Raw genomic sequence first — 72,089 nt, 5'->3', positions numbered from 1 at the left:
ATACAGAAAAAGCATTACACATAAACATATATATATATATATATATATATATATATATATATATATATATATATATATATATATATATATCCATGAATATACCTATATAATCATGACGTTTTTGACAAAAGATTAACATTCCTTAAAAGATTTTTAAAATACTACACTGCATAAATATATCTCCCCGCAATGGTTTCACTGCATAATTTTGACAAAAGAAAAAAAAACTGGGAATAGTCAAAATGCCTTCTACACTTATAATCCCAAAGACTGCTCTTCTATACTCATCCCCTAAGAAGTATTGCTTACTTATCCCACTCTCAGAATTCAGAAACCAACTGAAATAAGACTTCATGTATTCACACAAATCAGGGTCAATTCAAATCTCATCTACCATCTTCTTTACTCCCTCCCCTTATCAATATATAGTATTCTCCCTAATTTGCAGCCATTTCCGGTTTTGCAACTGGCCACACGATAGAAATCTGGTACCTATGATTTTGGCTAGTTCCCCAGGGTCCCCAAAAATGTTCTTTTTTTTGAGAATATTAGGGGTTTTTTTATTTAACATTTAACTTTCATTTTCACAAAATTTTGGGTTCCAAATTTTCTCCCCTTTTGTCCTCTCCCCCCACCCCAAAACACCGAGCATTCTAATTGCCCCTGTCTGCCAATCTGCCTTCCCTCCCTCCCCACCCCTTCCCTTTGGAAGGCAAGCAATTCAATATAGGCCAAATCTGTGTAGTTTTGCAAATGCCTTCCATAATAGTAGTGTTGTGTAAGAACTAATTATATTTCCCTCCATCCTATCCTGTCCCCCATTACTTCTGTTCTCTCTTTTGATCCTGTTCCTCCCCATGAATGTTGACCTCAAACTGCTCCCTCCTCCCCATGCCGTCCCTTCCATCATCGCCCCCACCCTGCTTATCCCCTTATCCCCCATTTTCCTGTATTGTAAGATAGGTTTTCATACCTAAATGAGTGTGCATTTTATTCCTTCCTTTAGTGGAATATGATGAGAGTAAACTTCATGTTTTTCTCTCACCTCCCCTCTTTATCCTTCCACTAATAAGTCTTTTGCTTGCCTCTTTTATGAGAGATATTTTGCCCCATTCCATTTCTCCCTTTCTCCTCCCAATATATTTCTCTCTCACCCCTTAATTTCATTTTTTTAAGATATGATCCCATCCTATTCAATTCACTCTGTGCACTCTGTTTCTATGTGTGTGTGCTTGTGTAATCCCACCCAGTACCCAGATACTGAAAAGCTTCAAGAGTTACAAATATTGTCTTTCCATGTAGGAGTGTAAACAGTTCATCTTTTGTAAGTCTCTTATGAATTCTCTTTGCTGTTTACCTTTTCATGCTTCTCTTCATTCTTGTGTTTGAAAGTCAAATTTTCTTTTCAGCTCTGGTCTTTTCATCAAGAATGCTTGAAAATCCTCTATTTCATTGAAAGACCAATATTTCCCCTGAAGTATTATACTCAGTTTTGCTGGGTAGGTGATTCTTGATTTTAGTCCTAGTTCCTTTGACTTCTGGAATATCCTATTCCATGCCCTTCGATCCCTTAATGTAGAAGCTGCTAGATCTTGGGTTATCCTGATTGTATTTCCACAATATTTGAATTGTTTCTTTCTAGCTGCTTGCAATATTTTCTCCTTGACCTGGAAACTCTGGAATTTGGCCATAATGTTCCTAGGAGTTTATCTTTTTGTATCTCTTTCAGGCAGTGATCTGTGGATTCCCTGAATACTTATTTTGCCCTCTGGTTCTAGAATCTCAGGGCAGTTTTCCTTGATAATTTCATGAAAGATTATGTCTAGGCTCTTTTTTTGGTCATGGCTTTCAGGTAGGCCTATAATTTTTAAATTGTCTCTCCTGGCTCTATTTTCCAGGTCAGTTGTTTTTCCAATGAGATATTTCACATTATCTTCCATTTTTTCATTCTTTTGGTTTTGTTTAGTGATTTCTTGGTTTCTCATAAAGTCATTAGCGTCCATGTTTCATTCTAATTTTGAAAGAACTATGTTCTTCAGTGAGCTTTTGAACTTCCTTTTCCATTTGGCTAATTCTCCTTTTGAAAGCATTCTTCTCCTCATTGGCTTTTTGAACCTCTTTTGCCAATTGAGTTAGCCTATTTTTGAAGGTGTTATTTTCTTCAGCATTTTTTTTTGGTCTCCTTTATCAGGGTGTTTACTTGTTTTTCATCCTTTGCTTGCATGTCACTCAATTCTCTTCCCAGTTTTTCCTTCACCTCTCTGACTTGATTTTCAAAATCCTTTTTGAGCTCTTCCTTGGCCTGAACCCATTGAGTGGGCTGGGATACAGAAGCCTTGACGTCTGTGTCTTTCCCTGATGGTAAGCATTGTTCTTCCTCATCAGAAAGGAAGGGAGGAAATGTCTGTTCACCAAGAAAGTAACCTTCTATAGTCTTATTTTTTTTTCCTTTTCTGGGCATTTTCCCAGCCAGTGACTTGACTTCTGAGTGTCCTCTCCACCCCCACCTCACCTCCAGATCCTCCCAGCCAGCACTTGGGGTCTGAGATTCAAATGCTGTTTCCCAGCCTCAGGACTTTGGGCGGGGGCGGGGCTGCTATTCAGTGTGAGATTAAGTTCAGGTGCTCAGGTCAGGGCAGGGCCGCCTCATGGGTTCCGTTCCCTCAGGGGGTTTATTACATAGACCTTCTACAATGGATCCGAGCTCCTGCCTGTTTGGGGAGCCCAGGTCTGCCCCCCCCCTCAGCTGCTGCTTCCCGAGGGGGCCTGAGTTATGGGGGCACCCCACACCCCTCTCTTCCCGCCAAAGAGACCCTCTCACCAATCCTTGTCACCTGTGGATGGGGGACCCATGCGGCTGCTGGAGATTCTGTCCCTGAAGCCTGCTCGTATCCCCTCCTTTCCGCGCCACGCTGCCGAGGCAGGATTGGGCTCTGCTCCAGGTCCGGGGCACGAAGGACCTTTTGCGAGAGGTTTTCAGGCTCTCTGGAGCAGAAATCGCATCTACTCCGTTGTTCTGTGGCTTCTGCTGCTCCAGAATTCGGCGGTGGTTCTTTTTTTTTTTTTTTTATTAATTTTTAACATTTATTTTCACACAATTTTGTTTTACAAATTTTCTCCCCTTTTATCCCCTCCCCCCCATACCCGAGCTTTCTAATTGCCCCTGTGACCTATCTGCTCTCTCCTCTATCCTCCCTCCCTGCCCTTGTCTCTGTCTTCTCTTTTGTCCTGTAGGGCCGGATAGCTTTCTTGACTCCTTAACCTGTATTTCTTGTTACCCAGTGGTAAGAACATTACATTTGGTCCTAACACTTTGAGTTCTAACCTCCTTAGCTCCCTCCCTCTCCACCCCTTCCCCTTGAAAGACAGGCAATTAAATACAGGCCATATCTGTTTAGTTTTGCAAATGATTTCCATACTAGTTGTGTTGTATAGGACTAATTCTATTTCCCTCCATCCTGTCCTGTCCCCCTTTACTTCTATTTTCTTATGATCCTTTCCCTCCCCATGAATGTCGACCTCGTATTGCATTCTCCTCCCCATGCCATCCCCTCCATCTTCCCCCCCACCCTGCTTGTGCCCCTGTCCCCCACTCTCCTGTATTACCAGATAGGTTTTCCTATCAAAATGAGTGTGCATTATATTCTTTCCTTTAGTGGAATGTGATGAGAGTAGACCTCATGTTTTTCTCTTGCCTCCCCTCTTTATCCCACCACTAATAAGTATTTTGCTTGCCTCTTTTATGAGAGATAATTTGCCCCATATAACTTCTCCCTTTCTCCTCCCAGTATTTCTCTCTCACTGCTTGATTTCACTTTTTTTTTAATATATGATCCCATCCTCTTCAATTCACTCTGTTCACTCTGTCTCTATGTATGTGTGCGTGTGTGCATGTGTGTGTGTGTACTCCCACCCAGTGCCCAGATACTGAAATGTTTCAAGAGTTATAAATATTGTCTTTCCATGTAGGAATGTAAACAGTTCAACTTTAGAAAGTCCCTTATGATTTCTCTTTGCTGTTAGCCTTTTCATGGTTCTCTTCATTCTTTTGTTAGAAAGTTAAATTTTCTTTCCAGCTCTGGTCTTTTCATCAGGAAAATTTGAAAGTCTTCTATTTCATTGAAAGACCATTTTTTCTCCTGAAGTATTATACTCAGTTTTGCTGGGTAGGTGATTCTTGGCTTCAGTCCTAGTTCCTTTGACTTCTGGAATATCCTATTCCATTCCCTTCTATCCCTCAAAGTAGAGGGTGCCAGATCTTGTGCTATCCTGATTGTATTTCCACAATACTTGAATTGTTTCTTTCTAGCTGCTTGCAATATTTTCTCTTTCACCTGGGAATTCTGGATTTTGGCCACAATGCTCCTAGGAGTTTCTCTTTTTGGATCTCTTTCATGCGGTGTTCTGTGGATTCCTTGAATATTTATTTTGCCTTCTGGTTCTAGAATCTCAGGGCAGTTTTCCTTGATAATTTCATGGAAGATGATGTCTAGGCTCTTCTTTTGATCATGGTTTTCAGGTAGTCCCAGAATTTTCACATTGTCTCTCCTGATTCTATTTTCCAGGTCAGTTGTTTTCCCAATAAGATATTTCACATTATCTTCCATTTTTCGAATCTGCGCGGTATGTTCTGAGATATCTGTTTTTCTCGAAAAGTCCTTAGCGTCCATCCGTACCATTCCAGTTTTGAAAGATCTATTTTCTTCAGTGAGCTTTTGAATCTCCTTTTCCATTTGGTTAATTCTGCTTTTGAAAGCATTCTTCTCCTCATTGGCCCCTTGCACCTCCCTTGCCAGCTGAGTTAGGCTAGTTCTCAAGGTGCCAATTTCTTCAAGATATTTTTGGTTCTCCTTTAGCAGGGAGCTGATCTGCTTTTCATGCTTCTCCCTCATACCTCTCATTTCCCTTCCCTCTCTTTCCTCCACCTCTCTAACTTGATTTTCAAAATTCCTCTTGAGCTCTTCCATGGCCCGAGCCCATTGGTTGGGCTGGGACACAGAATCCTTGATTTCTGTGTCTTTGCCTGATGGCAAGCATTGTTCCTCCCCATCAGAAAGGAAGGGAGGAAGTGTCTTTTCTCCGGTAAAGTACCCTTAAATAGTTTTATTTCTTTTCCCTTTTCTTGGCATTTTCTCCAACCAGTGGCTTGACCTCTGAATGTTCTCCTCACACCCACCTCGCCTCCTGGTCCTCCCAGCCAGCGTTTGGGGACTGAGATTCAAATGCTGCTTCCCGCCTTAGGATTTTTGGCGGGGTCAGGGCTGCTATTCAGTATGAGAATTAAGTTCAGGTGGTCAGGGGCAGGGCCGCCTCTCAGGCATAGTTCCCTCTGGTGGTTTATGCACAGACCTTCCACAATGGATCCAGGCTCCTGCCCGTTTGGGGAGCCCCCGTCCGCAGCTGCCTCTCAGCCCCCACCTCCCGGGGGGGCCCGAGCCTTGGGGGCACTCCACTCCCCTCTCAACCCGCCAAAGAGACTCTCTCACCCACCCCCGTCAGTCACCTGTTGGTGGGGGTGCCCATGCCGCTGCTGAAAATCCCGCCTCCGGAGCCCTCTCAGATCTGTGCCTCTCGGAGCCGTGGCCGCCGCCGCCGCCGCCGCAGGTCCGGGCTGGGCTCCGCGTCTGCAGCGCGACGGGCCTTTTGCGAGAGGTTTGCAGGTCCCTCTGTGGGTGGGGGGACCCGCGTGGCCGCTGGAGATCCCGTCCCCGTAGCCCTCTCGAATCTCCTCCCCTCAGTGTCGCGGCCGTGGCAGGGCCACACTGCTCTCCCCGTCCCAGCGCCCAGTCCGCAGGTCTCTCTGGAGCAGGAATCTCCCTCGCTCCAATACTCCGTGGTCTCTGGGTGCAGAATTCGCCCTGGCTTGGTCCCCTCTAGCAGTTCTGTGGTTTGTGTGTTCGGAGCTATGTGTATGTGCATCTTTCTACTCTGCCATCTTGGCTCCCCCCCCCCCCCCCCCCCCCCGGTGCTTTCTTTCAGCAAAGCTCGTGTGATACCTGTTCCATCAGGCCTGAGGAGAAGGAGAGTTAAGACATGATCTGCATGGGATTTCTAATCTGAAAAAGAGTAACTTACATTTATTCAGTACTATAATATTTGGGAAAACCTATCTTGCATCCAGTAACAGCCCTTTGGGATCAATAATTAGCTTTGTCCATTGCAGCAGTTTGGGACCTTGGGGAGGTTGCACAAAAGAACGAGACCTGACAGGTAACAATACATAAGTCATTTAGTTTTTATTGCAGCATTATTTTAAATTTAATCTTGGTTAAAAACAACAACACAAGCAGGAAAACAAGAATTTGTCTAATGTTCCTATATTAAAGTTAGAAGTGACATAAATGCTCACTTGGAAAGGACCCTGAGGAACATACTGACCAACTGGTGTGTAAACTAGGATAGGCCCTAAACACCCAGTTGAATCCAGAAGTTGGAAAATGTCCAGTGAAATGTAGCATACTCCCAAGCTGCACTTTTTAAGACATAGTCCTCTGCTCTTTACTTTGCCTGGATATGAATTGAGTAATGTGATGTGAAATATTGAACAACTGCCTCTTTGGGAAAAAATGAACACAATCTTCTTTTAAATTTAATCTATATTATGAATATTATCTCCATCAATTTCACGAGTTTAGACAATTAACAAAACAATAAATTAAGCATTTATACTTGCTGATTTCCAAAGTATAAATGTTTACACTTAAAATTTAAGTATTTAGTAGCGTAGCTAAGGCTGGTTTCAGCAAATCCCATGATAAAATTCATCTCTCATCTTTTCGCCAGATTTGATCTCATTAGGATAGGCAGAATACACTAAATCCCTCCACTTGAATTCATAACTTTTTATTTTGTTTATTTTTGCTATGAGTACACTGTGCCAAAGAATCACTTGTGAAACATAATCTTTACAAATATTCTTGGAAAACCAGCTTCTTTGTCAATGAGATGGAGACTTAAAATTCATTTTGTGGAATTTGCTTGGTCTGATCACAGTCATCATCACTCTGATTTCACTGTTACTGAGATATTTGAAGAAAACTTAAATAAGTCACAATCATGCCTTTACAATGTGTTCTGGAATTCAGTTTTGAATTTTGGACTCATAATACTGCTGTCTACCACCACCCAAACTGATTTCTTTTAGCTACTTTGCCATAAATCAATAACCTGCAATCTCAGAATTTACTCTTCTCTCCCAATCAATTGTGTGGATTCCGAATTTTAAATGTGTCTCACCTAAAGCCTACTTGAAGGACTCCAGTGATGACAAACTTTCAGCTTCCTCAAAAAGATCATTTGAGTTTTGAAGTTTGATTTTTAATATAATTTTGCTTTAATTTTACCAAAACTTACTTTTATGACATTTCCATGTGTTGTTCTTATATCTACTTTGATAAGCCAAGTATAACCAGAAAAAAAATCTTTCTTTTCTGACAATTTAAAGAATTTGTAGACAGATGCCTTATCCCAACCAATTTCAAGTCTTTCTTTCTCTAGGTTAATCATTTCCACTTGCTTTACCTAATATTTACATGGTAAAGTTTCAGATATTCTTCCTACCAAAAGCATATTCCAGTTTGTCAGTATGCTTCCTAAAATGTTGGGCCTAGAAATGAAGCAAACTTGAGGTTTCATCATGGTCATTGAGAATGGAACTCTTGCTCCATTTCATTCTAAACATTATGCTTCCAATAATTAAGTCTAATATTTTACTCACTTTTGGAGGTATTGAAATAATAACTATGTACTTCTATCAAGCATAAATTCATCAAAGTTCTCAGGTCTTTTAGTTCATGGCAAATTTCATCTTGAAAAATTTCAACATTAGAACTTAAGATTATGATTGAGTTCCTCAGAAAGGGATTTGTAAAATAAATTCGTCAATCAATATTGGTTAAGAAATTCCTATTGGTCAATAGCTTTGCTAATTACTGGGCATAAAGCTCTGTTGGCTTTATATTGTTCTGCTACCAATAGTCCAGAAATACTACCATTTATCTCTTTAATTTTCAGTCTCTTCTTCATCATGATAATTGTTCAGGTGTCCCACTTTTGCATCATCTTGGGTAACATGAGGATACGCTCAACAGAAGGGAGACAGAAAGTCTTCCCCCCCATGGTTCTCACATGATGGTTGTCACTGGTTTCTATGGGACACTCCTGTAGACAAACGTGCAGGACTGGTCAAGTCTTCCTTAGATATTGACAAAATCGCAGAAATGAGCTGCACACTAGTGATCCTCATTGTGAATCCTAAGATCTAAGGAATGCGGAAGGAGGATAAGAAGGAGACACTGAAGAGATTCCTCACCAACCCTTACCAAGTTTCTAAAAACATGTAAATTTTCAAACAGTGAAAAATATATTCACAGGCTGAAGTAGGAATTACAGTAGTGCGATGGGTACAAGCAGTGAATTGCTAGAAACAGAAGACAACCAGGCAGTAGAAAAAGCAACAAGAAAAAGGTCTCAGAAAAGAGATTTGGTACACTCTCAGAAAGTATATTCAAGTTTAGAAGAAAGGTAATATAGAAGCAAATTGAGAAGGAATAAATAAGGTGGTGTAGTGCAGGGGGCTTGACTAGAAAATAGTAGAGAAGAAAGAAAATCAGATCAAATTTGGAAACCAGAGAATGATGTACTGAAAAGTTCATCTTTACCTCTTGGGAATTCTGCATTCTACTAAATATTGGTGCTTATAGGATTGTGGCAGCCTTGTGGAAGGAGGAAATAGAGCTGCAAATGGGGTTTGAAGAAGGAATTCAGTTTTGGAAATCTGCTTTAAAACATGTGATTATTGATTTTTTTTATTTTGTTAAATCATCTAACAATACTCAAATCTCATTTAATCCCTCATTGGTGTGATCTGAAATGTAAATGATATTTTATCATACTTTAGTTAGTCAACAGGCATTTATCAAGGAGCACTGGGCCACCTAGGTGCCCCAATGTACTATATAATTGTAAACATTGTGAGTTATTATCAATAAAATTCCATCAATTCAATTTATATATGGGAATAGTGGTTTGAGAGAATATTTAAAAGAATCTGCTCTCAAATGGAATTCTTTCTAAAGCATGCATATCAAAGTGGTAATCATGAAGGTGGCAGCTCTTTGGTGCAGTTTTTCTGGGCTTTTGCTGCTTAACATTCTTTACCACTGCTAACATTTGTCAGGGAGTTGGTTAGAGCATTTATACCTTGATGACCCTGGGTTCTACTGGATACTCTTAGCACTGAAAACATCGTGAAGACACTAATGAATGTTTTCAAATATAGCTAGGATTATAAAACAGAATGGAGCTGATGTGAGATCTTATTGAGCAGGCACAGATATGATAAGTAAGTAGATATCACATTTGAAGAACCCACATAAATAACCTAAGAACAATAATACACACAGAGAGATATTTTTGGAGGGATTTTTTAGTACTTTATTAGGGAATTTTATTTTGTTTTCACAAAAACCACTTGATTATAAATTTTATTTGACCAATATCACATATGTTTTAATGCATGTATAGAAATAAAAAAGGGTATAGATTCTTGAATATTAATATTGGTTGGTAGACCAATCACCTTTGTGATATATATTGTGGCTCACAGTACCATCGTAGGAACAAATTTCATAAACATGTTTTTATGTCATTGAAAATGTATCAAATGAATGTATCAAAATTTTGCCCAGGTTCAGCTTCATCGTATAGACAGCAAAGGGATCTGTTCCTTGTATAGACACTAAGAAAAGGTTATGGCAAGTAAGAAGATTATTCCTGAATTTCTTGATGTCGTACTGAATAGTGAGAGTTATTTGCAAATATACTACACACAGAATCTCTCATGGGTGATGCAACTTAGATTCAAAGAGCATATTCCAGACAGAATTCCATGGATGGAAGAAATGGATAAGTGGAATGAAACTAAAGCAATTCAAGTAACTGAATTCATTCTGTTGGGCATCACAGATGATCCTGACATGCATATCCCCCTTTTCCTTGTGTGCGTCATTATCTACCTGGCCATAGTCCTTGGGAACTTGGGCTTGATTGTTTTGACCAAGATAGATTCTTGACTGAGAACTCCAATACACTTTTTCTTTAGGAAATTGTCATTTCTCGATCTTGAATACTCCACTGCCATTGGACAAAACATATTCATAAATTTTGTAGTGGAGAAAAATATCATCTGTTATCCTGGATGTGCATATCTTTTTATGTTAGCAGTATTGGCTTATGACACTTATGTAGCAATCTGCAATTTATTGCATTACATGGCCACTATGTCAGACAGAACATACTGCATCTTAGTGACTATCCCATACATCTACAGCTCTTTCATACCACTGCTGACCATAATCAAAGTTTTCACTTCATCCTTTTGGAAATCTCATGCTATTAGTCATTTCTACTGTTATAATCTCCCCCTCTTAAGGATTTTATGCAAGGATGCAAAGGATATAGAATTAATCATTCTGAGCCTTTCTGCTTTTTATTTAACATTCTCCCTGCTGATGGTTCTTGTTTCATATGGACTCATTCTTGTGACTATCTTCGGGATGAATTCTTCTGAGAGCAGACGCAAAGCTTTCTCCACCTGTGACTCTCATCTCACTGCTATGGTTGTGTTCTATGGAACACTGACTTTTATATACTTACGGTCCCATTCTAGCCACTCCTTTGATACAGACAAGATGGCTTATATCTTTTATACTGTGGTCATTCTCATGTTCAACCCTTTGATGTATAGTTTGAGAAATGAAGAGGTGAAAGGTTCCTTGAAAAGAGCCCTAGAAAATGAATACAAATGTCTTCCTTCAGTTACCATATAGAACAAGATGATCATTGGTTATTAGAAGCAAATATCCAATATGTGATATTTATTTGTCCAGTGTTATCAGATTTTATGGAAGGATAATATGATCTTGTAGAGATTAAACATGTGTCCTTAGCCAAGCACATTTTAGTGACAGGAGAAAGATGTAAATGCAGCTCTTTCTGACACAGAATATCAAAATCTAGGAACCATGCCGTTTTTTTTTCACCAAAGGATTACTCTTCTGTCTTCCTCCTCATTCTCTCCTTCCTCGATCATCTGCCTATATATTTTTTCAAGTGGTTCATTTTTGTCTCCCGTGTTCTGTGCCATATGGAAAAAACAGTCAGTAGGTAAATTTTTCAGTATAAGTGTTTATACATCATCAGACATAAAAATTCACTATAAATGAAGTGTTGGGTGTTTTTTTATACTTAGAAAGTATAAATAATGTAGGTTAAAATTAGTTTTGTGTGTTCTTTTTTTCTTTCTGAAGACCAGTATTGTTAAACACTTACGTGCACACCTTTGAAAAAACTACAAAAGTAAGTAGGCCCTGAGGTGTGGATAGGGGAAATCCAGATTCCAAATTCAAACCCTCATTTAAGAATATTATTTTGCATTATGAAAACAGAATTGACAGATAAAAAGAGGCGCACAAGTGCTAAAGAAAATAACAGCTATAACTTGGCAGAGTCAAGAGAGCATGGCAGAGGCAGCAATGCAGTTGAACTCTCCCAAAATTCATCTACAATCAACTTCAAAATAGCTCCTTAAATCAAGCGTTGGCATAACAGAGCCAACAAAAACTCATACTGAGCTACCCACAGACAATTTAGAAGGTCAGAAGGAGATGTCTGTGACAATGGGGTTGAGGGGTGCTCCAGAGTGAAGCAACACCAGTTTGGTACCTTGTCTCTGAATGGGAACTTTATTGCCCAAAGTAGTTCTGGATCGTAGTTCCAGGACAGAGAACAGTACTTCCAATCGGTCAGAAGGGAACAATAGATAGATAGATAGATAGATAGATAGATAGATAGATAGATAGATAGATAGACAGATAGAGATATAGATGTATATATATAATATATATGCATGCATATTATATATATATGAATCCAATTATAAAATTTTTTGCAGATATATAAATAGGTTGGATAATAGGATAAGCGTTAGTAGTTCCTGGGTAAGTTAAACCAATACAGTAAAGATTATGATACCACCAAAATTAGTTTTCTTATACACTTCCTCAGTTATCAAGGTTGCATTCTGGTGAACTTGAAAAACAGTAACAAATTTCATGTGGACTATCAACAGGTCAAAAATCTCAAGGACAACAATGAAAATACCTGGATACATAACTACATTTAAACCCTACATGAGCATGAAAATCAGATAAACCCTTGAAAGTAAGAAAATATTGATTAGATTATTAATTCAAAAATATTAATTTGCTTAGTTATGGTAAATTTTAATGAAAGAAGAGGGTAAGCAGACAAGGGCAAGTGAAAGCAGCAGTGGGAATACATGAGGAATATTCAGAATGCAAACAGATAGAGGGGACTAGGGAAGCTAACATTGACCCACTGGGTCAAATTTTCACTACATGTTAAATATAAGCACTAACAATATTCCACAAAAAATTATTTGTGAAAAAAACTTTAATTCCCAAACTCTTTTCATATATTTGCTTAGGGAGGCAGGGTGATATGGAAAGATATTTTAGTAATGAGTCCCTAATGTGATTTTTTCCCCTGGGAAAAAGGGATATGTAATGAAGTTGCTGTTTTTTCTTTTCTTTTCTGAATTATATGAAGCTAAAGACATGTCATAAAGTATGTTACTTAAGAGAGACCACCAGATGCTTCAGGAACAAGCAGAACCTCTACCAAGATTCACGGGACTGGATCATATGAGGTCAGGGAACAGCTTTTCTCCTCAAAAGGTAGGTTGTACTATCCTACTGTAATTCGTTCTGAATTGTTTTGTTTTGCTTGGTTTTGTTTTGCCATAGCAAACCAATGTTATCAAAATCAAAGCAATCTTCAATGTAATTCTCAAGCTGTCATTATGTTTCATGGATAACTATCACTTACGTTTAGGTCTGGAATATTATGTCAGACTCCATGGTACTTGGATGAGCCCAAAGATGATGCATTATGAAAATATCTTTTCTAGGATGCAATTTTCACTCCAAAATAGAAAAAATAGCCATTAAGTGTTTATTATTTTCATCTTGAGCTTTCACCCTTCCCCAATTCTCTGCAGATGTCCCTTCATATGAAATTCTTGTTCAAACTCCTGGAGAGCTGTCTAGGATACTAAGAGGTTAACCAAACTATGATGAATCATACACTTAATGAGAGGCAGGAAAGGAGGGATTAGAGAGGAATTCTCAGCTTTGTCCGTGTTTCATTACGAGTCACAGCAGGACTCCCTGACTCTGAATCTAATTACATCATACTGTCTCTCAAATGATATCTGACCTACAAAAGGACATAAAGAATTAGGAGCTGTTCTTGACTACTAGGACTAATAGGAGAGTACTGCCCCGTAAGGAATCTAACAATTTCCATAGGTTGTGGGTAGACTATATTTTATAGTTAAGGGGAAAGACTTTGACACTCAATTTCATTTTGCCTGCGAAGTTGTCATCATGACAGTGCTTTCTTCGAATAAAACTAGTGTGATACCTGTCCAGTCAGTCCTAAGGAGAAAGACAGTTAAGACATGATCTGAACAGGATTTCTAATCTGGAAAAGAGTAGCTTACATTTATATAGTGCTTTAAGCTTCTGAAGACCTATCATGCATCCAGCAACAGCCCTTGGGGATCTACAATTAGGTTTGTCCATTGCAGCAGTTTGGGACCGTGGACAGGTTACACAAAAGAACAAGACCTGACAGTTAGCAATACATAAGCCATTGATTTTTACTGCATCATCTTTTAAATGCTTAATATAAGCACGAAAATAAGAGTTTATCTGATATTCCGGCGTTAATGTTAGAAGTGACATGAATGTTCACTTGGAAAGCACCCTGAAGAATATATTGACTGATCGTTGTGTGAACTAGAATAGGCCCCTGCACACCTCATAGAATCCACAAGTTGGAAGATGTCTAGTGAAAGAGAACATATTCCCAAGGTGCACTTTGTCAGACGTAGTGCTCTGCTTTATCCTTTTCATGGACATGAAATCAGTATTGTGAAATGTTGTGGGAAATGTTGAATAATTGCCTCTTTGGGGAAAAGAAAGAACATAATTCTCTTTTAAGTTTAGTCTACATTATTAATATTTTCTCCATCACTTTTATGAGTCTAGACAATACATAAAACAATAAACCAAGCACTTATACTTGCTGATTTCCAAAATGGAAATGCTTTTCCTTAAAATTTAAACATTGAATAGAGCAGCTGGGGTTGGTTTCAATAAATCGCTTTAAAAAATCCACCTCTCTTCCTTTGGCCAGAGTTGATCACAAAAGGTATAAACAGAATAGAGCAAATCCCTCAAAATAGGTCTCTTGTGGGACTTGAACTTACCACTTTTTAATTTCTCTATATTTCTTTTGAAAAGGAACAAAACAATCATTTGGAAAAGGTAGCCTTTCCAAATGTACTCAAAATAACAGTTTCTTTGTGTCGATGAAAGATGAAGACTTACAAAATCCAGTTATGGTGTAGACCTAATTTTATCACAATCATCATCACTTTAACTTCACTCTTACTGAGATGTTTGAACAAAAAGTAAGTCACAACTATGCCTTTACAATATCTTGTGGAACTCAGTTTTGAATTTTGTACTCACAATAGTCCAGTCCACCGAGGTCCAAACTGATATTTTTAGCTTCTTTACCGCCAGTCATTAACTTACACAGTCTCAGAATGTACTCTCCCTCTGCACCCACTCCACAATCAATTGTGTGGATTCTGAATTTTCAATGTGCCTTACCTAAGCTTCTACTTGAAGATCACCAGTGATGGAAAACTTGCAGCCTTCTCAAATAGGTCGTTTGAGTTTTGAAGTTTAATTTTTAGTATCATTGTGCTTTAATTTGACAAAAATTTGTTTTTTATCCACTGATAAGCATTGCTCTTACTTCTAGCTTGATGAGTCAAGCAGAACCAGAAAAATCTTTCTTTTCTGACAATTTTTCAAATTTTTGTAAACAGATATTTTTCTGTTTTCCCAACCTCTTCCGAGTCTTTCTTTCTCTAGGTTAATCATTTCCACTTCTTTTACCTAATATGTACATGGTTAAGTTGCAAATATTCTTCTCATCAAAGTCATTTGCCTGTTTGTTAATAAGTTCCCAAAGGTTTTGTGCCTAGATGTGAAACATATTTGAGGTTTCTTCATAGCAAGTGAGAATGGAACTCTTGCTCCAGTTCATTCCAATCATTATGTTTCCATTAATTCAGTCTAATATTTTACTTACTTTGTAGGTATTCACATAATTGCTATGCACTTATATCATGCATAAATTACTGAAGTTCCCAGGTATTTTCCTCTATTGCAAATCTCGTCTTAACAAATTGCAATATTAACGTTTAAAATTTTGATGGATTTCCTCAGAAGAGAGGGATTTGTAAATCAACTAGTCAATCAATATTGATTAAGAACCTGCTATTGGTCAAGATCTTTGCTAATTGCTGGGGATAAAGCTTTGTTAGGTTTATTTTGCTCTGTTACTCGTATGTCAATAACATTACACTTTATCTCTTCGAGTTCCACTCTCTTCTTTTCAATGTCATTGTTCAGGTGTCCCACTTCTGCATCATTTTGTTCAATCTGAAGATTCATTTAGCAGAAGGGAGACAGAAAACCTTTTCAACCTGTGCTTCCCACATGGTGGATGTCACTTTTTTCTATAGAACACTCGTTCAAATGTACCTGCAATACTGACAAAATTGCATCAGTGTGCTACATTCTAGTGACACTCATTATTAATTTTATAATGTATAGCCTGAGGAACAAGGATATGAAAGAAGCTCTGAAGAGAGTCCTCTCTTACCAAACTTTTAAAAACGTTTAAGTTCCAAACAATAAAGAAAAAATTTCACAAACTGAAGTAGGACTTCTAAGAGTGTGATGGGTACAGGGAGGAAATTGCTAGGAATGGATAACAGCTAGGCAGTGATAAATTAGCTAAAGAGAAAGAAAAGAAAAAAAGTTTCAGAACAGAGATCTGGTACCCCATCGTAAGCGTATTCAAGTATAGAGGAAAGGCAACATGGAAGCAAATTAGGTAGAATAAAATGAGGGTTTTTTTGGGGGGGGGATGGGAGATTAGAAAAGGACGTTGAATGAATGAAAATCAAGTCAAATGGGAAATACAGATGATGGTATAGGTATAGGATTGTCAAATGTAGGTGGAGAAAATGGGGCTGTAAATGAGGGTTGTGGGAGGACTTAAGTTTCCAAAACCTTCTTAAAATCATGATCATTTATTTTTTTTGTAAATGATTTAATGATACTCTACTTTCATTTAAATTCTCCAGTGGTATAGCCTGAAATGTAAATGCAATTTTACTATGCTTCAATTGATTAGTAAGTATGGTTTAAGCATTGGGGTGCCACCTAACTTTCCTAAATCACTGCAGAATTTTAAACAGTGAGAGTCATTATCATTAAAATTAAACCAATTAAATTTAAATATAGGAATAAAGGAGTAAGAACTTATCTAAAAGAATCTTAGCCAGAAAGGACAATTGTTTCTTTTTTTGTTTCTCTCTTATATCTATTCATTCATTCATTCATTCATTCATTCATTCATTCATTTTTAGTTTTCAACATTCATTTCCACAAAATTTGGAGTTCCAAATTTTCTCCCCATCTCTCCCTTCACCCCACTCCAAAAAGCCGAGCATTCTGGTTACCCCTTCCTACCAATCTGTCCTCCCATTTAACACTCCTCCCTTCCCTTATCCCCATCATGTCTCTTGTCTTGTAGGGCAAGAGCGATTTCTATACCCCATTACCTGTATTTCTTATTTCCCAGTTGTATGCAAAAAGCAGCTCTCTACATTTGTTCCTAAAACTTTGAGTTTCAACTTCTCTTCCTTCTTCCCTCCCCACCCATCCATCCTCACTGAGAAGCCAAGAAATTCAATATAGGCTATATATGTGTAATTTTGCAAATGACTTCCATAATAGTCATGTTATGTAAGACTAATTATATTTCCCTCCATCCTTTCCTGCCCCAATTTCTGCTATTCTCTCTTTTTACTTTGTCCTTCAGCAAGAGTGTTTACTTTTAATTGCTCCCTCCTCCCATTTGCCCTCCCTTCCATCACACCCCCACCCTGCTTATCCACTTCTCCCCTACTTCCCTGTAGTGCAAGATACATTTTCATACCAAACTGAGTATGCACGTTATTCCTTCCTTGAGCCAAATGTGATGGGAGTAAGCTTCACTTTTTCCTTCTCACCTCCCCTCTTTCCCCCTCCATTGAAGGAACTTTTTCTTGCCTGTTTTGTAAGAAATAATTTGTTCCATTCCATTTCTCCCTTTCTCCTCCCAATATGTTCTTCTCTAACCCCTTAATTTTATTTTTTTAGATATAATCCTTACCTATTCAACTCACCTTTTGCTCTCTGTATACATACATACATATATGTAGTTGGAGTAACATGTATGTCTGAATAATCCCTCCAACTACCAAAATACTTAGAAAAGTTTCAAGAGTTACAAACATTATCTTTCCATACAGGAATGTAAACAGTTCAGCTTTAGTAAGTCCCTTATGATTTCTTTCATGTTTACCTTTTCATGCTCTTCCTGATTCTTGTCTTGGAAAGACAAATTTTCTTTCAAGCTCTATCTTCATCAAAAATGCTTGAAAGTCCTCTATTTCATTGAATGACCATTTTTCCCTGATGTATTGTACTCAGTTTTCCTGGATAGTGGGTTCTCAGTTTTAATCCTAGTTCCTTTGACTTCTGGAATATCATATTCCATGCCCTTCAATCCCTTAATGTAGAAGATGCTAGATCTGGTGTTATCCTGATTGTATTTCCACAGTACTAGAATTATTTCTTTCTAGTTGCTTGCAAGATTTTCTTCTTGACCTGGGAACCCTGGAGTTTGGCTACAATATTCCTAAGATTTTCTCTTTTCAAATCTCTTTCGGCAGGTGATAAGTGGATTCTTTCAATATGTATTTTATCATCTGGTTCTAGAATACTGGGGCAGTCTTCCTTGATAATTTCATGAAAGATGATATCTAGGTTCTTTTTTTGATCATGACTTTCAGGTAGCCCCATAATTTTTAAATTATCTCTCCTGTGTCCATTCTCCAGGTTAATTGTTTTTCCAATGAGATATTTCCCATTATCTTCCAATTTTTTATTCCTTTGGTTTTGTTCTGTAATTTTTTAGTTTCTCATAAAGTCATGAGCTTCCATCTGTTCCATTCTAATTTTTAAAGAACAGTTTTCTTCAGTGAACTTTTGAACCTCCTTTTTCATTTGTCTAATTCTTTTTAAAGCATTCTCCTCATTGGCTCTTTGGACCTCTTTTGCCAATTAGATTAGCCTATTTTTAAAGGTGTTATTTCCTTCAGCATTTTTTTGAATCTCCTTTAGCAAACTGTTGATGTTACATTCATGATTTTCTGGCATCGCTCTCATTTCTCTTCCCAATTTTTCTCAACTTCTTTTACTTCATTTTCAAAATTCTTTTTGAGCTCTTCCAATGGCCTGAGACCATTGCATATTTATTTTGGAGGTTTTGGAAACCTTGACTTCCTCTGAAGGTATGTATTGTTCCTCTTCATCTGAAACAATGGAAGAAAATACCTATTCATCAAGAGGGTAACCTTCAATAGTCTCATTTTCCCCCTTTTTTAGGCATTTTCCAAGCCAGTTATTTGACTTTTGAATCCTTTGTCAAGATGAGGTTATACTATGGGGACCTGTAAATTCTCAGTTCCTCCAAGGTGCCACAATCAAGGGAAAGGAGTCTACTCCTCTCCTGACCAATGCACTGGTCTGAAAACAACCAAAAACTTTTCTGCCCAGAGTATGCGAGTAGAAGAATTCTCACTCCACAGCCATCTCCAGCTCTGCCATGCCAGTGCTCCTCCTCATTCCCAGGCCAGGCTTATGGCTGAGATTCAGATCAGTTGCTCAATTTCTCTAGGGTCTTTAGGTGGAGGGCAGGGCCACCACTCAGGGCTGAGACCCAGATCAGTGACTCAATCCCGCCTGGGGCTTTAGGCTGAGGGCTCCACCAATGGACGCTGCTACTGCTGCTGCTGTGGCCACTGCAGCTGCTGTCACCACTGCTGCTGCTGCCTCCTCCACCACAGCCTCAGGCTGAGGTTAGGGGAGGATCCTGCTTCCTTCTCTCTCAGTTGAAAAAGCTTTCTCACTAACTTTTGAAGTTGTCTTTGGCTTTTCTGGATTGAGGAATCTGAGAATCGTTGTTGCTGCTGGAGATCTGTCTCCAAGAACTGTTCTGGTCCTGTCCCTGCTGCACCGAGTGGCCAAGGCTGGGCTGCACTCTGCTACATGCCTCGTGTAATAGACCTTTCCTGTTGGCATTCTAGGCTACCTTGGGCTGGATATCTCTCATTCTGTCTTTCTATGGCTTCTGCTGCTCCAGAATTTGTTGAGAGTCATTCTTACAGGTATTTTATAGGCTGTGAGGGAAGAGTTAGTGTATGTGCTACCACTGCCCTCTTCTAACTTAAGCAAGCCACAGTGGACTTTTTGAAATTGATCCAATTTTGTACATTTCTTAAAATGATTACAACAGAGTAGGATTGTTTCATGGTGTGTGAAGGATACTGGCAAAAGGCATGATCTGTAAACAGTTATCTTTTTGTTGATCAGAGTAAAAAGTGGAAAGATATTGGATCCTTACATGAAGAGGTAGGTAAGAGGGAAAAGAAGTATAAGAGGCTCCCTTCTTCTCAAATCCAGTTTTTTTCTTTTCATTTTAAGACTGATTGCTTAAAATAATATTTCATGCATATCCATAAACAGCAATATGAAAACTTTCAACTTGCCTTTGCCTTACTGTCTTCTCAGAAGATTCAGACTATATGCCATAACATCAAGCACCCAGGGTTATTCCCTTCCAGTCTTGATATATATAGAGAGTCTTTCAGTGTCCCTGGATGACTAGATATATCAAGTGAATTACTTCAAAGGGAAATGTGTCTCTTCACTTTATAATATATTGGAACTAATTATTTTCCTTAGGACCAAGTCTGCTTTTCATGGAGCATGTCTTGATATTAAGACCAAAAACTTTACACACTTGTTTTTGGAGGTTTATTTGTATTTTCATTAAGCAGTACTCTTTTTATAAATTCATCCACATATAAATTTTACCTGACTGGTACCACAGATCTTTTCATGTAAGTATAGAAATACAAACAAACAAAACATATGGGTTCTACAGTACTAGTGCTGCTTGGTAGACCAATCACATTCGTGAAACATACGGTGGGTCAAGGCACCATCATAAGAACAAATTTCATAAGCATGCTTTTTTTTTTTAATGTGACTGAAAATGATAGTTATTAAATATATCAAAATTTTATCCAGGTTCAAGTTCAACATATAGACAGCAAAGGAATCTGTTTCTGATGCAGACATGAAGGAGAGGCTATGGAAAGTAAGGAGACCTTTCCTGAATTCCTTGATATCATATTGAATAGTGAGAATTATTTGCAAATATCCTACACACAATAACTCTCATGAGTGATTCATCCTAGATTTAAAGAACATATCTCAGACAGCTTTCCGTGAATGGAAGAAATGCATAAGTGGAATGAAACTACAGCAATTCAGGTAACTGAATTCATTCTCCTGGGCATCACAGATCATCCTGACCTGCAGATCCCCCTTTTCCTGGTGTTCCTTCTCATCTACATGATCACAACTTTGGGGAATCTAGGCTTGATTATCTTGACCAAGATTGATTCTCGACTGAAAACTCCAATGTACTTTTTCCTAAGAAATCTGGCAGTTATTGATCTTGGATACTTCACTGCCATTGGTCCAAAAATGTTGGTAAATTTCACAGTGGAGAAAAATATCATCTCTTACACTGGATGTGCGACTCAGCTAGTTGTTTTTATAACATTAATTATAAGTGAACTTTTTATGTTATCGGTGATGGCCTATGACCGCTATGTAGCCATCTGCAATCCACTGCTTTACATGGTCACCATGTCAGACAGAATGTGCTCCATCTTGGTGGCCATACCATATATCTACAGCTCTACTGTAGCATTACTGACCACAATTAAAATTTTTAATTCATCTTTTTGGAAATCTAATGTAATTAGTCATTTCTACTGTGATAGCCTCCCCCTCTTAAGTATTTTATGCAATGATGCAAAGGATGTAGAATTAATCATTCTGAGTCTTTCTGCTTTCAATTTAATTTTCTCCCTGCTGGTTGTTCTTGTTTCGTATGGACTCATTCTTATGGCCATCCTCAGGATGAACTCTGCTGAGGGCAGACGTAAAGCCTTCTCCACCTGTGGCTCCCATCTCACTGTGGTGATTGTATTCTATGGGACACTAACTTTCATGTACCTGCAGCCCAAGTCCAGCCACTCCTTTGATACAGACAAGGTAGCTTCTGTCTTTTATGCTCTGCTCATTCCCATGCTCAACCCTTTGATCTATAGTTTGAGAAATAAGGAAGTCAAAGGTGCCTTGAAAAGAGTCCTGGAAAATCAGTGCAAATGACTTCTTTGATATTGTATATAGTTTAAGATCCTATTTAGTCATTAAATGCAAACAACTTTCCCTTTGTATTCTTAGCAAACATGTGCTTATGCCTCTCCTTTTCAAAGAGTAAACTTTCTTTCCTGTTTTCTCCTTAAGTAAGCCAAAATTGCTTAATAAAACCTGTGGCTTTCATGTTAAGGCAAAATCTCTTTACATTGTAGGATACCGAAGAGAAAATGTAGACAAACATATCTCTTATTAAAATTCTCATTCAGAACATTAAATAATAACCTTAATACATTTCCTTGGTTGTCTCTGCAAAGGAGAACAGTAACTCCTGAGTCAAACCACTTTACTTTGAATTTCTCCAATTGCTAGGGAGTTGTCATGCTTTGTTCTTGTTGTTATTTCTTTGTTCTCTTGTTACAGCCTAAATTTTTCAAATTTCTTTTTCAAATCTATCCAGTCATTCTTATTTCTGACGTCTGAGCTTAAGCAGGGAAAATCACTTCCCTCTTCAACTACACAACCTTATCTATAACTGAAAACAATTGTTAGCCTACACATTACAAACCCAAACCTTCTCTTTTCTTGAGTAAAAATTCCAAGTAACTTCAGTGAATTTCTTGAAATCTTTTGGCACATTCAGACTGCAGTTAGGAAACAAAATTCCTAATAGAACTTTGCCAAAGTTAAAAGGGTTGCGTCATTGAAAATTTCAAGAAAATGTTTTGTGAACATTGTTCATAATATCATTGATGGGTTTCTTGTTCATGGGAGGGTTTGTCTTTATGATTTATTAGAGAGAACTTAAGATATAGATGCAGAATATACCAGGATGTTTTTGGACAATGTGTGAAGCATTGTTGTTTATATTTTCTTCCTTTTCAATAAAAATGTATCGAATTCTTTGAAATGGGCACTGTTGACGGATCAGTTATCACACATTTGTCAGAGTTCTGCCCTTCTTTATCTCCTCCATAAATAGTTCCATAATTCACAAATTATTTTATATAATACAAACTTTGTATGTTCTAACACTCTTTCTTTGCTTGGGGTAAAGGCAGCCACTCTAATATTCTAGAATTTATTGGATAAGTCAATATTCACCTTATAAACAATGATATCACATGCTGACCTTTCGTATGGTGCAAACTGTAATCTAAGTAGGATATTGTATTCTCTTTCTATAGTAGATTACCTACATAGAAGAAATAGAGAGAAAATCACAGTGATCCAGGTGATTGAATTTATGTTTTTTGGATTCACAGGCTGCACAGGGTTGTAAGTCCCGCTCATCTTCCTCCTTATATACACTGTCACCATGATTAAAAACTTGGGCATGATCATCTTGACCAAGATTTATTCCCACCTACAAACTCCAATATGCTTTTCCTCAGGTACCTGGCATTTACTAACGCTGGCAATTTCAATGTCATTGGCCGCAAATGCTGGTCAGTATTATAGTAGAAAAAATACCATCTCCTGCAACTAATATGCAACACAGATCTTTTTTTTATTATTATATTCATGATGACTGAATTTTGCATCTTGTCACTTATGGTTGATGACCATTATGCAGCTACCTGTTAGCCCCTAAAACTCTATGGTCATCATGTCAGACACCATCAGTTTGGTCTCTGTGGCTATCCCTTACCTATATAGAATCTTTGTGTCATTTCTCATCATAGTAAAGCTTTTTACTTTGTTCTTTTTCAAATCTATTGTAATCAGATATTTTTACTGATTCTCTCCCCTTGTTATCTATTCTGTGCATTGATATGTAAGAAATAGAGTTAATCATTCTTAGTTTTTTGTGCTATAAATTTACTTTCTTCTCTCCTGATTTCTCATTTCCTACATGTTTGTTCTTGTTGCCATCCCCAGGATGAGCTCTGCGGATGGTAAGCACTAAGCCTTTTCCACCAGTGACTCTCCCCCTGTTGTGATTATATACCATAAGACTCTTCTTTTCACGTACATGCAGCTCCAAAGTAGTCACTACTTCTACACCGCAAAAATGGCCTCTCTGTTTTACACTCTGGTTATCTCCATGCTTAATCCTTTGATCTATAACTTAAAGATGTGCAAGGTGCCCTACAAAGAGTGATAGGAAACAATGCAGATTTATTCTTTAATATGCAATGAAGAAAAAGATGCTATTATTTAAAAGAAGAACACCTTCTTCTTCTCCTTTTAGTCAATTTACATCCAATCACTAACTCTTTACAAAGAAAACCTTCTAATTGTGTTCTGCTCAGTTGAATAGAAAATTGCTCATAATGGTAATTCATTTAATTGGTTAAGACTTTATACTAGTTTCTATTTCACAGAGTAGAAATTTTAGGAGGGACATCAGAGACAGTGAAGTTCACCATTATGCTGAGTACAAATCCTTTCTACTACTATGAACTTATCAAGTAGTATTCAACCATTTATGTAGTACCCTGAGAGCAAGAAGCATACTACTTGCTATAGGAGTCTTTTCCACTTTTTCCTAATTCTAAATCTTAGGTAGCATATCCTTAATAGGTTGCTGTTTTGCCTTATCAAGTGCCACTCATTGATCCTAATTCTGCCATTAGAAACAGAAAAAGTAAATCTATGTTCTCTTCTTTGTGATATACATAAAATCTGCTAGGCTTCTATAATACTTCCCATTTCCACTCAAATTCAAAATTTTGGAATGACCTTCACTAATCTTTCCATGGTATAAACTTTGCCAATCCACTTGGCCTTCTCTGATTGCTTTCTAGCTCACTCTTCTTCACACAATGTGGAGTTTACAATGAAATGCATTTCTCAATAAATCATCTGACTAGAACACGTTACCCATTGCTTCCTGAATCACTAGCCTTGCAGAATGTATCTCTCTTAAATCAACGTGAGAATATGTTGGTTTGACTGGGTGACTTCTTGAAGTACTGATGATGATGATGACGGCAATTTTATAAATGCTTTGAATTGTATAAAACATTTTACATAAGTTATCTCATTAAATCATCAAAACAGTGTGAGGATGGTGTTATCTTTGGTCCTATTTTGTAGATGAGTAAACTAAGGTCAAGAAAAATTAAATGCTCTGTCCAAGGCAAAATAACTAGTAAATGATTGATGCAGGATTCTAAAACAAGTGTTCCGGTCTCCAACTTCAGAATTCAATCCACTTTACCATGTAGCTGATCCAACATAATGATGTTGTAGTGCACATATATCTCTAGCACTTATTTCAGAATAAGAGCTCCATGTCTGGACATTCCTTCAGCTCCATTTTGGACTAGCAAAATTAAAGATTTTGACCCAAGTTTGAGACCTTAATATATCCCAATTATTTTTATATCACATTATCAGCTTCATCTTATGAGGAAGCTTAGTTGGTTGCGGATAGAGTGTAAAAGTTGAGTACTGGAAAAACTGAGTTCATATTCTATACTGACACTTATTAGCTGTTTTAACCTTACAAAGTCATTTAACTGTTCTCACTTTCAGTTTCTTCACTGTAAATTGGAATAGTAACAGATACAATCAGGGTTGTGGTAAGGATGAAAGATCTGACAGCAAATCTGAGAAACCCTAGTGCACTTTTACATTTCCATAACTCTAAAACTCCACTAAAAATTTGGAAACAGTATGCTCGTGTGTGTGTGTGTGTGTGTGTGTGTGTGTGTGTGTGTGTGTGTGTGTGTAGGGAGAAGGAGAGAAAGACGAAGTTAGAAAGATAAAGAGACAGATGAAAAGAGACACAGAGAAAAGCGAGAGAGGAGGGGGAGTTCTGAGTTTAAAACGAAACATTCTGGATGAGCTGGTATTCTGTGTTATTTAATTTTTGACTCTCACATACTGTTTCTTTCAGTGACAAAGGATTTGGAGAAGACTTTTATTTTCAGTTTTTACCAGTTTGTTCTCAGCTTAGGCTCAGAGCACGGGAAATAAAGAGAAGGGTATGCTTTTCAATGGCCTGGTGATGAGATGTGAAATGTGATAAGAATAGACTGTCACGGATATTTTTTTTCCTTTTAATCATTATGCTTTTGTCTTTTTTTCTTGGGAACAACAACCTTCCTTCTAGTCCTCCATGCATAATTTCCCTTGGGTCTGAAAAGCAAATTAATTTAGCTAATAGCTCTCTGTCATTAAAAGCAGTAACTTTCCATAATTCCCTGAATGGTTTCCTTTTCTAGTGTTAATTTTTGAAGTGAACTATAGTTGGTTGGCATCTTTCTCGTCTAGCATTCATTGTTACCCAAACTATTATTTCTTGTGATCTAAATTACTATAGAGAATGTCCTCATTCACTGTAGTAATTTAAGAATGTATTTTTAATTATCTATTTTTCCTCTTAATAGTAATCAAAAGAAGACATAATTTATGGTAATCGAATACATGATTAAAGAACTGCAGCAACAATCAACAAGAGATTACATAGTTCTGTAAAACTTTACAAAACATATTTTATTTATGATAGCATTTGAGCCTCAGAACAGGACTGGGAGTTAAATTCGACCTCTTCCCCATAACTTGATCCAACGCATTGATGTACAAATGTACCATAGGTACCTGCTTGAGCTGTCTCATCTTCCAATAGGCAAGGAAATGCAACCAACATGTATTAGGTGATTGTTGTTTGCCAGGGCACTGTGTGAAATGCAGAAGGTGAAGATAAGGAGCAAGCATTTGTTAAGCACCTCCTAAGTACCAGACATGGGGCTAAGTATTGGGGATGCAAATACAAGAAAGAAGAAAGATATTTCATACTCTCAAGGACGGACTAATGTAAACAAATACACAAAAGAAAATGGAAAAGTGAAGATGATAGTTAGGAGAAAAGATAGTCACAGGAAAAGGGGGGGGGGGAAGGGAGGGAAGGAGGTAGTTAAAATAGTGGCGAACTCCTGAGAGTCCTAAGCAAAGATCTGAGGAGAATGAAGCTTGGTTATCCTACACCCTTCCCCAAATGGAGGTCCAGGGAAGAACTTATCATAGAAAAATAAGATCAAATGGGCTAAGGAATGCTCCAGGTAAGTACATAGGGATGAACCTTCCACATGTATGCTATCTCAACTAGAGTGGGCTATTCTTTTCTCTATATTATTGACAACCAAACCAAACTGTTGTTCATTGCTACTGTCATATCTCTTGTATATCACCACATACATTTTACACAGGAATATGGTGTTTCTTAATCTTGGGTACTCTATAGATGCTTCTCCCAAAATGCAGATCATACTGATAATGGAGGAAATAGTATTCCGTCTAACTGATGTGCAACTCTTCTAGGTCTCTTTATATTTTTCATCAATGGTGAGCTTCTTATTAGTCAGTGAAAACTTTTGACCATGATTTTGCTCTCTGTAATTCCCTATATTCGACTCTCATCATGTCAGACATCCTCTTGGTCTTGCTATCCCTCCCCTATCACTATGATCCTTCTGTGTCCTTTTGGGAAAATTAAAAACTTTAATATATCCCTTTTTTGCAGAACCAAAACAATGAAACTTCCACCTATGACAGTTTTGCCTTTTATGCAAGTGAAATAGATTTAAATAACGCTGTTCATTTGTTTTAAATTTGATCTCCTCACTCTCTTTTTTTCTTACATGCTCAATCTCATAGTCATAGTCAGGATCAACTCTGCACCCAAGAGAACTTTGGACACTCAGTCACAAGTTTTCTCTCACTGTGTGTCTCACCTCAAAGTGGTGGTTCTGTTCTATGGGACACTAACTTTGTATACTTGGAGTCTAAGTCTCCTTAATTATTCTGTACCAGAAGTAGATGGACTCTGCATTTACAAATTACTCATTCTATTACTCATGCCTTTCATCCACAACTTGATATCTGAAGAAGTTAAAGTTATGGTGAAAAGAGCCATAGAAAACTGCTGAAAAATTTTGTACAATATATATTATGCGTCAAGTGAACAAGATGGAGGAGTATGCATTTTCTCACATCCTCTCAAATCTTTCCAAAACAGGAATTATTCATGTAATATAAAATTATTTCAGCTGTCTCCAAGATATAGAAAATAAAACAAGGTACAAACACAATGAAGTAACAACAAAGAATCCTTATCTTCTACCATGCTAATTCAACACTCCATCCTTCACTGGCTACCATGTTCCTGGGAGCAGAGAACCAAATCACATATTTGCAAAAGAACTCAATTATATCTGGCTCTCCCCTCATTTTCCTTACGTGGAGAGCCAATGGTAGAATTTTCTTTGTTCAGCCTGTGATACATGACAGTATTCTGCTCCACAAAAGAGCTAGGCTAGGACCTGATGAACAGAAGAAAAAAAAGATGAGACAGTTGTGTGGTTTTGTGACTCTCTAGCAAGCCTAAGGGGAAAGTTCCACCACACAAATGGATCCAGTTCTGAAACCACCAAGCAAATATACCAAAGGGATCCAGGATAATTTTAGTGATCAGTACTCATTTACATGTAACATTTGATTTATCTAATTCTGTAATAGCAGTCAGTAAAGATTTATTAAACTTCTAGTAACACCAGATTTATATTGAGCACTATGAATAAAAACACAAATTGAAAAAGATAGGTTGAGGATACCGATTTTTGGAGAAGATAACACACAAAACCATGCTAAAAAGATACTCATAATGAAGGAAATGATGAAAATTCAAAAGCAGTGTACTTAGTGAGAAATATGTAGAAAAACTGCTGAGACCTCTCCTTATATAGAAGCACATCATCCTGTCAGAGGGTACAGTTGTAGGAAAAGAGGGTACTGTGATGAGAATACCAAGCAGACTCAATCTTGCAGAATAATGGCATTTTTCTCTGGTGAGTTTACTAGGAAAGGAAGACATGATGGAAAATTCCTACCAAAGGAAATAAATGTCGCTTGAGGTGAATCTTGAAGGCACTCAGGTTTAGATAAACAGAGATAAGGGGTGGGGGTTACCATCCCATGCATAAGGAGCTTTATACTAGGGTAGTTAGACAGGAGATGCAAGAGATATGGAGAATAACAAGTGAACTAGTTTGAAAGGAACATAAAAAACCAAAAGGAAAGTAATGTGTGATCAGCCTGGAAAGTTAGGTTAGAATCAGGGTGTAAGGAATTTTAAAAGCATAATAGTAGAGTTCGATTGTTATGCCAAAGGCTATACTAAGACACTAATGCAAAGTTGTTTGCTTTTTGTTTGTTTGTTTGTTTGTTTGTTTTAATTTTCTTTTTTTGGTCATGGGTCCCATTTGTCAATCTAGTAAAGCCAATGGACCTCTTCTCATAATATGGTTTTTAGATGCATAAAATATAATACTGGATTGAGGAATGTTAATGGGCAGAAAGTGGAAAAGACTGGAAGTTTTGTTAAGATAATATTGTTCATTTAAATTATGTATGATAGATGAATTTATATTCCTTTTCCTTTACCTTTGAGTCAGGCTGGACTTTGAAGGACAAGAAAAATTTCATTTCTTCTGTTTCTGTATTTAATTACAAACTTAACCACCAAGAAAAACATGATTTTCCACTATATTAATAAGAAAAAGAGTATAAGAAATTGTGAGTTATTATTATCCTTATTTTCTTTTTAAAAGCGCTTCTTTAATTTGACAAGGGAACATCAAAATTGTCTGACTTTTGTCCCCTTCTGAACTTGTTTTTAAAATATATATTTTATTGATGTCCTCTGTTTTTTGACCTTCTGGTTGCTTCCCACTAATTCACCACCCCCTCTAGAAGTAGAAAGCTTTTCTTACAACAAATAGAATAGAGTGCTTTAACACACTCACCAAAGAAAATATTGCATTTCCCAAAGTTTTATTCATCAGAGGTTCAGGGGGAAAATACACATAAGGCTATCAGTGATTAGAGAAGAGAGGTAGTGAGGAACAGTATGAGAGCATAGCTAGAGTGAAATTATAGAAGAGTACCAGAGTCATGAAACGTCTCTTAGTATTGCACACAGTAGGGAACCCCAAGCAAGGAGCAGGCAAGACTAGCAGTAGCACTTAAAAATCAGTCAATGAACAAGTCCTGAATCCATATTAAACATTCCTAGATCATGGATTCCTGGGCATTGTTTCTAAAGTGAGCAGAGCAAAAAGATAAGGGAATGCAGAAGGATAAATGAAGTAAGCCAACAAATGGGGTGGTGGTGACTAATGTCATTTCCATCAAAGTAGTTCCAACCCATCAATGTAATAAATTCGTTTCTTGCTTAAGTTAGTTTTCTGTTATTCTTGTCAACATTCCAGAGATTGATTCCTGTTTATATCTCACCTGAAATAGTGTAATAAATATATTCTAACTCGAATATCATGGATAAGTAATTCTTAATCATTTATGTCATGAACCCATTTGACATTCTAGCAAAACCTACAGAGGCCTTTGGAAGATGATTTTAAATGTATAACATAAAATATAAAGGATTACAAAGGGAAAAAATTGTACTGAAATTGTAAGTTAAAAAAATCACAGAACTCAGGTTGAGATCCTTGCCCTAGATTGAACATAAATTAGTATCTTTCCATATGCATATATTTTTATATCACATTGTTTATTTATATTTTAGCTTTTCTAGATCATTTCAGGAGAAGTTTTAGAACATTTTCCTATTCCCACCATGTTACAAAAGGCATGGAAGTTATCAGTAGAATAGAGTAAACCTCTTGCTATTTCTTGTTTTGATACTGTCTTTGAACATCACCTAAATTTCCCCTCTCCTTCTCCTTCTCTATTGTAGAGAGCCATCCTTGTAACAAAGATTGTTTTTTTAAACAAAAAGAGGAAGAATAGAAAAAAATCAGTAAAACCAATACATACATTTAAAAAATCTTATATTTTATGTATTATTCCAGATGTGAGTATCCTCCACCTCTGCAAAGGAATGAGAGGATAGGGTTCTTATATCTCATCTTTGGTACTGTGCATGTTCTTTATAATTCTGAAACATTCATTTTTAACTGTTTTCTGATTTTTGTTCTTGTAGATCGTTGTAGTCAATGTGTGTTGTTTTCTTGGCTCTGCTTACTTCACTTTGCATTAGTTCATGTAAGCCTTTCCATACTTCCTTATGTTTATCATATTTGTCTTTTATTATAGTGTAGTAACACTCGATTACATTGACATATCACTACAATCTACTGTATTTCAGTTCTTTGCTGTAACGAAAAAAAGAAAGAAAAAACTACCACTACAAATATTTTTGTGCATCTGGATGCATTTTTCCCCATTAACTTCCTAAGGTAAATACCTACCTGAGGAATCTCTACATTAAGGGCCATGGGCATTTTAATCACCTTATTTGCATAATTGCCTAACGGCAAATTGCTTTCCAGAAAGGCCTTCATCTCTTGTTTAGCAACTGTTGTTATGTGAACAATGTACTTCAGGAGAACTATACAAGGATATGAAGTGTAGGGTGTGTTCCGGGAAGACTTATATCTCTGGTGTAAGGGGTGCCAAACCCTTTCAAGGGCTGCTTTCAATCTTTAGTGTCCACATGTTCCACCTAACTCTCTGTGGCTCCAAGAAGCTGTAGCATGTGCAGTGGACCCCAATAAATCATTTTGACAGATAAATTAAAACAGGTTGAGAGTAACTGAGGGGTCCCAAACCTGTTGGTGAGTTTCTATCCCAAGCATGTGAAGACTTCCCCTTGTGGAATGGGTGGATGAGAACGATTTGTTCCAATGGCCATGAAGGAAGCTGAGGCAGGCATGTGGAGTCCTTAGAGCTTGGTTAGACGTTGAAGACACCAGGCTTATCCACTGCATGTTGAGCCATCACCAATTGTTTTGATTCAGTCTTGCCATTGGACTGTGAAGACTCTTGGTGGTATACTTTCCAGGGCTGTACACATTGATAGTGAGGTTGATGCATGCATTGCCAGAGCTAGCTCAGTGTTTAGGAGGCCTTTCATGCTTCTCTTGACTCTTGTGTTTGAAAGTCAAATTTTCTTTTCAGTTCTGGTCTTTTCATCAAGAATACTTGAAAGCTCTCTATTTCATTGAAAGACCATTTTTTCCACTGAAGCATTATACACAGTTTTGCTAGGTAGGTGATTCTTGGTTTTAGTCCTAGTTCCTTTGACTTCTGGAATATAATATTCCACACCCTTCGATCCATTTATGTTGAAGCTGCTAGATCTTGTGTTATCCTGATTGTATTTCCACAATACTCAAATTGTTTCTTTCTAGCTGCTTGCAATGTTTCCTCCTTGACCAGGGAACTCTTGAATTTGGCCACGATATTCTTAGGAGTTTCTCTTTTAGAATTTCTTTCAGGAGGTGATTGGTGGATTCTTTCAATATTTATTTTGTCCCCTGGTTCTAGAATATCAGGGCAGTTTTCCTTGATAAATTTCATGAAAGATGATATATAAGCTCTTTTTTTGATCATGCCTTCCAGGTAGTCCCATAATTTTTAAATTGTCTCTCCTGGATCTATTTTCCAAGTCAGTTATTTTTGCAATTAGATATTTCACATTATCTTCCATTTTTTCATTCTTTTGGCTTTGTTTTGTGATTTCTAGGTTTCTCATAATGTCATTAGTCTCCATCTGTTCCATTCTAACTTTGAAAGAACTATTTTCTCCAGTGATCTTTTCAACCTCCTTTTCCATTTGGCTAATTCTGCTTTTGAAAGCATTCTTCTCCTCATTGGCTTTTTGAACCTCTTTTGCCAATTGAGTTAGCCTATTTTTCAAGGTGTTATTTTCTTCAGCATTTTTTTGAGTCTCCTTTAGCAAGCTGTTGACCTGCTTTTCATGATATTCTTGCATCTCTCCCATTTCTCTTCCCAGTTTATCCTCCACCTCTCTTACATGATTTTCAAAATACTTTTTGAGCTCTTCCATGGCCTGAGCCCATGGTATATTTATTTTGGATGTTTGGGATACAGAAGCCTTGACTTTTATGTCTTTCCCTAATGGTTAGCATTGTTCTTCCTCATCAGAAAGGAGGGGAAAATACATCTGTTTACCATGAAAATAACCTTCTATAGTCTTATTTTTACCCCTTTTTGGGCATTTTCCCAACCAATTACTTGACTTTTAGGTCTTTTGTCAAGAGTAGGGTATACTCTGGGGGTCTGTAAGATCTCAGTTCCTCCAAGGTGGCACAATCAATCGTGTACACTGGTCTGGGAAAAAGCAGAAATTTTTGTACCCAGAATCTGAGTAATAGAGTTTAGTCTTCACAACCACCTCACCTCCAGTTCTGCCAAGTCAGCACTGGGGGCTGAGATTCAGATAAGCTGGATGGGCAGAGCCGCCATTCGGTGTGAGATAAAAATCAGTTGCTCAAATCCCTCAGGAGTATTATTTGGGGCAGGGCCTCTACAAAGGGTTGAAGTAAGAATCAGCTCCTCAGTTCCCCCGGGGATTTTATGATCCCACAATGGATGTGGGCTGCTGTAGGAGCTGCTGTGGAAGCTGCTACTGCCCATCTGGATGAGGCTTCTGTGGCCACTGCCTGGGGCTGGAGCTATGGGAAGGTCCTTCTCCCTTCCTGGCCAGCTGAAAAAACCCTGTCACTGACCTTTGGTGCCTGTAAGTTTAGGGATCTGTGAATTGCTGCTGCTGTGATTAGAGATTCCACCCTCGAAACCTGCACTTCTCCCAGAGCCCCACCACGCTGCATCCAAGGCTGGGCTAGGCTCTGCTCAACGTCCAGTGTGACAGACGTTTCCCGTTTCCCTTTAGTTCAGGTCACCCAGGGCTAGAAATCTCCTCCACTCTGTTGTTCTGTGCCTTCTGCTGCTCTAGAATTTGTTGAGAGTCTTTCTTCACAGGTATATTGTGGGGTGTGGGGGAACAGCTAGTAAATGTGCATCTTTCTACTCCACCATCTTGGCTCTGTCCCCATTGAAAGACATTTTAAAAACAAACAAATTAAGCTTTTTCTGATGAAGATAACCAGTTACATGTACTAGATATAAAAGATTCCTGTGCTTTCATACACTTTTAGTGATAAATGTTCCTTGACAAAAGCTATTTAATTTTTCTGGTTGCAACAAAACATCTGTGATATTGGTTAGAGCTAAGACCTGTGATCTGGTGGCTTTTCTATGAATATTTATATAATTTTGTTTTTAGTGCTCTCCTATATTCTACCTTCCTCAGTATAATCCTTCTACTCACTGTCTATTTAAGATATTTTAGAAGTTATTCATAGCATTATCCCATTCTAACACTCGGGATTAAAGAACTTCATGATTTATTCATAATTTTGTAAAATAAATCTTCAGTCCCTTTTCTTTTTGTGAAAAAGTACTTGATACGTGACATGATAAGTGATGCCATATGTGATATGATATGATATATGATATGGTATGATATAATATATTATATGAATATATTGTAACATGGTGGGAAAGTTCCTGATCATTCATCTAAACCATTTCTAGCCACTATAACTTGTTATTGTTGTGTTCATCCTTTATTGCCAAAGAAGACCATGCCATCAGAGAAATGATGACATGACTTGCGCTTGACTTTGTTTTGAATGAGGGAGGCTGTGCTGTGCAAGGTCACCAGCCTCACTTCTCCTCTAGGGCCATCTGAATCCAGTGACCAGATATTCATCAGGGTGACTGGAGATGACCAAGGATGCATTGGGAGACCTTTCCCCCTTTAGACCAAAGTCTATTCAAGAACTCACTTAGGATGAGGTAAGCCTATTCTTTGAATAGTTCTGTTTAATAAGTTGCCAGTGGATGCCCCCTTTAGTGATGCAAAACAAAACAAAACAAAACAAAACAAAACAAAACAAAACGACATCAGGCTGGGAGGGAATAGTAACAGTTACTATTGATCAATCTTGGAAGGAGTAGGAAAAACATAGCCACATTAATACATTGTTGGTAGAGCTATGAATTACTCAACCATTTTGAAAAGCTATTTGGAATTATATAAATAAAGTGACTACAATGTTTATAGAATATGACCCAAAGATTCTACTACGGGGCATATTCCCAAAGAATGTCAGTGATAAGAAAAAAGCACCGAATTAAACCAAAATAATTATAACAGTGCTTTTTGTAATAGCAAATAACTGGGAACAAAATAGATGCCCCCTGACTGAGGACTAGTTAAATAAATTATAGTACATAAATAAGAATATTTCTGTGCTTGTAAGAAACCACAAATATGATGAATACAGAGAAATATATAAAGACCAACAAGAATAGATGAAGAAGATTAAAGAGAGCCAAGAAATAATGTACCAAATGATGACAATAATGTAGATGAAAAGAACAATCACAAAATAATAAAAAGTCAATACTGCAAAATGACAAAGAATAAATATTTACCCAAAAGAGATATGAAAAGACAGACCTCACTCCACTCCATTCCCTTGCATGGACAGCAAGGCAACATATGTGGAACAAGGTATATATTTTTAGACTATGTCTGATATATTGATCAGTTTTGCTGATTTTTCTTCCTCTGTTTCCTTTCTTTTTTTACCTGTAAAAATATTATTTGTTGTATGGGATGGGGCTCAAGGAGGGAAGAGGAGGAGAGATACTAGGAGAAATGCTGGTAATGTAAAAACCAAAAACCACTATGACTTAAACGAGTCTTCAAAGCGTTCTCAGTAAAGGCTTCTTCCATTTATTCTCAGATTACTTTCCTGGAATGGAAGAGATGATCAAGGTGAATTACATCAAAGGGAATCAGGTGACGGAATTCATTCTCCTGGGCATCACAAGCCATGTGAAACTTCAAGGTGCCCTCTTTTGGTTCTTTTTCTTCAACTATATGTCTACAACTCTGGGGAATCTAGGTTTGATCACCCTGACCAGGGTGGATTCCTACATCCAAAGTCCCATGTACTTTTTTCTTAGGCATCTGATATTTGTTGATCTTGGCTATTCCACAGTGATTGATCCAAAAATGCTGGCCAATTTTATAGTGGAGAAAAATAACATATCCTTTAATGAGTGTGTAATACAGCTAGTGTTCTTTGGTGTATTTATGACTAGCGAAGTTTTCACCCCACCAACCAGGTCCTATGATTGTTATGGGCTATCTGTAAGTCCCTTCTCTATATGGTAATCATGTCAGATAAGGTGTACAAAATCTTGGTGGCTCTCCTTTATATCTATAGCCTCATTGTCTTCCTACTGATCACAATCAAGATTTTTCCCTTGTTTTTCTGTGATTCAAATGTAATACGGAATTTCCACTGCGAGAGTCTTCATTTATTATCCATTTTATGCTCAGACATAAGTGAGATTGAACTAGTCATTATGAGCCTTTGTTCATTTAATTTGGTTTATTCCATCTTGACTATCATTGTCTCTTATGTGCTCATTCTTGTGGTCATCCTCAGGATGAACTCTACTGAGGGCAGGCACAAAACCTTCTCCACTTGTGCCTTTCATCTCACAGTGGTGGTTGTGTTCTACGCAACACTTCTCTTTATGTACCTGCAGCCCCAGTATAGCCATTTCTTTGTTACACAGAAGATGGCCTCTGTGTTTTACACTCTGATCATCCCCATGCTCAATCCATCGATCTGCACTTTGAGGAACAATGAAGTCAAAAGTGCATTAAAAAGAGTTTTCCAAAATATACGTAAGCACTTCCTCAATGTCCAGTGTATAGATTGGTTCCAGTGCTCTCTTTGCAGAAAAAAATATCTCTTAAGACATGTTTATATGGGTGGAGTCAAGATGGCAGAGTCAGAGCAACAACTCACCTAAGCTCTTGGACAAACTCCTTCAGATACCTCTAAAAAGAGAATTTGATCAAATTTTGGAGGTGCAGAATCCAATAGGAGACAGACTGTGGCAGATTCACATCCCAGGGCAGACTGGAAGGTCCACGGGAAGGATCTGTTCCACGGGGGTGAGCCCACAGCACACAACGCAGCCTAGTGGGAGAGTCCCAGAGAGACCTGAGACAGCAGCAGTCAGAACCAGCGGAGCAGCCGCAGGGTGAGAGACCAGTAGAGCCAACCAAGTGACAGCTACTGAGAGCCAGATAAAAGCCGCAGCAGCTCCTGAGACTTTCAGCCCACAGATTAAACACCTGTAAGTCACCTGGTAGAACATCTGGGAGCCAGGATGGTGGAGTGATCAGAAAATGCTCTCTCCTTCTCCCCTAATGACCACGAAAGAACCAAAAAATATTTCCCCAGAAAAATCCTGGATCATTGGGAACAGCAGAGGGAGCAAATAGTCTCATAACACCTGAGGCTAAGAAATTAGCTAAGGGGGAGGCGAACCTGGAAGGAGACGGTGGTGGAAACTCGCACTAGGACCCAGATGAGACTCAGTGTTAGGAGAGGAGCACCAGGAGGGGTGGAAACTCGAACTGGGACATAGGCATGCCTCAGCACTCCAGGGGAAAAGGGAAGACAATAGAGTAGCTGAGATCACCATTCCCTGAGCTTCCCTTTGCCTCAGCTCAGCTGACGATATCTCCCATGACTAGACCACCCCTTGCCGACACTTAAAAAGCTAACCGCAGTGCTGATCAAGGAAACAAGAAACAAAAAGATAAAAAGATACCTGCTCTAAGCTTTTTTACACCAGTCAGCTCAACACCAACTTCTGCACCTTCTAATCCAAAGAAATAGAAGCCACAGCACACAATCGCCATCATGAACAAGAAAAAGCAAAAGAAGGGCGAGAAAACCATAGAATCTTTCTATGGGGACAAAGACCAAAACACAAATACCAAAAAGGTCAGTGATGAGATTGTACTTCCATCTGAAACTTCAGAAGGGACTATAAACTGCTTGCATGCGCAAACAGCTCTCCTAGAACAGCTGAAGAAGGAAATAGAACAAAAACTGGCCACTGATTTTAAAAGTATTAAAAAAGAATTCACTGATGAGAGGGTCTCTCTAAAAAGAAACATTGAACAAACGGAAGAGGAAGCACAAAACCTAATTGGGAAAATTGGACAAATGGAAAAGGATACACAAGATCTAACTGGGAAAACTGGACAAGTGGAAAAGGAAGTACAAAAATTAACTGGAGAAAATAACCCTTAAAAGAAACAATTGAACAAATGGAAAAGGAGATGCAAAAGATAACTGAAGAAAATTATTTGATAAAAATTAGAATTGGGCAAGTAGAAACCAATGACTCTATGAGACAGCAAGAATCACTCAAAATAAATCTAAAGAATGAAAAGATAGAAGAAAATGTAAAATATATAGATGGAGAAACAACAGACCTGGGAAATAGACCCAGGAGAGAAAATTTAGGAATTATTGACCTGGCAGAAAGCCACAAAGAAAAAATTCTGGAAAATATCTTCTAGGAAATCATGAAGGAAAGCTGCCAAGAAGTGCTAGATCCAGAGGGCAAAAGAATCGTCGGAAGAATCCACCATTTACCTCCTTAAAGTGATCCCAAACTCAAACCTCCAAGAAATATCTTTGCCAAATTCGAGAACTAACAAGTGAATGAGAAAATACTACAGGCAGCCAGAAAGAAACCATTCAAATATCAAGGAGCTACAGTTAGGATCACACAGGACCTTCTAGCGTCTACATTAAAAGATCAAAGGAACTGGAATCCAATATTCCGTAAGGCAAAGGAGCTGGGACTACGACCAAGGATCAACTACCCAGCAAAGTTCTGAATAACATTTCAGGCAAAGAGATGGTCATTCAACGAAGTAAAAGATTACCAGACCTTTCTCACAAAAATACCAGAACTTAATAGAAAATTCGATCTTCAAACTCAGGTCTCAAGAGAGGCATAAAAAGGTAAACAGGGGGAAAAGAACAAAAAGAAATTGCTACTCAAGTTGAGAAAACTGTTTACCTCCCTATAAGGAAAGATGATACCTATTAATCTGGAGAATTGTACATGTATTACGAAATATAAAAGGGATATGGACATGCAATTGTCTTTTTAAAAAATTAATTATTAATTTATTAATTTAACTTTTAACATTCCTTTTCACAAAATTTTGGGTTCCAAATTTTCTCCCCTTTGTCCCCTCCCCCCACCCCAAAACACCGAGCATTTTAATTGACCCTATCACCAATCTGCTCTCTTTTCTATCATCCCTCTCTGCCCTTGCCTCCATCTTCTCTTTTGTCCTGTAGGGCCAAATAACTTTCTATACCCGTTTACCTGTATTTCTTATTTCCTAGTGGCAAGAACAGTACTCGACAGTTGTTCCTAAAACTTTGAGTTCCAATTTCTCTTCCTCCCTCCCACCCCACCCCTTCCCTTTGAAAGGCAAGCAATTCAATATAGACCAAATCTGTGTAGGTTTGCAAATGACTTCCATAATATTCGTGTTGTATAAGACTAACTATATTTCCCTCCATCCTATCCTGTCCCCCATTACTTCTATTCTCTTTTGATCCTGTCCCTCCCCCTGAGTGTCGACCTCAAATTGCACCCTCCTCCCCATGCCCTCCCTTCCATCATCCTCCCCACCCTGCTTATCCCCTTCTCCTCCACTTTCCTGTATTGTAAGACAGGTTTTCATACCAAAATGAGTGTGCATTTTTTCCTTCCTTTAGTGGAATGTGATGAGAGCAAACTTCATGTTTTTCTCTCACCTCTCCTCTTTTTCCCTCCACTAATAAGTCTTTTGCTTGCCTCTTTTATGAGAGATAATTTTCTCCATTTTATTTCTCCCTTTCTCAGCCAAATATATTTCTCTCTCACTGCTTGATTTCATTTTTTTAAAGATGTGATCCCATCCTCTTCAATTCACTCTGTGCACTCTATCTCTATGTGTGTGTGCATGTGCGTGTGCATGTGTGTGTGTGTATTCCCACCCACTATCCAGATACTAAAAAGTTTCAAGAGTTACAAATATTGTATTTACATGTAGGAATGTAAACAGTGCAACTTTAATAAGTCCCTTCTGACTTCTCTTTGCTGTTCACCTTTTCATGCTTCTCTTCATTCTTGTGTTTGAAAGTCAAATTTTCTTTTCAGCTCTGGTCTTTTCATCAAGAATGCTTGAAAGTCCTCGATTTCATTGAAAGACTAATTTTTCCCCTGAAGTATTATACTCAGTTTTGCTGGGTAGGTGATTCTTGGTTTTAGTCCTAGTTCCTTTGACTTCTGGAATATCCTATTCCACGCCCTTCGATCCCTTAATGTAGAAGCTGCTAGATCTTGTGTTACCCTGATTGTATTTCCACAATACTTGAATTTTTTCTTTCTAGCTGCTTGCAATATTTTCTCCTTGACCTAGAAACTCTGGAATTTGGCCACTGTTCCTAGGAGTTTCTCTTTTTGAATCTCTTTCAGGCAGTGATCTGTGGATTCCTTGAATATTTATTTTGCCCTCTGGTTCTAGAACATTAGGGCAGTTTTCCTTGATAATTTCATGAAAATGATGTCTAGGCTCTTTTTTTGATCATGGCTTTCAGGTAGTCCCATAATTTTTAAGTTGTCTCTCCTGGATCTATTTTGCAGGTCAGTTGTTTTTCCAATGAGATATTTCACATTATCTTCCATTTGTTCATTCTTTTGGTTTTGTTTTGTGATTTCTTGGTTTCTCATAAAGTCATTAACCTCCATCTGTTCCATTCTAATTTTGAAAGAACTTTTTTCTTCAGTGAGCTTTTCAATCTCCTTTTCCATTTGGCTAATTCTGCTTTTGAAAACATTCTTCTCCTCATTGCCTTTTTGAACCTCTTTTGCTAATTGAGTTAGCCTATTTTTCAAGGTGTTATTTTCTTCAGCATTTTTTTGGGTCTCCTTTAGCAGGGTGCTGACCTGCTGTTCATGCTTTGACTGCATGTCTCTCATTTCTCTTCCCAGCTTTTTCTCCACCTGTCTAACTTGATTTTCAAAATTCTTTTTGAGCTCTTCCATGGCCTGAGCCCATTGGGTGGGCTAGGATACAGAAGCCTTGACTTCTGTGTCTTTGCCTGATGGTAAGCATTTTTCTTCCTCATCAGAAAGGAAGGGAGGAAATACCTGTTCACCAAGAAAGTAATCTTCTATAGTCTTATTTTTTCCCCCTTTTCTGGGCATTTTCCCAGCCAGTGACTTGACTTCTGAATATTCTCATCACACCCACTTCACCTCCAGATCCTCCCAGGCAGCGCTTGGGGTCTGAGATTCAAATGCTGCTTCCCAGCCTCAGGGCTTTGGGCGGGGTCAAGGCTGCTATTCAGTGTGAGATTAAGTTCAGGTGCTCAGGTGGGGGCAGGGCCGCCTCACGGGCTCAGTTGCCTCAGGCGGTTTATGCAGAGACCTTCAACAATGGATCTGGGCTCCTGCTTGCTTGGGGAGCCCCTGTCTGCTCCTGTCTCAGCTTCTGCCTCCCGAGGGGGCCTGAGTTATGGGGACACCACACTCCCCTCTCGACCAGCCAAAGAGACCCTCTCACCAACCTTTGGGGCCCGTGGGTGGAGGGACCCACGTGGCCTTTGGAGATTCTGTCCCTGAAGCCTGCTGGGATCTGCTCCTCTAGGCACTGCGCAACCAAGGCAGGGCTGGGCTTGGCTCTGGGTCCGCAGCACAAAGGACCTTTTGTGAGAAGTTTGCAGAGCTCTCTGGAACAGAAATTTTGTCTGCTCCGTTGTTCTGTGACTTCTGCTTCTCCAGAATTTGTTGGGAGTTCTTTTTTTACAGATATTTTATGGGCTGTGGCTTCAGAGCTAGCGTATGTGTGTCTTTCTACTCCGCCCCCCCCCCAAACAGGCAATTTTCGGAGGAAGAAATTAAAGATATCTCTACTCATATGAAAAAATTCTCTAAATCACTTTTGATTAGAGAGATGCAAATCAAAACAACTCTGAGGTTCCACATCACACCTATCAGATTGGCAAACATGGCAGAAAATGATAAATGTTGGAGAGGATGTGGGAGAGTTGGAAGATTAATGCATTGTTGATGGAGCTGTGAACTCATCCAAACATTCTGGAGAGCGGGCTGCAAAAATGTTTATAGCAGCACTCTTTGTAGTGGTCAAAAACTGGAAATCAAGGGGATGTTCTTCAATTGGGGAATGGCTGAACAAATTGTGGTATATAAATGCAATAGAATACTATTGCGCTGTAAGAAATGATCAATAAGAAGACTTCAGAGAGGCCTGGAAAGACTTATATGATCTGATGCTGAGTGAAAGAAGCAGACCCAGGAGATCTTTGTGCACAGCAATGATCACAGCGTGCGAGAGTTGTTTCAGGTAGACTTGGATCTTCATAGAAATGGAAGAACATAAAAAAAAATTCCTGGTGTTCTTCCAAGGCAAAATGCTTTCCACATCCAGAGATAGAGCTATGAAATTCAATCTCAGAATGTAGCAGATCATTGTGTGTGTGTGTGTGTGTGTGTGTGTGTGTGTGTGTTATGTTTTGGTTTGTTATATAATTTTTCCCATTTATTTTAGTTCTTCTACACAACATGACTATAGTGAAAATGTATGCAATAGGAACATATGTGTAGATCCTATATAGAATTGTATGCCGTCTTGGGAAGGGAGAGGGTTGGTGGGAGATATATAGGGAAAAAAAATATAAGTTTTATGGTAGTGATTGTAGAACATCACTAATAAATATAATGAATATAAAAAAGACAACCTATTTTTGCTTTTATGCATTTTTTAATCAAGTCCCAGGGAGCTATTGCTTTTGCACAGTTGGGAATACATTACCTGGCAACAAATATGATTTTCACCTAAATAGAAAGACTTCAAAGCTTAAAATTTTGTCTTAATGGTTAATGAGAACTAGATTAAAAATAAGCAAAAAGTTATTGATCATCTTTTACAATGGTTGTTGTTTGGGGAAAAAATGTTTTATCAGCATGTAAAATATAAAGCCTTTTTGGTCACATGCTTGATGCTGCAGTACACTTTTTTGCTTGTTTATTTCTCTTCTCTCTGATTTTTGAACCTTTGCCATCAACTATCTTCCGTTCTACTGGGAAGAATTAATGCATGTGTGTGTACGAGATGTAGCTGAATTTTTCAAAGGAAAAAGAAACGTTTTAGATCTTAAAACAGACTCAACCAAAAATATATTCTGAATGGGGAGTGCATACTTAATTTTTATTGTGATTTTAGATAAATAAGAAAACTTGTCACTGGAGAAAATATCAATTCATATTGATCCATATAGTGAATTGGGAGCAAGATATGGGACAGGACTTTCTGAATCATACATCTTCTGTCAAGCTAACATAATTTAGGACTATTAATTTTAGTCCTTCCTCAACTTGCTTACATGTATCTTTGTGATGCTAGACTGGTTGTACGTCCTCTCTTTTTCACTCAACCAATTCAGTTTTCTATCCATTAATCTCTCCTGACTCACTGGAAAATTAGGTCTGTCCCAAAATAGAGTGGACTGCCTTTAGAGTTAACGCTCCTTTGACACTATTATGTCCCATGCATTTTAAAGTCATCCTGTGGTACTTTAAAATTGTGATATTAAAAAGATGGCAATTTACACACAAATGAAGATAGATACAAACAAACGTATAAATATTAATTGCAAGTGAATAGACTGTGCAAGTAGAAAATAATTTACTTATTCAGTGTCATAATAATCAAACTACCAAATGATTATAAAGCTAGAAAAAGCAATGAGAAATCCATCTGGAAAAAATAATCAATTGAAAAAAAATAGAAGGTTTTGGCATTCACATTTTAAATACATATGACAAAGTGCTAATCACCTAAAAATACGTGGTACTAAGTAAGAAATAAAATGGATCATCTGCAAAGTAGATTAGGAAAAAGATATAAAGACATCAATGACGATAGTAATCTAGGATTTGATAAATTTAAATCTCCAAGGTTTTGGTTCAATAACTCACTATTCAATAAAAATTTTCCAGGAAAACTGGAAAGTAACTGGCAGAAAATAGAAATGGATCAATGTCTCTCACCATATAACAAGATAAGTTCAAAACGGATATGTTTTAAGCATAAAGAATGATATCATAATCAAATTAAGACAGCCTGGGAAAAAATTGCCTGTCAGATCTATGGAAAAGGGAAGATTTTATAACAAGAGATAAGATCAAAGTAAATAAAAGGATGATGTTGATCTGAGAAAAATCAACCAATACAGGCAAGATAGCAAAGACACAGGGAAATGGAGAGGGGGTGTTACAGCAAGTTTCTTTAATAAATTCAAAATAAATAAAATCAATTCTCAAATATATTGGGAACTGAATCAAATTTAAAAAAATAAGACTCATTTCTCAATTCATAATTAATCAAAGGATATAAGTAGGCACTTTCAGAAGGAGAATGAAAAGCTAATTATAATCACATTTAAAATGCTCTAAATTAGTATTTATTAGAGAAATTCAAGGTAAAAAAGCCTCTGAGGTACCACCTTACATCTATCAAAATGGCTGACATGAGTGAAAAAGAAAATGACAAATACTAGAGGGGATCTGGAAAAATAGAGACTCATGCACTGTTGGTGGAGTAGTATACTGGTCCAATTGTTCTGTTAAACAGGTTAGAACTATGTCATTATACAGTTAGGCCTGACCACTATGAAAAACTACTATTAAGAGAGGCTGTAATTTCTCAAATCTAGCTATTGAAAAGTATTGGTAACGACATTTTTGAAGCTGAAGTCTGTGTGCCCAAAATCGTCTTTAATTTCTCCAACCACATCCCCTTCCCTCAAATCTCATGGGCAGAATGTCAGTAAACATTAATATGAATATTGATCAGCTCCCGGGAGTCACCAAACCATGTTTATGTACCTCTGAAGGGCACTTAGGAGCATATCCTCCACTCCAGTAGGGACATAATTTCCTAGAAGGACAAATATTTGAAACAGAATGGAATAGTGTCCATCAGACTAGTGTCTCTGCGACTCTGCACCTCACTCCCATTCCAAGCAACAGCATGGCTAAATGACACTTATTCTATGTTAATGTTAATTTCTGAGTTGTATTTCAGGTCTTCTTTTCTCTTATCCCTTCTCCACTTCCCTCTCTCTCAGTCTTCCCCAGCACTTGTTAATAAAGTTAGTATTGTTCTGACGTCCATTGTTTGATATATTATTCTTGGAATCTAAGCTCACTAAGTTTTTTTTTCTTGACTCTGGCTAGCCCATTGACTTCTCCTTAGAAAAAATCTATCTGGAGAAGTATTTAATCTATTGACAGCTGCATCTACATAGCAGGAATATTGCACTGTGACTCCACTCATTAAAATAAGGATCACTGGGGGAACCCTATGTCTTCCCAGAAGGGGCTACCTTTTGCCAGAGTACTGTGAACAACTATATATACAGTTATAAAATTGCCTATACCTTTTGACCCAGAAATATTACTACTACTTCTTCATGCCAGAAACATCAAAGTTAAATGGTCGATATCTACAAAAAATTTTATAGCAGTTCATTTTGTAGGGTCAAACCACTGGAAATGGAACTGATACCCATAAATTGAGGAATAACTTTTCAAGTTTTATTATATAATTTTGTCAGAATACAGCATAATGGTTTCAGAAAAACCTGGGAAGACCTATACGTACTAATGCAAACTGAAATAATAACTCAGAGAGCATTGTATGCAGTAACAACAATATTGTAACACTCATCAAAGACGTAGCTTCTCTGGGCAATGCAAAGATCCATGGAAATTTCAAGGCTCATGAAGAAAAATATTCTCATTCACAGAAAAAGAAGTGGTGACAATTGAATTAAGCATATATTATGGGTCTTTAAAAAGACTGAAGCCATTAAGAAAAGGATAGGGGGGTGGAGCCAAGATGACGGAGTAGAAAGACACACATACACAGGGTATCCCCACACAGCCCAAAAAATACCTGTAGAGAGGGACTCTGAACAAATTTTGGAGGAGTGGAAGTGGAGAACAACAGAGTGGAGGAGATTTCCATCCCAGGATGACCTGAAAGGCCCACAGGAAACGTCTCTTGCATGGGACTCAAAGTGGAGAGCAGAGCCCAGCCCAGGCTTGGCCATGGCGCGTGGCTTGTGAACAGCCCTCTGGGGCTGAATCTCCAGTCTTGGAATCCCCAGTCCCACCAGCAGCAGGTTCACAGATGCCTCAAACCACAGACCCCAAAGGTCAGTGACGGGGTGTTTTCAGTTGGCTAGGAAGGGAGAAGGGCCTTCCCAAAGCTCAGGCAACAGGCAGCCACAACAGAGGCCGCATCAGCAGGCACAGAAACTGCTTCCACTCTTGGAGCGTAAAAACCCTGGGGACACTGAGAAGCTGATTCTTACCTCAGTCCTATGTAGAGGCCCTGGGGAAGCTGGTCTTTGTCCCACACTGAATGCCTGCCCTGCCCATCCAGCTTATCTGAAAATCACCCCCCACTGCTGACTTGGCAGGAACTGGAAGCCAGGTGGGTGTGGAGAGGTAACTGAGAAGATTCTGGGCACAAAAATCCCTCTCTGCACCCAGACCAGTACACACTTGATTGTGCCATCTTGGAAGAACTGAGATATTACAGATTCCCAGAGTATACCCTACTCTTGACAAAGGACCCAAAAGTCAAGTAACTGGTTGGGGAAATGGCCAAAAAGGGGGATAAATAAGACTATGGAAGGCTACTTTCTTGGTGAACAGATATCTTCTCCCATCCTTTCTGATGAGGAAGAACAATGCTTACCATCAGGGAAAGACATAAAAGTCAAGGCTTCTGTATCCCTAACATTCAAAATAAATATTAACTGGTGTCAGGCCATGGAAGAGCTCAAAAAGGATTTTGAAAAAAAAGTAAGAGAAGTGGAGGAAAAACTAGGAAGGGAAATGAGAGAAATGCAAGAAAAACATGAAAAGCAAGTCAACATCTTGCTAAAGGAGACCCAAAAAATGATGAGGAAAATAACACTTTTAAAAATAGGCTAGTTCAGTTGGCAAAAGAGGTCCAAAAAGCCAATGAGGAGAATACTTTAAAAAGTAGAATTAGTCAATTGGAAAAGGAGGTTCAAAAGCTCACTGAAGAAAATAGTTCTTTCAAAATTAGAATGGAACAGATAGAGGCTAACGACTTTATGAGAAACCAAGAAATCACAAAACAAAACCAAAAGCATGAAAAAATGAAAGATAATGTGAAATATCTCATTGGAAAAATAACTGACCTGGAAAATAGATCCAGAACAATTTAAAAATTATGGGACTACCTAAAAGCTATGATCAAAAAAGAGCTTAGACATCATCTTTCATGAAATTATCAAGGAAAACTGCCCTGAGATTCTAGAACCAAAGGGCAAAATATGTATTCAAGGAATCCACAGATCATTGCCTGAAAGAGATACAAAAAGAGAAACTCCTAGGAACGTTGTGGCCAAATTCCAGAGTTCCCTGGTCAAGGAGAAAATATTGCAAGCAGCTAGAAAGAAACAATTCAAGTATTGTGGAAATGCAATCAGGATAACCCAAGATCTAGCAGCTTCTACATTAAGGGATAGAAGGGCATGGAATATGACATTCTAGAAGTCAAAGGAACTAGAACTAAAACCAAGAATCACCTACCCAGCAAAACTGAGTATAATACTTCAGGGGAAAAAATGGTCTTTCAGTGAAATAAAGGACTTTCAAGCATTCTTGATGAAAAGACCAGAGCTGAAAAGAAAATTTGACTTTCAAACACAAGAATGAAGAGAAGCATGAAAAGGTGAACAGCAAAGAGAAGTCATAAGGGACTTACTAAAGTTGAACTGTTTACATTTCTACATGGAAAGACAATATTTGTAACTCTTGAAACTTTTCAGTATCTGGGTTGTGGGTGGGATTACACACACACACACACAGAACAGAGTAAATTGAATAGGATGGGATCATATCTTAAAAAAAATGAAATTAAGCAGTGAGAGAGAAATATATTGGGAGGAGAAAGGGAGAAATGGAATGGGGCAAATTATCTCTCAAAAAAGAGGCAAGTAAAAGACTTAAGTGGAGGGAAAAAGAAGGGAGGTGAGAAAAAAAAAACATGGAGTTTACTCTCATCACATTCCACTAAAGGAAGGAATAAAATGCACACTCATTTTGGTATGAAAACCTATCTTAAAATACAGGAAAGTGGGGGAGAAGGGGATAAGCGGGGGCGGGGGGATGATGGAAGGGAGGGAAATGGGAGGAGGGAGCAATTTGAAGTCAACACTCTTGGGGAGGGACAGGATCAAAAGAGAGAATAGAAGCAATGGGGGGCAGGATAGGATGGAGGGAAATATAGTTAGTCTTACACAACACAACTATTATGGAAGTCATTTGCAAAACTACACAGATATGGCCTATATTGAATTGCTTGCCTTCCCAAAGGGAATGGGTGGGGAGGGTGGAATGAAGAGAAGTTGGCACTCAAAGGTTTAGGAACAACTGTGGAGTACTGTTCTTCCTACTAGGAAATAAGAAATACAGGTAAAGGGGTATAGAAAGTTATCTGGCCCTACAGGACAAGCGAAGGGAGGGATGATAGAAGAGAGGGCAGATTGGTGATAGGGGCAATTAGAATTCTCGATGTTTTGCGGTGGGGAAAGGGACAAATGGGGAGAAAATTTGGAACCCAAGATTTTGTGAAAATGAATGTTAAAAGTTAAATAAGTTAATAAATGAAAAAAGAAAAAAATAATTCTTTCAAAATTCTCTGTGAAGAGAGCAAGTTAGTTAATTTCCTCTTCTTTACAATAATTGTCAAAATCTTTGAAGAGAACTTACATCTCTTCCCCCAGCTTCACTCCCTGATTTTTCTCATTTTCGCACGTGGATGGAAAGAACACTAGGTTATACAAGGGATTCTGACTATCTTAGGATATATTAAACTTTTTAAAGCTTAAAGTAAATCAGACTTTTGAAGATATTCTGGAGAGTTAGAGGAGCTGGGTTCAAATAAAATGTCTATTACTTGTGTCCTCTGATATTTTCGACAATAAGTTTATCTTCTCTACCTCACATTCATCTATAAAATTTGAGACTTTGATGACATGTTTTAAACTCCATTTCAATTAAAATTCTAGGATGACATAAGGATGACGTATTCTAACAGCAGGGAGTCTTCAACTAGTACTCATGTCATAGTCTTCTTTTTTTAAACTTAAATACAAAAGGAGAAAAATAAAAAGAACATTCCACGTACAGAGTAGAACATAACAGAGGATTCAACGTAAAATCATAAATTGTCACTCAAAAAAAAGTCTTATATAAGAAATATTACACATTGTTTTCAAAGTTTCTCAGCTTTCTTTGTTTCCTTGTAGGATTTCTTTTGTTCAGTCCTATGCACTTTTTGACTTTGTTTTTCTCCTCCTTCTCGCCCCCCACCCCAGTCCTAAAGAAGGCTCCAATTCAAAGACCCTATTCTGTGTATTTCCACTTCTTATCTTTTTCTTGAAGGTGGATAGCATCTTCCTTCATAAGTCCAAGTCTTTCCAAGTTTTTCTAAATCAACCAACTGGCAGTTTCCTATGCCACAGCAATAATTCAACCGAATCACAGCCTATCTGAGAGATTATGAAAGTCCCTCGCTCCACTTTTCTGTATGTCTTATATTCTTCGTTAACTTGTTTTTATTTATACCCCCAAACTATCCACTTTACAATTCAACTGTGCTCTCACATTATAGTTTAGTTTGATACTGATGAACCTGTTTCCATTATATCTTTTTGTTTCTCGATTTCTTTGAAATGATTGAGCTTTTTTCTTCCAGATAAAGTTTGTTATTATCATTTTTTCTAAGCAAGGTATTTTAGTAATTTCATTAGGATAGAATTGAATAAATACATTAGTTACATAAAATTGTCATTTTTATTGCATTGGCTTTACCTACTCACGAACAACAAATGTTCCTTCAGTTATTCGGATCTCACTTTATTTGTACAAAAAGTATCTTACGTTTATGTTCATATAGTTCCTGTAACTATTTTGAAAGTTATATCCTAGGTATTTGATGTTGTTCAGTTATTTAAGTGGTCTAAAATAGTATTATCTAATATTGTTTACACATAGTGTAGTTTCCCTATTTTGCTCTTTTGATTGAATCTGTTTTAGCTTTAACTTTCTCTAAGATAATGTTTACTCTCCTTGCTTTTTTGTTTACGTAATAAATTCTTCTCTGGCTCCTTTACCTTTTTCTGTATCACTCATTTGTATGGTGTTTGCTGAAAGCAATGTCTTGGTGAATTCTAATTCTTAATCTGCTCTCCATTTTAGTTTTATATGTAAATTCTTCCCCTTCACCTTCTAAGGTATAATTACTTATTGATTATTTTCCTCCTTCTTATTTATCCTCACTATCCTTCTGACCTTATTTGCCCTCACTATCCTTCTGACCTTATTTGCCCTGTCTCTCCTCAGTCCTCTGTTTTACTTTTACCTTCTAAATTTCACTCTCCTTTCGTATTTCCCACCACTACAAAAGTCCTTCCTTTATCCTCTCCCCTGTCTTATCCTCTTGCCCTCATTTCTTTCTGAATGTGGAAGATTTTTATCCCCTTCCAGGTATACATGCTGTCCCTTCTTTAACCTCTTCTGGATGATAGTAAGGTTTCAGTCCTACCCACCCTACTCCTATTAGATTCTTCTGTATACATTTTTCCTTCTATGTCTCATTTGCGTGAGATAATTATTTCTTTTTATGTCTTCCTGAATAGTTTGTTTTAATCACCCCATCATACACAGCTCAACACATCCTTCTTCCAAACTACCAAAATAATTGAGAGTCACAAGAGAACTGACAAAACTTTCATATAAAAGAAATAAAGAATTTGAACTTATGAAGTCCCTTTCAATTGGTCTTTCAATGCTTACCTTGTTTTTCTCCTGGATCTTCTATATCACATTTTCCCTTAATTTCTGCTTTTTTTCCACAAACAACTGAAAGTTTTACAGTTAATTAAATTCTACCTCTTTTTTTTCTATTTCAGCTTATAATTGCTGCTTAAGTTTCCCTTCTTCATATTCCCAGGTTTTTTTTTTTTCTCTAAAATTTAGAGTACACCAAGACCTATGACCATTCAATGTAGTAGGTGATAGCTCTTGTGTAATCCTTATAGTAGCTCCGTGATATTCTTTTCTTTTTCTTTTTACTTGAAATATTTTCTCCTTAAACTGAGAGTTTTGAAGCTTGATTATTACATCCCTGTAACTTTTCCTGCTGGGATTTCTTTCAGGTGATCTATCATGCTCCTTTATCTATCCAATAATACTGTTTCCTCTCTTTGTTCATTGAGGAACTTATTAAAGTCCATCCTGAACACTGTTTCCCACAATTGAACACAATGGTCAACATGTCTAGTCAACGCAGAATGCAAGCACAAGGACATATCCTATGCCATGTTGCTATACTTTGTACACTAGAGACATACTGCAGTTTGAATCCATTAAAAATTCCATGTTTTCTTCAAAAGAGTTAGAGAGACAGTGAGAGAAAGACCCATATATAATATGTATGTATACATACAAATGTATTATACATAAGAATTTTCATATTGTGAATCTTTTTAAAAACCAAATCTAACACAAGGCTTTACATTTGTCCCATTTGAAATTTTTTATGTTTTTAATTTCGTCTCTATGCATATCATGTTTAGGAAGCACTAGGAGAAATTTCTTGACCTGTATGGAGAAAGTGTCCTAGAAGGCAATGCTTCACAGAAGATTTTATTGGCTGATTAAGTAAGAAGGTGCTTGGTTGCTAGATCTAATTGTCTTGAACTTTCTCTTGCATCTCCTTCCAAATTCCACCTCAGAAGAAGACTCACAGGTCTACATCAGTCAGTGTAACAGCCTCTTTTACAGTTTTCTTCCATAGAAAAGTACTTGGGGAAAAGTTGTTAACTGGTGTTTTGAGGAGGGCAATAGAAATACTGATATGCTTTATAGAAAACCATGATGAGCACTAGTAAACTATCTAATGATTTTGGTGTGAAATGTGTTAAAAATAAATGGTTTGCTATTATCTTTTTCTAACTAGTGTGCTTTACTTTGAGAATAGTGGTATATAGAAATCTACCAACACAAGATTTCCCTTGGTTTTGTAGGAAAACAAAATTATTCATGACTAAGAGTTCTATTATTACAATATTTGAAAACATAGCCTTTCCATGATAACATGGAAGATTTTCCGAGACTATCGATGTTTTAAAAATAATTGATAATTTTTCCCCTAAGAATAACCCATTCTCACCCGCCCTTAGGCTCTGTGAGGTAAAACAATTTCAGAGAATATCCTCTTGCAGTGGTATCCTTATAATGGTAAAGTAAGCATGCTGGGGAGTTGTTTTGTTTTACTTTCTCTTTACATTTTAAAGTTTCCATTTAGATTATTTCAAAGTGGTGATAAAAAATCTAAACATTTCTAAGTGATTTCCTTAAACACATTTTAAGATAGATCTCAGAAGAAAAAAAAAAGGATAAATAATGCACTGAACTGATCCAGCCTATTAACACTGGGCACAAGTTTGGAACCGTCTTCCTGATTATAAACATTCTGTATTTTATTTCTTACATTAAATTGCCTCTCAAGTCAGTGTAATGTAATTACTCATTGCAATCTTCATCATTATTATTATCACCGTCATGATCTATCACCATAATTGCTCTTCTTTTCCTTTTTTTCTTTATGTTTTTAATCATCATCAAAAACACATTTCCCTAACAATTCTTCCACTCAATCAGGCACTGTGGCATATGCACAGAAATACCGAGGTTCATGTTGTTCCATATTGAAGGTATTCATGTAAGTATTCATGAAAGTCATAGTAAAAATGAATGGGAAATGAATATACTGCTGGGAAACATTAGAGTCTAGAATGAAAGAGAAACCAGAAGTATGCAAGTGTTAGAAAATACAACATTAATTCAACGATTGATCAATGAATATTTAATTATCACCTACTGTGTGCTAAACCCTCAGCTAAATTCAATGGATAAAAATAAAAATCTCTGCTCTCAAGCATTTGATAATCGAATGGTGGAGACAAAAGGAAATATATGCGTGTACGTGTGTATATATATATATATATATATATATGTATGTATGCATGTATGTGTGTGTATGTACAATGCCACCTATACATAGAAAAACACGAAATAATTTTCAAAATGCAAACACTTGAATTAAGACTGCTAGAGACTGGCATTATATAGAAGGCAGAATCTTTCATGGAAATTAAATGAAGATAGGGAGGTAAGAAGGCAGAAGAGAGGAGTTAGAATATATCATGCATAATGAATTTGTGAGATAATAATCAGAGATTTGAGATGGAGTGTCTTGTTTGTGGTTCAAATAGTAGATCAGTTTTATGAGGTTGAAGAGTGAAAAAGGAATATACTTTTAAATGACTGAAAAGGTAGGATGTGATTAGACCATGAAGGGCTTCACAGACATTAGATCCAAAGTTACTGACAAAAGAAAAGACTAGTTTCTGGAATAATTAGTGAGATTCAAAAATCAATTTGTATGAATCAATGACAACATAATCTTTACACATTTACTCTCCACAACACACTGGACTAAGCATTTGGGACACAAATAGAAGTGGAAGACATACCATACTCTCAAGGTGTTCATATATTAGTAGATGGAGAAAATACATAATGTTTCACCTGTACGTCAAATGGAAAGGACTTGCAGTCCTCAAATTGAAGAAGTGAAGCATATAGTTATGGACATTCTTTAATGTCACTTTAATATCTCTTTCTAGGTGGAACCATAATTTCAAGAACATTGATAGTGCATAAATTTATTTTTTCTTTTAGATGGGAAATCTGATTTATTTTCTTATAAATCCAGTAGCTGTCATCAAAAACCAAATAAATGACACATACAATGACTCAACAAATGACTTGCTTTCATGATTTTCTTGCATGACTCATTTCTATTCCCAATTTTTCCTCCACCTCTCTTACTTGAGTTTCAAAATACTCTTTGAGCTCTTCTGTGGCCTGAGCCCATTTCATACTTATTTTGGATATTTGGGAATCAGAAACCTTGACTTTTATGTCTTCCCCTGATGGTAAGCATTGTTGTTCCTCATCTGAAAGGATGGGAGAATATACCTGTTCACCACGAAAGTAACCTACTGTATTACTTTTTTCCCTTTTTTGGGTATTTTACCAACTAGTTACTTGACTTTTGGGTCCTTTGTCAAGAGCAGGGTATACTCTGGGGACCTGTAAGTTCTCAGTTGCTCCATGGTGGTACAATTAAGGGAGAGGAGTTTACTACCTGGCCAGGCTCGAGGCTGAGATTCAGATCAGTTGCGTAATTCCTCCAGGGTCTCTAGGGGGAGGGCAAGGCCATCACTCAGGGCTGAGGTGCAGATCAACTGCTCAATTCTCCCAGGACCTTTAAGCTTCAGCTCCAACAATATAAGCTGGCTGCTACCCTCAGGGGCCACCACCACTGCAGCTGCCACTGCTGCGGTCTACGACCGGGGCTAGGACAGGATCTTACTCCCTTGTCACCTAGGTGAGAAAGCCCTCTCACTGATCTTTGAAGCTGCCTTTGTGGCCTGTGGATTGAGAGATTTGCGAACTCACTCTTCTGCTGGGGATTGCACCCCTGAGGCCTACTTTGACCCTGTTCATCCCAGTGTGGCATGGCCAAAGCTGGACTTTGCTCCACTCCATGTCTGGTGGGACTGACCTTTCCGGTCGGCCTTCAAGGTCACCCTGGGCTGAGAAGCTCCTCCATTCCATTGTTCTGTGGCTTCTGCTACTCTAGAATTTGTTGAGAGTCGTTCTTTACAAGTATTTTATGAATTGTGGGGAAGATCTAGAGTATATGTGTCTTTCTACTCTGCAATCTTGGCTCTGTCCCATCCCATAATTTTTAAATTGTCTCTCCTGGTTCTATTTTTCAGGTCAGTTCTTTTTCCTTTGAGATATCTCAGATTATCTTCTAGTTTTCATTCTTTTGGTTTTGTTTTGTAATTTCTTGTTGTCTCATAAAATCATTAGCTTTCATCTACTTCATTCAAATTTTTAAAGAACGATTTTTTTCAGTGAGCATTTGAACTTCCTTTTCCATTTGACTAATTCTGCTTTTTAAAGCATTCTTCTCCTCGCTGACTTTTTGGACCTCGTTTGCCAATTGAGTTAGCCTATTTTTAAAGGTGTTGGTTTCTTCAGCGTTTTTTGGGTCTCTTTTAGAAAGCTGTTGACTAGCTTTTCATGATTTTCTTGCATCTCTCTGATTTCTCTTCCCAATTTTTCCTCCACCTTTCTTACTTGATTCATAGCCTGAGACCATTGAATATTTATTTTGGAGGTTTTGGACGCAGAAACCTTGACTTTTATGTTTTCCTCTGATGGTAAGCATTATTCTTCCTCATCCAAAAAGGATGAAAGAAAATACCTGTTCATCAAGAAAGTAACCTTCTATACCCTTATTTTCCCCCCTTTTTGACATTTTCTCAGCCAGTTACTTGACTTTTGAGTCCTTTGTCAAGAAGAGGGTATACTCTGGGAACCTGTAAGTTCTCAATTGCTCCAAGGTGGCACAATGAAGCGAGCAAAGTTTACTCCTCTCCTGAGCTACGATCTGGTCTGGGAGATACCAAAGTGTTCTGCCCAGGATATGCAAGTAAAATTCCCTTTCCAGAGCCTCCACCAGCTCCACCACGCCAGGCAGCACTTTTTCTCAATCAAGGGCTGCCACTCAGGGCTGAGACCCAGATCAACGTCTCACTTCCGACAGAAGCTTTAGGCAGAGGGCTCCAAAAATGGAAGCCACTGCTGCTGCCGCCTCATGGATCTGGGTCTAGGGGAGGACCCCGATCCCTTCTTACTCAAGTGAAAAAGCTTTGTCACTGACCTTTGAAACTGTCTATGGTGTCTGTGGGTTGAAGGATCTGAGAACCACAGCTGCTGCTGGGGATTCCACCCACTAGACCTGTTCCAGAGCTGTACCTGCAGGTGCCCTGCAGTAAGGCTGCACTGGGCTCTGTGGGCTGTGCTCCACTCTGGCTTCCTTGGAATAGACCTTTCCTGTTGGCCTTTCAGTCTGCCTTGAGCTGGAAATTTCTTTCACTGTCGTTTCTTGGCTTCTGCTGCTCTAGAATTTGTTTAGAGTCATTTTTTACAAGTATTTTATAGGCTAGGGGAAGAGCTAGAGTAGGTGTGTCTTTCTACTCCTCACCTACTTCTTTCTAAAAAAAAATCTAGAGGAAAAGGAGGGAGGGAAAGAGATAGAGAAAGACAGAGACAGAGCTAAACATACATATAATCAGAAACGCAAGGGAGAGAGAGACAGAAAAAAAAGAGAGAGACAGAAGTGTGAATAACCCAAGTGATCCCTGGGTAGAGCTTCAATGTCCTTATAAAGAGGAAGAAGACTCCTGGAAAGGGGAATTTCAGATGAGGAAGCTTCTAAGGGAATGTGGCTGGGGTGCTTTGGGGGCCTGTCATGACACACCTGTGTCAGTGATGTTGGGAAGGGTCATTAAACAAGTTTGGTGTGAGTGTGGATGTATTGGTCTATGTGTGTTTGTGTATGTATTTGTGTATGTGTGAGTGTGCAGCTGGAGGTGTTGGGGACTTGGCGTTTCCATCCACTGTGTGTAATGAATCTGGGCCTGTTATTCCAGGGCCATCTTGGATAGCTGGGTTTCCTGGACTTTGTGTTGTTATGTGAGCTGAAGTCGGGGCCAAGGTGAAGTGAAAGGTCCAAGTGGCAGAGTAGAGTTTTGGAAGGAATCAGTGGGAAGGAAGCAAGGCGTCAGGGTACATGTGTAATGTTGAAAAGCCATCAGGAGCTAGTGGATGGGTTTGGAGTGTGACCGTGTATGGAGGCTTGGAAGCCTGGAGCATCTGGGCTGTGACTAGGAGATGGTGTAGTATTGCAGCATGGCCCAGCAGTGGGGGTTTTGGAGAGTGTCCAAAAAGCCCTGCAGGCAGCGTCACAGAGCGATGTCAGAGCTTGTAGCAGCTCTTCGAATAAGGTTTCAAGCAGCATGGTTTCTTGGTTGGTGGGGCTGGGAGTTCAGGAAGTGTGGCACAGGAAGATTTGGCTGAGGCTTTGGGGCCTGTCAAAGGAAAAATGGTCTCCACCCCTTGGCTCTGCTCTTTTTCTGACAACTGAGAGCCCAGAGGTGAGCGAGGTGGAAAAGTAGAGCCATCTGAGGACTCTGAGTAGGATTTCGCCTGGAGGAGCCTGGGCTGGCATCCATCTAGAGCAAATTGACCCTTGGGGGAGACTGTGACGTTGGGAACCAGCAGGTTCGGATGCCAGAAAACAAGAAAAACAGACCAAGCCAAACGAGGCTAGAGATGGGCGTGATCCCAGGAGGGAGTGAGCAGAGTAGCTTCTGTTCCTTCTGTCACCCCTGGGAGTGTGTGGTCCAGTCCCTAGTTGGTGGTCTTATATCCAGACCTAGGGCAAGAAGGGAGGTGCCAAAGCTGATTGATGGGTCCTCTTAACGCCTGCGCTCTCCCTCATTTCCCACCCCCCACACTGTCCATTGACCCTGAGCCCTCAGTTAGGGAGTACTTGCCAGGACCTTGGTCATTGCCCAAGAATGGGAACACTTCCCTTGGGCCTTTCTCAAAGGCAGAGGGCTTTGGAGGGGCCGAGGTTGTGCTCGCATAGAGGTTGACCTCACAGGGAGCTCCTTAGACTCTTCTCAAAGGTGCACAACAAGGAGGAGAGGCCCTCGGCATTCCAACCCTGTCAGACTTCACGTGCAGATGTTGTAATCCATGAACCAATGCAGGGTGAAAGGTGCAAGAGAGCAAAATCTTCCTTTAGAGCAGACACATCTGATCAGCTTCTAAATATCCAAAGGGGGGGGAAGATCCGAAGGAAATGGTTTTGTTTACCTTGGTGAGAAAAGCAAACAACACCACTCACCTAGAGAAAACTGAAACCGTAAGCAGACAAAAGGAAAAAAAAAAACCATGTACCCAGAACAAGAGTCATAACAATCAAAAACAGCAAAGCATTTAAAGAGATGCACTTAGTGTAGATGAGGAGGCCGGGATACGGGGGAAAAGAAACTGGAAGAATAGGAAGAGAAATGGGAATATTCGGGAGCTGGTCCAAGAAAGAGCTGGAATCTCATGAAATGCATTGGATCAATCGCTTACAAATGTTGAAAAGCGGGAGCGAGGAAGGCAACATGGGTGGAAGAGATCAAGCTACCTTTGGAGGCAACACCTCCAGATCAGCGACTTCACCTCTTCAGTGGAAGACATCCTGAGAAAGGCCAAGTTTCCTTCTGTCACATCAAACCCACCAACAGAAAACTCCGAACTCAGGATGTCATAAGGGAAAAGCATATAGGAAACCCTCAGAAATGCAAAATCAAAGCACTGACAAAGGCTTTGTGGAGATGGACTTGGGTTGCATGTGGAAGCCTGAGTAGGGAAATAAGAGGCTCAAACTGCTGGTCAGGAAGAACAGTACATGACAAGTTGAAATCACCAGAGTTATCAGAGCAAAGTGCGGCAATCTCGTGAAAAAGAGAGAATGGATCTCCACAAAGACTGAAAATGGGGAGGAAGGGAGAAACAAAGAGGCTAAAGAAGAAAAGTGTCTTTGGAACCTCAACCTCCTGGTAAGCCACTACAGCTCTCAGAGCTTGTTAAGGAGAAGATACATACACAATACTGAGTATTTAAATATGTTCCAAAGAGGAGTTAATAGCAAGACTATAACAATTTACAGTCTTGCAAAAATAGTCTCCGGAGTGCTAATACTTCTCGTCAATTGGAGGTTGACTGGGAAGCTAAGGAACACAAAAGGAGGTGTGCTGCTTTCAAAAACTGTGCTGGGGAAAGAGGGTGATCATGGTATAGGACTGCTAATTGGGGGTGGATGTGATGATGATAATTGACAACAGAAAGTGAAGGCAGAAGTGCCTGATTTTTTATGGCTTGTTTTCTCTGTCGAGGTTAATGATTTTGCACTCAAAATGACAGAACAAAAATAACTAATAGGAAATTTATTTCCAAGATAAGGAGAGAGATCAGATGAGAACATTTGGATTCCTTAATCCAAAAAGCAGCAAATTCAGAAAAATAAACTTTTGCTTGAATACACCTACAAAAAGAAGACAAGAGAAAGAGAATCAATGAACAAATAATCTTGAAGGGAACTCTCTAGAAGCAGTGAGTGAAAAATTGTATTATGTATTGAAAAGACTTTGTTTAAAGATAAATAATTGCAGTGCATGTTTCTTTGGTTGTGTTGATGTTTAATGTTAAGTTTCCAGAGGCTGCATGTTGTAGTAGATTAGAGAGTAGGTCTCAAGAATCAAGAAGACCTGGGTTCAGGTCCCCTCTCTGATACAGGGTGATTGTGTGACCTTAGGCAAATCATCTAATTTCCCCAGGCACCGGTCTGAATCTAGATGTTGCAAGGAAGATTCTGGCATGCATTAGTCAAGAAAGGTCTATGCCCTTCCCTGCTCTCAACTCCTTAAATCAATAAAATGATATTTGTACGAAACACATTTTTATACAATAAATAATTATTCTCAAATGAAGATGAAATACTTTGCAGAGCACTGATGATCCCTTCTCACTGCAGTTAACATTTCCATGCCTATGGCAAGTCAGATATTTGACCGTCATTACCAATGTGTCCTTTCTCAGGTCTGTGAAGAAAGGCACTGCAATGAATATCCTTTGTATCCATGGGGAAGTCCCCAACCACTCCTAGCTTGGACGGAAGGAAGATGTACCAGGAATTTAGCAATCAGACCCATTACATGACCAGGCTGGGTCCCTATACCCTTGACAAGAAGAGCCTCTGCATCAATGGTGAGCAGCTAACTCTGCCCAGGACATGGGGTTCCTTAATCTCCATGTTTGGTCCCACTCCTATTTAGTACTCAGCAATTTTCTACTCCTTTGACGACCCACCTTTGCCTGGATGGCACTTATCTTACTAAAAGTACTTTCCTATGATGTGCTTAGAGTCTGAGGAGCAGCAGATGCCCAACAGAAGTAAGCCTAAGGACCCTGGATGGGCAGATGGACTCCTGACCTGAGAACTACTTTGTGAAATGCTCTCTCTTAGCTGAGGACCCATATGTTTTCTACTCCTTTGGCTTCAGATGCTCTCTGTCATGTTTCTCCGTAATGGTCCTTCTAAATATAGCTGTTCTCTCTCTCTCTCTCTCTCTCTCTCTCTCTCTCTCTCTCTCTCTCTCTCTCTCTCTCTCTCTCTCTCTCTCTCTCTCTCGTAGGTTACAACTATAGGGTGTCCCTCTTCTCCTACGTAAGGTGTCGTGATTATTCTTATCCTGGGACCAAACAAAAACACCACTTGGTCCTACTGGCCCTCTTCTCATAACATGCTGGGAAGGAAAGAATGGACCAAGGGGGTAAAAGAGAGAGGAAGGCACTATGACCCCCTCATTCGTGTGACTCAGTCCCCACCAGTTGATTCAGTGCCCAAGCCAAATAGAGTCCGTTTTCCCTGTGTCTCACAGTCCATTCCCCTCCTTGACATAAGGACATTTGGTCCACAGTTTTCATTCGTGATATTTCCCTTCAGTTACAGTAACAACCAGCTCTCCAGCGCCATTACCAGTTTTCACAGGTACGGTCTGCTTCCATCTCTGATCCCTTCTCTGGAAGGTTTTGCTTACATTTGGCCATGAGGCTGAGAGATAGGAGATTTTAGAATCTTAAGACCCTAAGATAGGAGATCTTAAGATCTCCTGGCAGAAAACTTGCAGGTGATCTAGTCTAGTCTAACTTCTGCCATCATTTTGAGTTGAGGACACTGAGGCCCAGAGCCATATAGGTAGCAAGTGGGACAGTTAGGATTGGAATCCAGGTCTTTCTCCAAATCCAAGATTATTCCCGTTGAGTTGTGTTAGCAGAGGAAATGGTTTATGACTAAAGGTTTCCTGGAGGATTCTTCTCACTTCTTCAGTCTGCTGAATTTTCAACTTCCCCAGTTGTGGGGTCCCTACTGAAAAGGAAACAGTTCATTCACTCTACCCTTCATCCCCAACACTGAGTTTGGGGATGGATAGAGAGGAACAGAGAAAGAAGGGTGCGGGTGTGCATATAGATATTGTTTTCGAATTTTCCTGTTTCTGCCTCTAGTGCCATCATTCTCTCGTTTCCTTAAGATTTAGTTCTGGGTCTCAGTTCTACTTGGACTGACCAAGCTTAGGATTAAGTTGACCACAAAAAAAAATAAATCAACTCAATCATGGAGCTGAGTTCCTCAATGTCCCAAAGGGTCTCTAATATCCTTCTCAAATTATTCTCATGGTGATATGTTCTAGTGGGTTCCACTGAGATAGCAGAATACAATAGAAAGAGCATCCTAAACCTGGAGTGAGGAAATTTTGTTTGACATCATGATTCCAATATGCTTTGTAACCCTTCACAAATCTCTTGAACTTTCTGAGCCTCAGTTTCTTTTCTAGTCCATTCAGAGTCATAATGCTTACCGTGTCTCTAGGTTGCTGTGAGGAAGGGGCTTTGTAAATCTTAACTTGCCACAGAACCCTTGGTGGTGGTGCTGGTTGTCATTATTGTTCTCATTTGTCATATTCCCCAAGGCTCACTCCTTGGCTCTTCATTGTTCTAACTACAAAACTCCTTTGAAATGCTCTTTGAAATATATTGGAACTTTAATTTACTATCTGTGCTGAAGAATCCAAAAGTTTTGTTTTCCCATGAACAACACACCATCACAAAGTCTTTCTGTCCATTTTCACTTGATCATGTTACTGTTGCCTGAAACAATATTTCTAGTTTGGACTCTTCCTCATTTCTTCCCTATCCACTAATTTCCTTATCATTTATATGACAGTTTCACTCTTTACCTAGGCTTCCATCAGGCAAGTCATCTCTGATTCATGGATTTGCTTCTCCTCTACCCAGTCAGTCACATGGACTCTTCTGAAGAATTTCATCTAAGATGTAGTCCTTCCCCATTGTTACTGTCACCATAGGGTAGTCTGGGTTCTCAGAGTGTTGACTCCTAGATTGCTGCACCAACTTGTAACGTAGCTTTTCTGACTCTAGGCTTTCCCCCCTTCCAACCCATTTGATATACACTTCAATATTTCAATGCTTACAAGCATTTTCTTAACACTTACCATGTGCACCAACATTATTCTAAGTGATGGAAATACAAAGAAAAATGGAAAATAACTAGCTTACTATGGGAGATTCATATGTACATGGAAAATATAGACTCATATGCACATAAAAAATATAGACAGAGTTTATGAAAGGTACATGGCAGATCTCAATATATCAAAGACTTCTTAAGTTTGATATTCATTATCGATTTTATACTCCCTAGAAGATCTATCCAGTGCAGCAGAGGTTCTTCCTTACATCTTTGAACACTCTGCGGGTACTGATATTATCCATCTGCTATCCCTCTCCCTTGCTACATGGCTAACCCACCACCTTTGGCAATCATACCTTTACTGGATGATTAATTTTATGCCACATCTTGTGGGTGAGTCATCACGGGCAACATGCTGCAGCCTAATTGTCTCTGCCATACATCTCTCCATTGTCGTGCATCTACAATTGTGCTCCTCCCAAAATTGTGGTGTTCCATGATAGCATCACTCTTGTAAAGCAATATATTTTTTTTGTGTCATGGCCTAGTTTGGCATCATTAAAAGTATTACATAGTTCTCCAGAAGTGAGCTAGCAAGCTTCTTCTTCCTATTTGGTCGAGGATCCAACTCCATCACCACATAATGCTAATACAATCAGCTTCTACAAATGAGCTTTTACCATGCTATGCTGGAGAATAGAAGAGACCAAAAAACCTCTTCTACCCTTGGAAAAGGCTCACTCAAACAAGGCACCCTAAAAGCTGACCTTGTGTTCAAGATACATTTTGGGTAAGCATCTTTTCAAAAAATCATAGCTCATGAGTCATTATCCAAGGCTGCTTTTCTGCTTCTTCAGGGAAGTGCAGATATTTAGTGACCATTTCAGTGCAGAATTGTGGTCATAGTTCTTTCGTAGGCTAGATCATAGCCACCGAGCACTTTCAACCTATTTATGAGTCAGATTCACAGCTTCATCGAGTTGACAAAGCAGACAACTTTCAGGTCGAGTTGTTTGTTTTTGGAACTGCTTTGCTTTCCTCATAGTGAGAATTCCTCCAGGACCACGTGATAGTTGAATTATTTGCCCAATAAATTCCGTTGAGTTCATATCTTACCTATAGTTATATGGCCATGTAGACTATTGAGATTGACTTAGAAAGACTGGAAGACAAGAGCAGGAGCTGGGAACATTTTCCCAGCTTTCCTACAGTTATAGCCAAATTGCTGCTCTCAGTACATTACAATGACTCATTCTGACCATATCTGTTTGAAGGCCTTTCCACTGGTTTTCAGCAACTATCTCTGTCAGGCTCATCTATGGATCTAATCTATTCAACGTTACTCTCCAAAAGTCAGGCATATCTCCCCCAATTCAGTTTTGTAGACTTGAGTAAGTGCCTTTCCCTCCCTTGGCTGTAGTTTTCTTTTCCTAAAATTAAGTTATTGAAATAGATGAGCAAGGAAAGAAGGTTACTTCCATTTCTAATAGGTTATGAAGTTATGAATCTTTATTGCTCTGTGAATAGTCCATGCTTGGTTCTGACCCTTTGAGGATATGAGAAACACTATTAAGAGCTCTATGCTCATATCTTATTCAAACTTTGAACTTACTCCTGCGTTCATCATAGGTCACATTATGATGTCAACGATACATATTTTGTCCTTTCTACAAATTAGTTTTAGATATTTGCCAGAGGATCAGAGGGGTCAAGTGACCTGCCACTGGTCACTAAGCTAGTAACTGGTTTCAGAGGTAAAACCAGGTCTGCTTGACTCCAAGGCCAGTCCTTGACCCATTTTGGCTTGCTGCTTCTCTACTCCACACACAAGAGGCACTGGACAAATGTTGCCTGGACGTCTCTCTCCCTCCCTTATGAAGCCATGGAACACATCCTGAAGCCTTTCACACTAAAGTTCACCATCACCAAGTCCAGCAGAGAGCTAGACTTAAAGGGAATTTCATGAAGAGAGAGAAAAGGACTTCAAGAGCCAGGTGTGGGAGATGTCCTTTGTAACAGAAGAATATATGCTGTATCTCTGAAGTCGACACTGAAGACAAAGATCAAACTTGACATTTATATTTTTTCATTTTCATCTGATTCTATCAGGCTCAGTGTTCTAGTCCAAGATCTCATTTCTCCTGTTTGCCACCTAATGTGTTAGTGATTTGTCTTAGCATCATATCATCCACCAGGTTTCAAATCATTGATAATTATTTTGACTGGCACCATCCGCGGCAAGCAGATTATTGTTGGATGAAGTGTTGTGTGTGTGAGCTCAGAGGTATACATATTAGTTGAACTGATGCCATAGTTCGTATCTTTCAAATCATTGTCCATGGAAATCACTTAACTTGAGCTAGGTTCAACCATGTTGAAGAAACTCTCTATCCCCTTTCAGGAAAATAGTCTTCCTCATCGTCAATATAGGAATTTATTTTCATGGACTAGGCACATGTGTTGCAATGGCCTCCCCCGTCCCCGGCAGTACTATGGGTATAGGAATAGGGGAAGTGGAAGAAAATGCTAATAAATTCTAGATAATTGAAAAAATGTAATTTAGGAAAAGTAAAAAAATTATTATTTTAGCTATCAACTTGTGTTTATGCACACACACATGTATACATATATGTATATATTTCCATGTAGTATTTATTTGTATTTGCAAGCAATGTATGATATAATATAATACATAATAAATCCACGTCCATGTGCAAAATAGGAATATCAGATATTTTTGTTATTTTTGTTGAGTAGTTTCAGTAATTTCTGACTCTGTGACCACATTTGAAGATACATACATACAAATTTGTCAGATATACTGGAATGGTTTGCTTTTCCATCTCCAGATCATTTTACAGAAGAAGAAACTGAGTCCAACAAAGATAAGTAACTTGCTCAGGGTTACACAGCTAGTAAATTTCTGAAGGAAGATTTGAATTCTTGTCTTTCTGTCTCCAGACCACTCCCTCTATTCACTGAGCTATCTAGCAGCCCTAAACAATGTGTCCCTCCAAAATGATGCTCAATCTTAACTACGCTGGTAAAACAAATGTCACTAGCAAGACCTTGAAAGAAAAATATTTTTGAACTTATCGCACTCTTGGCAAGAGAAACTGTTACTACATGGTGGGGATGCTGTGTAAGAGGTTCAGGGATCCGTCAGGGACTGAAGTAGAGGAGAGGGTGGTCTGAAATAAATTCAGGGACTCAAGCATTCTTTAAGTCAAGTTGGCAAAGATTTATTGCAATGCCAATATGGCAGGCAGAGCTCCGTGTAAACTTGAATTCCTTAAGGAACTTTCAACCTAACAGCAGTGATGCTAAAGCTTATATAGGAAAATGAGTGGTTTATATGGCAGATATGCTAATTAGGTTATAACACACAACCTTAGTCACAGGCATTATTCATTAATAAAAATCATGGGAAAGGATTTCACAGGAATGTATTTTTGATCTGTTGCATCTGTAGCAGGATGTTTTGGGACCTTATGTCTATACCTTGATCTCTGGATTGAATATGGTAACTTTGGGAATCAATACATAATAACTGTTTGGTTATGAGATAGTCTTGTTTTTCCAAGAGATTTTCTTTAAAGGTCAGCTTGTTTATGTGACAGCATATTCTCCTTGCTCCAGGTGAGGAGACCAGACTGGCAACTTGGAGGAATGGCACCCTCTCCCTTCTCCCCAGGGGTGGGGCTATTATGAGGGAGCAGTGCTTCTCTTCGGAAAGGAGGCTGGAGATCAGGCTAGCTCAATTATCACTAAATGAGAAGTTTATGAAAACCTAAATTTTGAGGTAGCAAACTTCGGAGTAATCGTACATGCTGGTTTGACAAACCTGGAAGGATTAGCAAAGAAGCAGGTGACAGAGAACAGTGTAATCAAGAAAAGAAGTCAACTGAATGATGATGGTGGATGGCATGAGGATAAACAGACTTCACATTCCCTCTCTATCCACAGGTCCTCCCCCAGTTTTGAAAATGAAAACTGAAGCTCTCTTGTAACATTGAAAATAACTAAATGAAGTGTTCTGGATTGTTCTAAGTCCCCAAATCCAAAACCTTTTCCCTGACTCTCTCCTGTCTTCAGGCCTATCACCCCTTCTGCTACAACACATTGCTCCCTCACCTCACCTGCCAAAGGCTTTCAGGGACTATCACAGGATCATAAATCTCTGGACACTGAGATGTGTGCTGGCATTTTTTATTTAATGAATGACTAAGTCCCACTGGTCATGTTGTCCAAATGAGGGTCATCCTGGATTCTCACTGCTATCAGTAGTCAAATTTCGTTGTCTGTCACCCTGTCTGGCCTCTCTTATTCCCATCTGCCTCAGCCCAACATTCCCTTCCCTACCCCCAGCCCCCTGGGTCTCATTCTGAAACTAATCATCCTTTCATTTGTGATCTTTGGAGGGTCTGCTTCATAGATTAAAAAATGTGATTTCAACTTAGATCCTTTCTGTTCCCACTCCTCCCATCTTCTGGTTCTCTCAGCATACTTGCTGATGATACAGCCCTGGCCACCCTTTCTAACACTGGCTCCGCTTTTACTATACTTCCTCCCAGCCAGTCTTCTGAGGGAGATGCAAAACTACTTGTTCCCATTTCCAGGTTCTCTTATCTATCACTGTGATTCAGTAAGCTGTCTGACTTTTAGCTTCACTCATTCCATATCAGGTAACCTATCAGAATTCTAGTAGCTATTATTTTCTGACTGACAAGATGCTTTCTTTTGGTCCTTACTAAGTTTGGTGAGAGGCTCACAGTCTTTCTCCTTGCATATTCCTGCTCTCCTGGTAGGCGACTTTCCAAGCAGTCCCTCAAATACCTTATCCTCTCTGTTGTCTTCCTTTTGTTTAAACTTGTTTTTCCCTCCTATTTGCACATTGTATTCTCAATAAGACTATGAGCTCCTTGAGAGAAAGGATTATCTTTGGTATGCCCCACACTGAGAACTGAGTTTGGCCCACAGGAAGTGCTTATTAAATCTTTATTGACTGCTCATTATTGACTGACTAATTAGAATTAGAAAACCCATAAGCTTAAATCTTCCTAAAAATCATAAGGGTAAATTTTATTTTCCTGTCATTTTATTTCTGGGTTTTCCACGAGGTTCTAATTATTTCTTGCTATTGTAACACATGAAAAAATAGTACAACTTGTGAATGTCATGTCTGTAACAACATATTTACTGATTTCATACTTTCTCCTAAGGAAAAATAAAGAAGAAAGAATAAACCTTTTCCTATAACTCTTCAAGGATAATTAAAGAGAACACATTACAGAAAAATCCACTACTTTTAGTGCATCTTAGCAGATGAACTTGTGAGAACAGAGTGAGACAGATTTGTCAGAGAATGCGTATGTATGTGGAGGTGTAGAAACAAGATAGCTGAGTGAAGTCACATATATGTATGTATGTGAGTTTAGGTGTATCTTATAGGAAACTGTCTTGCATTTGGAAACTGGTAGCCTCCTGCTACTCCTATTTGTCTGTCAATTTTACTAGAAATTTTCTCAACTCCTAGATTGTATGTGAGTTATGGATGAAATTTTTCCATTACCCAAAGCCATGATAAAATTCAATGATTTTCAAATCAAGCGTGGAGAAAATGGCTTTGATCAGTAGAATTTTGTTATACATGCCCAAAGATCTTACCATGAGAAGGAAAACAATCTTTTGACTGATTTTTCCATTGTATGGATTCTTTTCCTTTTTCATGATTTATTATCTCTGATAGTAAGAAGAACTGAGTGAGTGAAACGCGAAAAATACTCTAATGGTACCTGTAAATGACAGCTGTCCCTTGGAACTGGCTTTCTCCTACAAGATAAGGTGGCTGACCAATTTTTTTTAATTTAACTTTTAACATTCATTTTCACAAAACTTTGGGTTCCAAATTTTCTCCCCTTTTGTCTCCTCCCCTCACCCCAAAACACAGAGCGTTCTAATTGCCCCTGTCTGCCAATCTACCCTCCCTCCCTCCCCACCCCTTCCCTTTGGAAGGCAAGCAATTCAATATAGGCCAAATCTGTGTAGTTTTGCAAATGACTTCCATAATATTAGTGTTGTGTAAGAACTAATTATATTTCCCTCCATCCTATCCTGTCCCCCATTACTTCTGTTCCCTCTTTTGATCCTGTCCCTCTCCATGAGTGTTGACCTCAAACTGCTCCTTCTTCCCCATGCCCTCCCTTCCATCATCCCCCCACCCTGCTTATCCCCTTATCCTCCACTTTCCTGTACTGTAAGATAGGTTTTCACACCAAAATGAGTGTGCATTTTATTCCTTCCTTTAGTGGAATGTGATGAGAGTAAACTTCATGTTTTTCTCTCACGTCCCCTCTTTATCCCTCCACTAATAAGTCTTTTGCTTGCCTCTTTTATGAGAGATAATTTGCCCCATTCCGTTTCTCCCTTTCTCCTCCCAATATATTTCTTTCTCAATGGTATTCGTGGACTATCAAGTGATGGAGGGTTTTGCAGACCCAAACAAGTTTGCTAATATTGTCAGGTTTGTTTGAGGAATCCAGTTGGCTTGAATGAAAGCAGAAGGCCAGACTGGATGTGTTTTTCCCTCAAGGACGGTGCCTCTGACTCCAGGTGAAGGGAGCGGTAGGTAGATTTTGGTGAGAGGTACAGCACTCAGCAGGCTATTATCACAGTCCAAGGTGGAGGGAATGAAAGCAAGTGCATGGGCTGTTACAGTGATAGAGGAGAAAACAATGAGAATAATAGCCTAGATTTGTGGTTGCCAAAATTTATCAGCGTTGGATGGCCCGTGAAGCATATGGAAAGGTTCGAAAGAAGCAGATGTGTAGGACGACCTCTGAGTTGTTAATTGGGGACTGGAATCAGGTGATGACCTCAGTCATCAGAGTCAGAATTAAGGTTGACTTTAGGAGGGGAAGACTCCTCCATTCATTTCTAGAAATATTGAGCTGAATATGTCTGTGGTCTTAGAAGAAAATGAGTGAAATCAGCACGTACCTCAAATCCCAGAAAGATTTCTTAAAGAACACTTGCAATAATATCTCTTTCTCTAGCGAAGACGGAAACTACTCACCACAGGAGGTGTCCCAATGTTCTCCAGTGGAAAACTGGGTCCACTTCTGTAACCATGGAGACCAAGGAAAACTTTACCTTTCTGATGTCAGCAACACATGGGAATTGGCAGTTGGGAGATGTGCTCAACGAAGAGATTATAATTTGAGGTGATCCACCTTTGAGTTGTCCAGCTGTAATTTGGTGATCATTTGCTCCCCATTTCTGATCCTTTTCCTGTGATTTTTATTTCGAATTTATGTTGTTTTTCTCAATTGTTTTCTATTACTTGCAATGAAAGCCATTGTATACGGGAAACGAACTGAAAAGAGTCCCAGTATATAGAATGGGGCCAATATACAGCCTGATTTCCAACTGAATATAGATTTCAAAATCCTCTCAGAAGGGTTCTGAAGAAATGAGGCTTTATATTAGATTATTGTTCAATAGCAACACATGAAATGATTAGTAACAAAAACGTGGATACTTGAGGGGAAATCATGACTATTTATCACTGTCTGCTTGTGTGCACCATATAGGAAATCCTTTGGCATTTGAATATGAGCCAGGAAGGGTGTCCGGAAAAAGAGCAACAGGGAACAAAAAGTAGAGGGCAGCCCAAATTCAAAACTTGGTTCTGTTTCCCTCTTGAAAATAAATGACGCAGGGAGGATCCAAGATGGTGGAGCAGAAAGACACACATATGCTAGCTCTGAACGCACAGCCCATAAAATATCTGTAAAGAAGAACTCCCAACAAATTCTGGAGCAGCAGAAGCCACAGAACAACGGAGCAGACGAGATTTCTGTTCCAGAGAGCCCTGAAAACCTGACATGAAAGGTCCATCATACACCGGACCCAGAGCAGAGCCCAGCCCTGCCTTGGCCACGCAGCACTGAGAGGAGCAGATCCGAGCAAGCTTCAGGGACAGAATCTCCAGCAGCAGCGCAGGTACCTCCACCAACCGGTGACAAGGGTAGGTGAGAGGGTCTCTTTGGCTGGTCGAGAGGGGGGGGGTGGCCCCATAACTCAGGCCCCCTCAGGAGGCAGCAGCGGAGGCAGCAGCAAACTGGAGCTCCCCAAGCAAGCAGGAGCTCGGATCTATTGTTGAAGGTCTCTGCATAAACACCCTTAGGGAAGTGAGCCACTTGTGGCGGCCCTGCCCCCACCTGAGCACCTGAACTTAATCTCACACTGAATAGAAGCCCTGCCCATGCCAAAAGCCCTGAGGCTGGGAAGCAGCATTTGAATCTCAGACCCCAAGAGCTGGCTGGGCGGACCTGGAGACGTGGTGGGTGTGGAAAGAAAACTCAGAAGTCAAGTCACTGGCTGGGAAAATGCCCAGAAAAGGGGAAAAAAATAAGACTATAGAAGGCTACTTTCTTGGTGAACAGATAATTCCTCCCTTCCATTCAGAAAAGTAAGAACAATGCTTACCATGAAGGAAAGACACAGAGGTCAAGGTTTCTGTATCCCACACATCCAAAATAAATATATCATGGGCTCAGGCCATGGAAGAGCTCAAAAAGGATTTTGAAAATCAAGTTAGAGAGGTGGAGGAAAAACTGGGAAGAGCAATGAGAGAGATGAAAGAAAAGCATGAGAAGCAGGACAACACCTTGCAAAAGGTGACCCAAAAAATGCTGAAGAAAATAACACCTTGAAAAATAGGCTAACTCATTTGGCAAAAGAGGTTCAAAAAGCCAATGAGGAGAAGAATGCTTTAAAAAGCAGAATTAACCAAATGGAAAAGGAGGTTCAAAAGCTCAATGGATAAAATAGTTCTTTCAAAATTAGAATGGAACAGATGGAGGCTAATGACTTTGTGAGAAACCAAGAAATCACAAAACAAAACCAAAAGAATGAAAAATGGAAGATAACGTGAAATATCTCATTGGAAAAATAACTGACCTGCAAAATAGATCCAGGAGAGACAATTTAAAAATTATGGGACTACCTGAAAGCCATGATGAGAAAAAGAGCCTAGACATCATCTTTCATGAAATTATCAAGGAAAACTGCCCTGAGATTCTAGAACCAGAGGGCAAAATAAGTATTCAAGGAATCCACAGATCACTGCCTGAAAGAGATACAAAAAGAGAAACTTCTAGGAACATTGTGGCCAAATTCCAGAGTTCCCAGGTCAAGGAGAAAATATTGCAAGCAGCTAGAAAGAAACAATTCAAGCATTGTGGAAATGCAATCAGGATAACCCAAGATATAGCAACTTCTACATTAAGGGATCGAAGGGCGTGGAATAGGATATTCCAGAAGTCAAAGGAACTAAGACTAAAACCAAGAATCACCTACCCAGCAAAACTGAGTATAATACTTCAGGGGAAAAAATAGTCTTTCAATGAAATCGAGGACTTTCAAGCATTCTTGATGAAAAGACCAGAGCTGAAAAGAAAATTTGACTTTCAAACACAAGAATGAAGAAAATCATGAAGAGGTAAACAGCAAAGAGAAGTCATAAGCGACTTACTAAAGTTGAATTCTTTACATTCTTACGTGGAAAGACAATATTTGTAACTCTTGAAACTTTTCAGTATCTGGGTAGTGGATGGGATTACACACACACACACATACACACACACACACACACACACAGAGAGAGAGAGAGAGAGAGAGAGAGAGAGAGAGAGAGAGAACAGAGTAAATTGAATAGGGTGGGTCATATCTTAAAAAAATGAAATTAAGCTGTGAGAGAGAAATATATTGGGAGGAGAAAGGGAGAAATGGAATGGGGCAAATTATCTCTCAAAAAAGAGGCAAGCAAAAGACTTTTTAGTGACGGAAAAAAGAAGGGAGTTGAGAAAAAAAACATGAAGTTTACTCTCATCACATTCCACTAAAGGAAGGAATGAAATGCACACTCATTTTGGTGTGAAAAGCTATCTTACAATACAGGAAAGTGGGGGAGAAGGGGATAAGCAGGGTGGGGGTATGATGGAAGGGAGGGCAATGGGAGGAGGGAGCAATTTGAAGTCAACAGTCTTCGGGAGGAACAGGATCAAAAGAGAGAATAGAAGAAATGGGGGGCAGGATAAGATGGAGGGAAATATAGTTAGTCTTACACAACACAACTATTATGGAAGTCATTTGCAAAACTACACAGATATATTGAATTGCTTGCCTTCCAAAGGGAATGGGTGGGGAGGGAGGGATGAAGAGAAGTTGGAACTCAAAGTTTTAGGGACAACTGTGGAGTACTGGTCTTCCTACTAGGAAATAAGAAATACAGGTAAAGGGGTATAGAAAGTTATTTGGCCCTACAGGACAAAAGAGAAGATGAGGACAAGGGAAGGGAGAGATGATAGAAGATAGGCAGATTGGTGATGGGGCAATTAGAATGCTCGGTGTTTTGGGGTTGGGGGAGGGGACAAATGGGGAGAAAATTTGGAACCCAAAATTTTGTCAAAATGAATGTTAAAAGTTAAATAAATTAATTTTAAAAAAACTAAAAAAAAAAAAACCTAAAAAAAACAATGACCCAAAGTGTTTACTAATTTTACTAAGACATTTGAAACACAAAGCCAAAATCCCAAAGCCCATGGAATCATCACGAATTACTTTTTCAATACCCTGGGAAATCTCGAGGTTAGTAGAAGAAATCA

At 38.7% G+C, this 72,089-nt stretch overlaps 2 protein-coding genes and 1 pseudogene across 2 annotated transcripts; all 3 read left to right on the top strand.

Annotated features, from left to right (window-relative positions):
* The first annotated feature begins 9,893 nt into the window (after positions 1-9,893).
* On the top strand, positions 9,894-10,829 carry LOC140515792 (olfactory receptor 8K3-like; annotated as a pseudogene).
* A 9,747-nt stretch (positions 10,830-20,576) lies between these two features.
* On the top strand, positions 20,577-21,527 carry LOC140516413 (olfactory receptor 8K3-like). The gene has a single exon (XM_072627367.1). It carries the CDS (start codon positions 20,577-20,579, stop codon positions 21,525-21,527), a length of 951 nt encoding a protein of 316 aa, XP_072483468.1.
* Positions 21,528-35,070: 13,543 nt separating this feature from the next.
* LOC140515791 (olfactory receptor 8K3-like) lies at positions 35,071-54,017 on the top strand. Its single transcript, XM_072626630.1, is given in 3 exon segments — positions 35,071-35,506; positions 35,509-36,087; positions 53,842-54,017. Coding segments are annotated over 3 exon segments (1,140 nt in total). The 5' UTR covers positions 35,071-35,121.
* Positions 54,018-72,089: the final 18,072 nt, after the last annotated feature.

Source organism: Notamacropus eugenii, chromosome X, assembly GCF_028372415.1.
Source record: "Notamacropus eugenii isolate mMacEug1 chromosome X, mMacEug1.pri_v2, whole genome shotgun sequence".
Lineage (NCBI taxonomy): Eukaryota > Metazoa > Chordata > Mammalia > Diprotodontia > Macropodidae > Notamacropus > Notamacropus eugenii.
Note: the sequence above shows the minus strand (reverse complement) of the source record. Positions and strands in the feature narration are given on the sequence as shown.

What these genes read in the sequence shown, in the direction of transcription:
- LOC140516413 (XM_072627367.1), top strand. Translation starts at nt 20,577, where the DNA reads ATGGAAGAAATGCATAAGTGGAATGAAACTACAGCAATTCAGGTAACT.